Source organism: Aedes aegypti, chromosome 2, assembly GCF_002204515.2.
Source record: "Aedes aegypti strain LVP_AGWG chromosome 2, AaegL5.0 Primary Assembly, whole genome shotgun sequence".
NCBI lineage: Eukaryota > Metazoa > Arthropoda > Insecta > Diptera > Culicidae > Aedes > Aedes aegypti.
The window spans coordinates 405,920,381-405,971,321 of record NC_035108.1 but is presented as its reverse complement, the minus strand read 5'-3'; the positions used below and the strand labels follow the sequence as shown (position 1 = coordinate 405,971,321).

Sequence of the window (50,941 nt, the reverse complement as noted above, 5' to 3'; positions counted from 1 at the left end):
CTAATTTTATTACAGATTCCCGCATTTCCGGAGTGCCATTGGAAAAGAAATCTAGAAAGATTCGCGAATTAGGCGAAACTGACAAAATGTACACAATTTAAGAAACTATAGCGGTGAAGTTGTAGCCTGATTGTCTATTCACTGCACTTGAACTTTTCCCCTTTCGATAATTGAACTATTCAAAAAACGCAAATTTGTAGAAGACGAAACTTCACCTCATGCAAAACTACACACTGTATTGATTACGCCTGTGTTTTTGTTTATCAAAGTGATGGGCGCATATGAAATCAAAATCAAAACACGGCGAGAGTAAACGGCGACACTGCAAACAAAAACTAAACAAGGCGTACATGGCGGGCTTAATTGAAACCAGAATGAAAACACGGCGCAAAAGTAATAGGCGACACTGAAAATAATATCGATTACAGGCTCATAACATTGGGCGATACTGGCATTCATGAGTGCGTTTAAGGCGAAACCTTATAATATTTTTTTATTACGAAATAGCTAGGAAAATTGAAGGAGATGAGTGTGGTATTGATGGGGATTTTGAAACTAGGTTTATGAAATGTGTATTAATGTGACATAGTTAAAGTTGGAGTATATTTTCTCCAATTGGGATTAAAAATTGCACATGAAAACTTCATTGGTTATTTTCTCATTGTTATTGATTTGTCAGATAGGCCCTTATCGCGAATCCCTCTCGAAATGAATGAGCATATTTCTATAAGCTACGCAAATAGTCGTTAGAAAAGGAGCTGGTAAATAATACTCGTCTGATGGTTGGTTGGCGTATGAAATATTAAACAAGGGTGCTTTTACTGATAAGATAAGCAGAATAAAAGAGTGCTAATACAATTTGCGACGAGTGGAAAAACTTGTCAGTCTGTTTTACGGTATTTGCCAGAAACAACGCACAATGCTTCGTTTGGGCCGAAATCTATCGTTAATCCGTCCGCGTGGACTGCGGTCTCTGGGTGCTAGTGCGGTGAGAAAGTTCAGTTCCGACTCCGGACAGAAGAAGGATGATCAGGGCTTTAAGCCGGAACAAGTGGAAGCCAATCTGGAAAATCCGGTGTCACGGACGATGAAGATTCTGGGCAACGACATGAAAAAGATTAAGAAATTCATTCTGCCTAAGGGGAAGACGGCTTCGGAAGACGTGGATAACTATCTGGAGCGATACCGGAGAGAAGATTTCCAGAGCCACTGTGACGTACTTATCATTGGGGGAGGTGGCGTTGGATCTTCGATTGCTTACTGGTTGAAGAAACGAGCGCGGTCCGGTTTGAATGTGGTGGTGGTGGAGAAAGATTCCACTTATCAGCAAGCTTCCACCTGTTTGTCTGTGGGTGGATTGAGACAGCAGTTTTCCATCGTGGAGAACATCCAGATGAGTTTGTACGGAGCCGATTTCATGAGGAATATTAAGGAGCATCTAGGGGATGATGTGGCCGTTAACTTCACCCCTTATGGCTACTTGATGCTGGCCTCTGAACAGGGAGCAGAACAGCTTCAAGAGAATTCAAGGTTACAGAACACGTTGGGTGCCAAGAATGAAATACTAACGGCTGCCCGATTGAAAGAACGATTTCCGTGGATGAATACCGAAGGAATCGCTCTTGGATGCCACGGGTTGGAAAAGGAAGGATGGTTCGATCCGTGGGCGTTGCTAACGGGATTCAAAAAGCGTGCCATCGAGTATGGCGCTCACTACACGGAAGCCGAGCTGGTGGGCTTTGAGTTCCGACCCCATCCGGATATCCTCGCCGAGGGAGTAAATCCAGGAGAGTACGAAGGACTCGAAAAGGCATACCTAAAAATGAAGGACGGTGAAATTCGAGACATAAAGTTCTCCGTCGTAATAATTGCAACCGGCGCTCAATCCGGGGAGGTTGCCAAACTGGCGCGCATTGGAACGGGGAAGGGAATGCTCTCGGTGCCCCTACCAGTGGAACCAAGGAAACGATACGTATACGTGTACCAATGCGAAAATGATAACGGTCCGGGAATCAATACCCCACTGACGATTGACCCCACCGGAACCTATTTCAGGAGAGATGGCTTGGGCGGCAACTATTTGGCAGGTAAAAGCCCACTGCCTTCGGAAGAGCCTCCGGTGGATAATTTGGATGTGGACTACTCGTACTTCGATAGCAACGTATGGCCAAATTTGGCGAAATTGGTTCCCGATTTCGAGGCAATCAAAGTGAAAAGCGCATGGGCAGGATACTACGAGTACAACACGTTCGACGAAAACGGGATCATTGGACCGCATCCGTACTACAACAATTTGTACATTGCGACCGGATTCAGTGGACATGGTAAGTAACTGAAGTTTGGAGCTGGTAGTGGTAGACGTCTTTTCTGACTAAAAAGAGACCAAATAGGAACCAGGAGATAATAGTTTGACTGTTCAAAGAGCTCATTTAGTGATTATTTTACAGACTTCCTAAGGAATTCCTCGAAGCATTTTGTTTCGAATATCTTCAACATGTTTTTTTTTCTGATAAGAACCACAGAAACTACCTCAAAGCAGTGTTGACCAGACTCATTTCCCCGAAATTCGAATTGTGAAGCCATGAACTGTTATAACTGTGCGTTGTATTCCTGAGATGGAGGGGGAGGTGGTTGGGCTTGATTGTTGCACAAGGGATCCGACAGTTTCGATCTCGGTGGACCGCAATTCAAGTTTCGGTGAAATGATTCGCACTCACTCACTCACTCATTTCATTTCACCGAAACTTGAATTGTGGCTCTCTGGGATCAGAATTGATCGATTTTGTGTGCAGTACTCAAGCTTAACCATCTGCTTTTCTATCTTAGGAGGACAGAGCATGGTTGTAGTAGTTTGTGGCTTCGTAGTTTGGAAAATGTTATTTTCGGGGAAATGAGTCTGAACAACACTGCCTCAAAGATTATATCAGGAATTCCTCCCAGAAATTTTACTAGCAAGTCCTAAGTTTAACAGGTCTTCAATCATGAGTAAATCTAATCATTTTAAAGTGTATGACACATTCGTTGGATACCGTCAAACGGGGTGACTTGCAACGGCGGGGTGACTTGCAACACATTGTAATTTACAACTAAATTTCACAATAAAACACAATTTTTAATAGAAAATTCGTTTTAAATCGGTGCTTCAATACGTGTGACTCACAATTCAAGTAGGGGCCACGATTAAAACTGTTATTATAAATATGTTCATACAATAAACATAATTCTTTTAAATGTCTAGAAAACTGATATTTGATGGAGGTTCGAAATTGTGACCTGAAAACATGAGATAGATTTGATGTACAAAAGTAATACTCTACAAGTTATTTCTATAACTAATAACTTTATTTTACGAAATTGTAGCAACAACTTTTTAATAAAAATAATTTTATACACATGTACCTCTGCGGGGTGACTTGCAACACTTTATTTCTAAGCAATTTAGAGTTTTATAAAAGTTAATTTTTTTTGTGTTAGGTCTACTTTATAATCAAAAGAGTAATAATTCATCAATCAACTACAAACACTCGTTAAAAATATTGTTCAGTTAAGATATTGGACCTTGATGATTTAACGCCTCTTTTTCCCATACAAAAATAGCTCAATTATTTTCTTACAAAAATGAATTCTAAATGTCCGTGTACTGGTTCGAATGCTTTAAATACATGAATAACAATACTTAACAAGTGTGACTAATAAAAAATATCAACATTTTGTTGGAAAAAACTAAATTAGCAGTGAGTGTTGCAAGTCACCCCGCACAAGGACATTTAAAAAATTTCACCTTTTTGATGACTTTTGAGATGACAAAATAATTCGATTCAATTTTCTATCATCTCATTCTGTAGGCGAGCCGACCATTCAAAGTTCTACATGGAATTTAGATTTTTAGATTACGTTTAGATCATGGTTTTGTTTGATTGAAGTTGAAAAGTGTTGCAAGTCACCCCGTTTGACGTACTTGAAAGCGTTCAGGCATCTCCAAGGCCATTGTTTTATGATTATTCAATGATGAATAAATAGTCATTCGTTGGCTAGTGATTAAATGCAAAAAATATGAACTAAACACCTTGAAGTCTGCAACAAATAGGTTATCTACTAGATAATGATGAATAATTCTCAGGATTAACGATAAATCTAAAAAAAAACCTTCATACTTCGTTATATCAAAATAATCTAGAGTTACATATTTCTCAGGAGCACATAAATGTACTGACGAGCCTCCAACCAAACTGTATCTCGACTCATCGGAATCCTAATGTGCTGCGCTAGCCGGAGGCTCACGAAAATTTTAAAAGCGCGCTAGCTGATGTGCTCTCAGGGAGACTCGTCTCATGCGCTGCTCGGCGCTACGGCTCGCCATCGGTATCCAAGTTGTGAAATAACTGCTTAGTAACGAAGAGCCTCTACAACTATTTTCGCCTCATTATACAGGTGTCTAGATGGTCTATATGATATGGTCGATGACTCGCGATCCGAGAGTTACAATTTCGATCCTCGTTGATAACTTTTGTAGTCACTTAAATTATTGCGCTGAATTTTAAACAGCACATGTGACAGAGCACATGAGACCGCAGTGAGACACATCTCAAGAAAAATGATGCGCACCAAAAAAGGTCTCACAATGTACAGCGCACCTGTGCGCTTGCAAGCAATGAGGCTCCTGCACCTAATGCTTCAGCACATGTACAGTAACTCTAAAATAATCACAATTTTCATTCACTTCAATTCAATTTATGAATCATCAACAAAGCTTCCCGTTTTGAACACCTTTGATCAGTTATTTCCCCAGAGATGCCTCTAGAAATTCCATATTTGCAGCAAGTATTGGAGAAATGTTTGGAAAACCTTTTTTTTATATTATTGATGTACAAGGAGGTCAAGGGTCAAGTCTCCTGCATAAGTTCTCACACCTTCCATAATACACCGGGAGTTTTGGAGTTTTTAGGAAGTAGGCATCGCAACATCTTTGACCTGGTTTTTTTTTAAGTTTTGCTTCTACTCAAGACTTCCACTACACGTATGAATAATGCAAGGTCTATATAACATGAATCAGTCATACATATAGCGGTAGTGAAGTGTTTTGCCCAAGGAAATTGGAAAGGAAAGATTTTGTGTGGTGTTTTGTAAATAGCTCTGTGGGACAAATTTGTTATTAGTTAAATAATTAGTTAATCTGATTTACCTTTTAATTAGTAATAAGAATGTTTACAGAAACGTGGTACTCATCCTTTTATCGGCCATTAAGCTGCCATGCCTCTCCCGATGAATTATTCCTCGTAATAATGGCGGGTTAGATATGAAAACAGACAAGGAGAGAAGAAATGTTAGTGATTGTTACATGCTCTATTGCAGTATTGGCATACACTCAAGTCATACAAAATTCACTCTTTGGCTTCGAAAACAAGTCCCATGAAGCTTCCGAGAAACTCCATGACAATGATCTCTTCATTTATAAGGTTTAATCACCGCATGACTTTATTATTATGAAAATTTATTGGCTTTTTTCGGTGAATAACAATACCTATACTCAGAGTGAAAGGGAGTAACGAAAGTAATGAAATGACAAGATGGATAGAATCGCAAGCGAGCGACGAGAGAAATGAATAGAAGTTGAAAATTTGTTTTAACAGAGGGTCATATGTGTCGTGGCAGATTTCTTGTGTGAACAAGTTACAACATGGATGTTCTAAAGTGCCAGAATGAAGTGTTGTGCTTGTGGGGAGCACTTGAAGATGGGATAGAAGGTCATTACTTCGCGTTCAAGGTGCTTTACTTTTGCTTATCTAAACAGTCATATACAATAACCGACCCTTCGCTTAACTATTTAAATTAATAGTAGCAAATACAATAATCGTTCTGAGCTTACTAACATGTCGTCGCGTTAATTTCATCATAATGATCTTTTATCTACATCCGTCGAACCATTCTGAATCGCCGTTGTGAGAATATCACCAAGAACTTCTCACATGCAATAAAGCTGAATTGTCCTACATTGAAACTTCAAGGTTTTCGCTCTTTCGGATTCATTTTTTATTGTTCATCATTAGTTTCAGGGATTGTTATCGTGAGAATCCAAAGAGTGAATTTTGTATGACTTCAATGTAGGCCAATACTGCAATAAAGCATGTAACAATCACTAACATTCCTTCTCTCTTTATCCTTGTTTTCATATCTAACCCGCCATATCATGAGGAACAATTTAACGGAGAGGGCGAACATCCCTTATCATGGCAGCGTAATGGCCGAAAAAAAAAGATGAGTATAAAATGTTTATAATCATTCTTATCACTAATTGAAAGGTAAATCAGATTATCTTATTATTTAACTAATAACACATTTGTTCCACAGAGCGATTTACAAAACACCACACAAAATCCCTCCATTCTCAAATCCTTAGGCAAAACACTTCACTACCGCTATATGTATGACTGATTCATTTTCTTTTGATCTTGCTCAATTCATACGTGTAGTGGAAATCTAGAGTAGAAGCAAAACTTAAAGAACCTTCTGGTCAAAGATGTTGCGTTGCCTACTTCCCATACTCCAAAATCCCCGGTCCGGTGTATTATGGAAGGTGTGAGTTTTTAAACTTATGCTGGAGACTTGGCCCCTGACTAGAAGCTGAAATTCAGATCTCCAAACTTGACTATTTTGTATGGAAAAACGGCAAATGTGTACTTTATTCTGTCCAGTACTGTACATAGTCAACTAACTGCCCAAGGAACAATTGGTAGCTTTAAAGATACTTACGTGTTTAATACAAGCTGCATAGCAGCAACCATTGCTGAACAAATTATTAGTTGAATCATTAATTGAATAAAATTAATTTCCGCTCATAAAAAAGCTGTTATTCCACTTGCAGTTTGTGTTTTGAATAAAAGCTGAATAAACCTCCGAAAATGCAAATATAGTAGCTTTTGTTCTACAACACATAAGAAGTTTAACAATTGACTGATTAAAAGCTTCTATAGGTTGTAGTAATCATTTTAGTAGCATATTGAACATTTGATTAACAACAAATCGTACAAAAGTTTTAGTGTCTAATACTTAAAATGTTGACCAGCTTGATTAGTAAAACTTATAAACAATGTGAATAACAGTACATGAGTATGATCTTATTCAAGTAAAACATATTATGTCTTTTTATGTTATTTTCAAATGTTTCAAATGTTTTTCAAATCAAATCCAAGACGTGTATGCGATGGATGGATTAACGTAATGGACGTAATGGCGACGTAATGGATCAACGAGGGTAAAGTTCGAATCACATTGGATTAAAAATATCAAAATTTAAATTTTCCACATGAAGTGATCATCATCTGCGATGTTATTGATATCGGAAAAAGTTACTAATCATAACATGTTTAATGATAATCGAAGTATAAATAATAATTTAACAACAGTTACATGAAAGTGAAAAGAAGCTGAAAAAATGCCCTACAAAGAGCTGAGAAGATGGTATTTAGATCCAAATTTAAGTCAATGTACAACATTTTTCATTGGAATGAACAATAGTAGAATCAACACTTATTAAACTTCTCCAAAGAATCTCTGCCGACTTGTCAAAATTGTTTTACTAATGAGTTGAACAAGTCATTTTTCCTTCTATTAAATTGCCAATATTCCACCAAACAAATATAATTGTGTAAACAGATGTACAGGAGACGAACTAAAGTTTCGGTTGCTTCGCACTTCAGCTGTTCCATGTTTATCATGAACATGATCAAAAGCTGAATAGCTATTTCATAAAATCCTAATACAACATAGATATATCATCCGAGCAGGTTATCCAAAGAAGTCCAAAATAACGATTACTAAACACATTGTTCAGCAACAAAGAAGCCTTACAAAAGAGGTCACACCATAGCCAAATTTTCGAAAAATGGACAAAATATCTAAAAATTGCGTTGTATTCCTAATGTATTGCAATGTTCAACTTACTAATATTATTAATATTTATTTTTATTTGAGTGGCTTTTCGCCCTTGGCGAATTCGCCACTAACTTACTAATATATAAAAACATGTTGGATACAATAATAACTGATGCTTTCTCAATACAATATTCAATTATGTTTAGAAAATATTTTGAATCAGTCTTCTCACATAGGATTATTGATTGAAATATATTTTATATTTGTATAATGTTTAATAGATAGAAAAAATACGACAAATAATTAAAATATTAACTTAGTAGAAATATTATACATTTAATAAATGAATTTCAGTATAGTTAGATGAACAATTCAATTAAAGTTTTAACAAGTTAAAACTTATTATGAAATTCGATTAATCATTTCAGACTGCTTTTACTTTGTGAATAGACTTTATTTTTGACCAGCATTGAAATAAATTTTCTCACTGTGCGCTATAAATAGCCGACTGAGTTCAGCTCGCATCAGTACTGAACAGCAGCAGAAGTAATGCGCTTATTCAGTTGTTGATCAGCATAGCACGTGTTGATTAGTTATTGTTGAATAGAAGCTCAAGCATGATCAATAATCAGCTACAAGAGGTTTATATTGGGCACTGGAAGGCTGATATATGAATTCAAGGATGGCGCAGATGGCAAGGTATACCGCTGACGATGGGAAGGTCTCGAGTTTGAATCCAGTATTGAGGTAATTATTAAAAGTGTGGTTATTAATTCATGGTAAAGGTATACACTGCATTTGATGTATAAAGTGTTGACTATTTTTGATCATTTATTTGTTTTCAATCAATTTTGTGGCAGTTGAATAAAAGCTGAGATGAATGCTTATAAAGCGATTTTGAAGTTGTAGAATTAAGTCAATATACAACGACACGCTTTATAACTTCTCCAAATTTGTGTGAACAACGCCTGAACAAAGGCTTCACTTGCAAATAGTTAAAATGTTGTTAAACATGATGCTGAATTAAACTGCAATAATGTTGTTTGTTAAACTAGCGTTGTTAAATCATCAAACCTTATTAAGCTGAGTGAAACCTGAATAAACATCATTACAATATATGATTACAGTCACTAAATGATGAGAAGCTTAATAATTTCGCCAGATTTGCTTGAACAATGTGTGCGTAGCAGCTGCAAAGTAATATAATAAAGCAACTATTCAGTATGTAGTTGTGAAAAATTGCTTAATAAATGATTATAAAATAGGCAAATGTTTCTTGGGGTCTCATAGTAAAATTATTAACGCATTCTTTAAAACTGATTTCGACTAATTTGGCTCATTTGCAACATTGTTTGTTCAAGCGCTTTTTATAAAACGCTTTTTTGTATAAAGAAATAGTCGGTCAAAGTCGTGTGAAGGAAACGGTTAAGGTAACCTCTAATGAATCTTGTGTATGTGCCAAAGTGGCATGTGATGAACCTCCACAAGCATCTCTGAAATAACTCCTGGATTCTCGTGGAAGTATGGAAGGATTTCCAAGATAAATTGCTGATAAATTTGAAACAAACAAATCGAATCTCTGAAGAATATCTTGCCGATAGGAAAATCCTGGAAATTTAAATCATCGGATAGAATCCCTGAAGAATGATCTTAGGAATAATTGCTGTAATTTCAACTGGTGTGAAACTTTTGAAAAATCCATGAAAATTGTACTTAGAAAATTACTCGAAAAATGTTCGGAAGAACTACAGGAATAATTCTTGGATGACATTCTTGGAGAATTTTTTAGTGGTACTTCATGAGGAATATTTTCTTTTTCATTTATAATTGATTTATTTTAATCTTTGAAGATTTTTTGAATAAAAATAGGAATATTTGGAAGATTTTCTAGTATAACAAAAAGAAAAATCGGTGGAAAAAACAGTAGAAAACTATCTGAAAAACATTCTGAGATAGCCCCTGAAATATTTTTTAAATTAATCCCTGTGGATATTATTAATAAATTCCTCTAAGCATCTCTTGAAAATTGCTGGAGTTACGCCCAGAAGTTCGGTCAAGATTCGTTAAAAAGATTAACCTGCAAGTGTTCTAAGAAAAATAATTACAAATAACTGCAAAGATTCTACCACTACTTTTTCATGAGTTCCTCTAAATGTCAGAAGTATTTCAAGAAAGCCCTAAGTCCTCCAAGATTTTTTCTGTGATTTTTCCATCGCTTTACCGTTAAGTTTGGGACATCTTCAAGAATTCAGCAAACAGCAACTTCACCAGAGATACCTCCACTGGTTCCTTAGGATTCGGTTCGATATTGTAACGTAGATATTGTTGATCCAATACTGTAACTATTGATAAACAAACTAATAACTATTGATTTACAATCAGAACTTTTTTTTGCGAATTTGATAAATTTAGACAATATCCTACAACTTTTATTGAACCAAATTTTGTTCAGAGCTCCAAGACAATAAAAGAAGTTGAAGGCAACAAGGGGTTAAGATTTCAACTAGGTTTTTTACTTCAGGAATAAATCAAGAGATTCCTTCAGCGATACCTCCAGAAATTCATTGAGATATTTACTAACGAATTGGTGGACAAATCTTTCAACAGATCCCCAAAGCATTTCCGAAAGTATTCCAGAAGTAATCTCTGGAGGAATCATTTGAAGATTTCTTGAAGCTTTTCGACGATGAACATGAGAAGAAATTCATAAAGGATATACACGTGATAGTCTCTAGATGTTTGTCTGGAGCCTCTAAAATTTTGAAATCCAAGCAGGGTGAGAAAAAATGACTTTAGAAACCATTTTGATTAAATTTGAGTCTTTAATCAAAATAGTGACGAAGTCTCTAAAAGAAACCTGCTACCAGCCCTGGAATACCATTCAACCATTACCGACGTTATAACATTTTTTTCTTCTATTAAAAGGCATTCAACAAACCCCAGCTGTTGGGCGGGCGATTTCCGAGATGATCATTGATGGCGAGTACCGAACGATTGACCTGACGAGGTTTGGATTCGACCGAATCCTAGTGGATCAACCCATTTTCGAAGCAAACATTGTGTGACACAGAAACAACTGTAGATTAAAACATCTTTATCGTTAAATTACTTTATTGTATTTTATTTCCGTGGCTCTGAACGATTTGGCGGTAACTGATAGTCGGAACAAAAATACCATAAACGACTACTCACAGCTAAGTGAAACTGAGTTAGCAAAATTACTGCGAAGAAACTGAACCGTCTTGAATTAACGTTTGTTAGCTGAAACGCCGAAATCGCACAATGCTACGCTTCGCATTTACTTGTACTGCTACACATAAAATGTACATTGTTGCCCTATGGTGGCCAAATTTTCATTTCAATATGAGAATGATTGTTAACTTTAATGATTGAGCAGAGCTCCGAGACCCAAGTGAGGAGAAGAAAACTTCTGATCTAGTCTAATAAATAGTAGGATGATGTGGTTTGGCCTCAGGCAAATCATAACAAAAACTGAAGTATTTCTCTCACATTGTGAAACGTCTAACTTTTTGGTTCTGTGGCTCCCGAATTTTTACTAGTTAAAGGGACACGGGACGCTCGGTCCTCCATATTCTCCATATTCCAAGGAACACGAACATTATTGGACAATACATCATTTTTCGATTTTCCATACAAAATGATCAACTTCGGTAGGCTGTATCTCAATTAGGTATTTATAGACCGAATGCATGTCAGACGTAACTTCAATTTTAACAAATATTTTTGAATCATTTTTCGTGTTTAAAAGTAATAATTTGACTATAGTGAAATTTTGGACCAAAAATTATAAACGGCTTATCTGAAAATATGGAAGCCCCACACAAAAACTGTATTTGGCAAACTTGTTCATCTCGTCTATTTTGGACAAAAAAGCGACTTTGTAAACTTTTATAGTTAATAGATACTCAACTTAATTTAGTGCAAAAAGACCTATGTCTGAAAAACTGTGAAAATTTCATTCAAATCGGTCAATTAATAACTTACAAATAACACCATAAGGATGACCATTTTGTATGGGAAATGTAAATATTTACAAATGTATTGTCTTATATTGTAACTTTACTGGCTGATATTATTGATGCATAAGTTACTAGATTTTCACACACTAAAAGATGAAAATTTCGAATTTACATAATATAAATTTTCATTTTTTTCATCTTAGACGAACTAAACTCGAAACTTACATCATCTAAATGGCTTTCCCGTGTCGTCCTTAAAACCAAGCACAAACGAAATAACAAATTATGAGTAAACATCGAATTTGGCTACTCGCTCTCCACCTGCTACGTTCCTATTTAAACTGTCCCGGAGTGGGTCCGAAGAGGCCACCAGCTTGCTTGCTTGCCGCTCGCGACGGGGCGAATCCCAGCAGCTTCTGAATGTTCTGGCGAATGGACATCGTACACAGGATGTACAGGAAGATGAAGGAACACTCGGTGTAGTCGTCCCCGGGCAGGTTGCGATGACTCAGGCCCTGGATCCAGGAGATGGGAGTGAACGGTAATCGAGCCACTATGCGGCCGTCGAAGCTAAGGGAAAAAATCGTAAAATGTACATCAAAGTATCACAATGCTCTCTAGACCGTTATCATCAGAAAAATCTTCATCAGATGTGTGCTCACCACTTTTCCGTTAACTAAACTGCATGTTTGCGCAAGATGCTAAAGAAATCGTAGGGCACGTTTTTAAGTTAAGTGGAGTTTTGAGTTTTAAGCACAATTTATAATATGATATAAAAGTTTTTCACAAATTTAGAGGATGAATTTTCATCAATTCATCTGATGAATGTAAACCGGTTTAAATTCCTCTGATTTCTTTTGATAAGTGAACCTAAAATAAAATTTTGCCCAGACATGCAGCTTAGCCATAGGAAACGGCTGAAGAACTAAGATAAGATCGAGATTTTTTTCGATAATAACGATCTAGGGAGCACCGCGAATACCTAAGTGAAACCATTTTCCAAACGCAACTTACATGCTATTGAACATGCTGAGCAGTGCCGTGAAGGCAAAACCCGTCGCAAACATGGACTTCATTTTGACAAGCGACAGATCCCGGTTGTTGTTCTTGAGCTTCTCCTCATCGCGTTCGATTTTCTTCTTGTGCGACTTGTCCAGCGAATCGCCGTGAGTTTCCTTTCGTTTCTCCACTGCAATTGAATGAAAAATTGTTAGCATACATCACGTGTAGAGGCCATTAACCAAAACTTACACTTCTTGCTCTGTTTCTCAACTTCGCCCTTCAGTTTCTGGTACTTCTCTGTCCGGTAGACCATCAGCCAGGTTAATCCTGTGCGGGACAAAAATTTGTACATTGAGACAATTTTCCACAACTCCTTACCTGCAGGACAATTGATAAGTACCTTCACCGAGGAATGCTGTGCACACGGATATGAAAACGATCAGCAAAGTGTCGGACCACATTTTTGCACAATAATTTAATTAACAATGTCCAAATTATAGGACAAAATACAAAATTTTTGAATCCGCAGATAAAAAATATCGAGGCTCTGCGGATGGATTTTCCGATTTTTTGCAATCTGACGGCACGATTTCACGTCACGATGATTTTTGACGTTTTCAATCAAGTGTTGCCAAAACGCGCAGGTTTCTCTGACGTGATGTAGTTCGAGCAGTTCATATCAGGGACAAAATTTGTTAGGCTGTGAACCGTTTCAACAGTTCTCGCGTAACAATTCAAAAGGGCCAATCCTCAGATCGTTGACTTTCAGAAAATTCGATTTGAATATTATTCACCACATTTTCAATTCCTATTTTTCAGTATTCAAATCAATTAATGTGATTTCTTGCTAGTTGAGTGATGATTTACTATTACTACACGCTAATAATCGATTTTATTCTGAAAACTAACAAAAATGTGGAAAAATTGATGAGTTTAAATGCTTGGCCCATTTTCGATTTTCATCAAGGCATGGGCCTTTTTTATTGGCCAAAATATAATTTTATTAGAGTGCTTGGCCCAAGGCTAGGCCTTTTCGGTTTTCAATGATTGAGCAAGAGAGAGTCATTGGCCTCTCACCATGCTAAGGCCAATGACAGTTTGCGAAATTTTCCGATTGTAGGCCCTCTTGATGGAGCGAGAACCAATCATTGGCCTTTTCGAGCGGGGGCCAATAAATGATTTGGAAAAAAGGTGGTTATTGGCCGTTTTGAAAACCGAGTTTATAACGGTAAGTTTTATGATTTTGTTGACATTGTTTGCATAGTTTGTGGGTGTTGGGAGATGCTATCGAATGGTATCAAAACCCGATTTGTTTACAATTTGATCATTGGCCCTTTAGAATTGTTACGCGAGAGTTCGTTTAATTTATATCTCGCATAACTTCTGATCTCGCCCTAAAAGCCATTGGTAACCATGTGTGTAGCTCGTTGTTTCTGAGCATTTGAATGGAGTTTCATGTTATTTAACAACGCTATGGTAAAGAAAGCATCATTATCTAACTGCCCGTGATGTTGATTTGGATGGTTATTCTATCTTTTGCTCAGAAACAACGAGCTACACACGTGGCTACCAATGGCTTTTAGGGCGTTATCTCAGAGTATGCGAGATATCTATAGTTTAATTTAATTTAGTTAAAATTTGACATTTCGATAGTTTTTCCCCTCAAATGGTTAAGGCTGTGAACCGTTTCACCCAGTTCGTTTAACTTTTAGTTAAAATTTGACAGCTCGATAGTATTTCCCCTCCGGTTCACTCAGGCAAATGGACTTAGCTTAGCTTAGCTTAGCTTAGACTGACTACACATATCAATGGTTGCTATTCCGTGATTGACCGAAGTCAGTGAAAATGCACAAAGAATCAACTAGAAGTTCGGCTGGGATTGGCCATAATCTTCTTCAGTGTGCATAATTCAGTGCCTCTATTTATACAGGGTCAATAACGGCGCCGGCCACGTCCTTGCAGTCAGGTGGGATCGGGGGAAGGAATGTTAGTGTGTAACCTTTGCTTTTTGGAGACCGTGTTTGCCTCTGCATCTCCACAGAGGTTACTGGGAGGGATGTTTGTTAATGGGGAGGATCGTTGGGTCATAGGATTCACTTTGATAAGCGATTAGACCATGATAAACAATGATTTGTGAGATATATACATGCTTATACGTAAATATAATATTTTCATTTGATATGAACAATTTCTATGTAGAGGAAAATTATGCCGAAACTTGAGGTGACGAACCATTTAAAGTTTGTTGAACAAATACCTAAATGTAACATTCCTACAGCTTTCAGGACGAAAGCATGTGTTATTATATTTTACTCATTTGAAAAAAAAAACAAAAAACTCGATTGGTTGGGACATCATAGAACACTCTTATTCTTATGCCGACACTTACAGTGGCGAACCATCCAAAGTTTGTTGAATAAAGTGAACCTTTCGCAAGTCTACACTTGTAGTGTCGAACCATTCAAAGTTTTTTTAATTACAAAAATAAAGGTATATAAAAGGTGTTCTGAAAAAAAAATGTTAAACATAAATAAATCATGAATCAGAGTTTGTGTCGACACTCACAGTGACGAACCGTCCATAGTTTGTTGAAAAATCATATTTACATCCCACCATTGTAACGATTGAATGTGCAGTCATACATATTTTATAGATTAGAAATAATAGCATGAAACGAGCTCACCAATTGATCCGTTATCCTTGACTGAGCAGCCACAATCCACTTTCGGCTTCACTCGTTTGCTTGGCTATAAAAAAGCACTCAGGAAAAAAAAAATAAGCGCGCGACCCAAAAAGAATAAAAAAAACTGTTCGGGCTTTCTTGACGCACTGCCCAGGAGCAAGCGTCAAGGTCGAAGGATCAAACAGAACTAACCGATCGCGGCACTTTTTCAGTTACTCCAACCGAACTCACCGATCACGCCACTTTTTCACTTACTAGAACAACGCGTGACATGTTTGATCCAGCCCTCGTCGCTCGCCCCGGCAAAAGCAAGTGTCAAGGTCGAAAGATCAAACAGAACTCCCGGTTCACTCAGGCAAATGGACTATCGATAAACATAGGAACCCCTTATGAAAATTCGCCACAAGAAATCGGGTTGAAATTCATAAATTTACCTTATGAAACCGAAATTTGAAAACAAAAATAGTTTCCGCGGCAGCCTGGAATCGAACCAAGGACCTTGCGATCGATAGGCTCGTGCGTACATCCCGCGCCTATCAACGCCTTGATGTGGAGTGATGCTAAAACGATACATAAAGCGTTCGTATTGCGATAATCGTTTCATCTTTCATAAGGCAAAATGTATGAATTTCGATAGTCCAGTTCGCTGCGTGTTAGAAATAACCCTGCTCTGGAGCATGGTTAAACTTGACAGTTCAAAAGTTATTTCACAGACAAACAGACGTAACACTTAGAACAAATCTCGATCAAAATCATAGTACCGAGGACATGTACGCCCAATTCTAAAATCGGTGCGTTTGGCCGATAGGCCAACAGATGGCGGTAGTGTGTAAACGTCAAACACGAACAAAAACGATGCGAGCGCTGTGGGTGACGGATTGGCCACCTACCATATTTTTGAATCGACCGTTAAAAAGGTGGTCGATGGACAATGATGAGAGTGTGACGTCTGTTTGTCTGTGGTTATTTTTTGCTCTCGTGAATTTGAGAATAACTAACCATCTGTCAACTTTGTTCTGAAATAACTACTCGACTGTCAAAGCTCAAATGGGTCGACTGCGATGTTCAATTTAACCATGTGAGGGTAAAATAACTATTGAAATGTCAAGTTTTAACAAATAGTTAAACGAACTGGTGAAACGGTTCACAGCCTAAATTGAACATCGCGGTCGACCCATTTGAGCTTTGACAGTCGAGTAGTTATTTCAGAACAAAGTTGACAGATGCTTTATTTAAAAACATAATATTGAGGAATCTGTTGGATTCGTTCATTTTTTTTTTTGCGTGTATCCCCACAATGTTCCCACCTTTCCTTTTCACCTCGGTTGGACCATCGCCGCCACCTTCAAGCTGCTCGAATTTCCATGACTCGACACAAATCTGTTTGACAGCGTGAAGTAAAGTTGAAAACACAAAAGCCTCTCGGAGCGGTCAGTGCAAATAAATTGGTGCAAATTTTTGTAAAATCATCCATTTTTCGTGAACCTAGAACGTTTAAAAATGGTAACCCAAGCAGCGGAACCTGCTCCGGCCATCCAGGATGTGGAAATGGAGAGTGCCGAAGATGTGGAAGCAGCGAAAAAGGACGCAGAACTGCTGACGGTGCAGGAGATTCGTGAACACGCAAGGCAGATCGACAAAGCGGTCGCCAGTAAGGAACCGAGGTTTATTCTGCGTGTGCTGAGGTCACTTCCGAACACCCGCCGGAAGCTGAGTTTGGTGGTGGTGAGGTCATTGGCTGTGCAGTTGTTCCCAGCTGGGGCCGAACGGGAGGGAATCATGGCGTATATCGAGGACTATCCGGAGGGAATGCAGGAACCGGAGATGCCCAGACCGAGGGCCGCTATCAAGAGTCCCCTACCCGAGGTTGACGCTTATTTCCATTTGCTTTTGTTGGTGAGACTTTTGGACAAGAATGAACTGGCCAAGGCGGCCAAGTGTTCCCAGGACTTGATGGCCAAAATCGTTGGACAGAACAGAAGGTCTTTGGATTTGATTGCTGCCAAGAGCTACTTCTATCATTCAAGGGTAGCTGAGCTGAATGGGGATTTGGAAAGCATTCGAGGATTCTTGCATTCGAGACTGAGAACTGCTACGCTGAGGAACGATTTCGAAGGCCAAGCGGTGCTGATTAACTGTCTGTTGCGCAACTATTTACACTATTCGCTGTATGACCAGGCGGATAAACTGGTCAACAAATCCGTTTTCCCCGAAACGGCTAGCAATAATGAATGGGCTCGTTTCCTGTACTATTTGGGGCGCATAAAGGCTGCCAAGTTGGATTACAGTGCTGCTCATAAGCATTTGGTGCAAGCTCTGCGCAAAGCTCCCCAGCAAGCAGCCGTTGGTTTTCGTCAAACCGTTCAAAAGTTGGTCATCGTCGTTGAGCTCCTCCTGGGAGATATTCCGGAGAGACAGGTCTTCCGACAGTCCGCCTTGCGCCGTTCTTTAGGACCATACTTCCAGCTGACTCAAGCCGTTCGCATGGGAAATTTGCAACGCTTCGGAGAAGTCCTAGAAAATTTTGGCGACCAGTTCCGCCAGGATCACACTTTTACTTTGATTATCCGTCTCCGTCATAACGTCATCAAAACGGCTATCCGCTCGATTGGACTGTCCTACAGTCGTATCAGCCCTCAGGACATTGCCCGTAAGTTGGGACTAGATTCGCACGAGGATGCCGAATTTATCGTGGCCAAGGCCATCCGTGACGGAGTCATTGAGGCCACTTTGGACCCGGAGAAAGGATACATGCGCAGCAAGGAAAGCACGGACATTTACTCGACCCGTGAACCGCAGCTGGCGTTCCATCAACGCATCACTTTCTGCCTGGATTTGCACAACCAGAGCGTGAAGGCCATGCGATATCCACCGAAGTCCTACGGGAAGGAACTGGAGAGTGCCGAGGAACGTCGCGAACGCGAACAGCAAGACCTGGAATTGGCTAAGGAGATGGCCGAGGAGGACGATGACGGTTACTAAGCCACTAAGGAAGGGAGGCACACTTTTGTAAGTTGAGGAAGAATTATACTTATGCGTACGTTTGAATTTACCTAAATTTATGATTGATAATACAATAAAATACAAACTTATCGAAATTTGTGATAGTTTTGTTTGGAAAAAATATCACAATCATCGAATCTAGCTACCGTAAAAAGGCGTGAATAGAAACTTTTTTCGAAGAATATTGATAATTCCGTTAAGCATTCAACAGTATCAACAGTAAGGTGCGGCTTATATTTCAAAAGTTCTTAAAAGTAACAGTTCTTATGCTCTTTTGAATTCAAATCAAATAAAATGATAATCCTTCAAGGTTTAAAACGCAACAGACTTTAGGATATAAAATATGACCCTGAGTGAACTTTACATAACTTCGTTATTTTTCAAACAATTTCGAAATTTTTGGTTCGATATCTTGTATTTGTATTTTATTATTTACACGCAAACCTGATGGATTAACCTTTTGTCAGGTCAAAAATTTAGATTCTCGCTCCAGTCCACTTTTTGGATTGCATTTTAAATTAGGTCCCATCACTACTGTGTAAAATTTCAGCTCGATCGGTAAAACTATATTTTAGCGCCAGCCGTTCAAAGTTTGTATGGGATTTACTATGGGAAAACTCATTGTCCTCTATAAAAATTCTGAACACAGATCTCGATTTCTACGATGAACAGCATTGCCGAAGACCGCAAAGCAATCCGATGCTTGTGAAAAAATCGAGATCCGTGTTCATATTTTTTTAAAGGTCAATGGACGACCTCTGGCGATTTTTCTTTGCAAAAGTAAGTTTTCCCATAGGTAGTAAATCCCATACAAACTTTGAACGGCTGGCGCTAAAATATGGTTTCACCGATCGAGCTGAAATTTTGCAGTTGTTATGGGATCTAAATGCAATCCAAAAAGTGGACTGGAGCGAGAATCTAAATTTTGTCCCACACTATTGCCCATTGCACGGTGACGTCATCACAAAATCGCTCTCTTTCTCTCTTTTGGGAAATCTGAAAACAACAGTGCCAGTACCTGTCAAAGTTGACAGGAACTGACACCGTTGTTTTCAAGTTTTGTTGAAGAACGAAAGAGAGAGAATTTCGCCGTGAAATGAACTATGGACCAATGCACGTGTTCACTATCTAACGTTTGAGCGGTGCCGTGTTATTTACGTGACCATGGCAACAAATGAATTCGGCATCGCTAAAACGTCAAAGTCGTGAACACGTGCATTAGTCCATTGAGCATGAGCATAGATGACCGTACAATGGATCATTAAAATAACCAAAACGGCCGCTATGGAAAGCATAGATAGCGCCACCGTAGCCTTGTGTGTTCGACAGAACAGCAATGCTGTTACAATGTTAAGTCCCATATACAGTGACGCGTTTGTTTTGATGCGGTGAGCACTGACAACAACTACCTTCAATGATCCATTCGTAGTTGCTACTCCGTAATGTGATGCGATTCATTGAACCTCAATGGGGTTCTGCTCTGTTTTGATTTTGCTTGGAAGTTTGACATTTACTGGCCTTATTGTTTACTAAATTCATGGAGGAGTAAAAGAGAAAGAATAATGTTTGTGCAGAGCCCCATTGAAAAAGTCATCTATATTGAGTTTTAATGTTACGGTCGTTGGGCAAAGAAAGGAATACTTGTTTTTATTTTATGAATCGTGGTTTACGGCTAACCAGTCGAGTGGAAGTTTAACAACTACCGAAAAGCTAAATATTACATATAGTTTGCAATTGGATTAAATGGACAAATTGATGTGAAGTTTTGCGAAAAAGTTACACGTCTGCTCAGTGAGAATCGAACTCACGACTCCCTGATCTCTAGTTAGTGCGCGTTACTTTTACGCCATGAGAGGACTCATGAACGCAGAAGCACAGACAAACAGACGTAACACTGCCGAAATTTCCATCGACCACTCATTTAACGATCATTTTAAATTCGCTGTGTTACAAATCTCACAACCAGAGGCACGTACATCGTTTTTGTTCGCGTTTGACGTTTCACACTACCGCCATCTGCCGGTCTTGTTGCACGAAACACCATTTTGGAACATGCTCACGAGATGGATTTTGAAGAAATTTGTTCTAAGTGTTACGTCTGTTTGTCTGTGGCAGAAGTTAACCTGAATTCGATTTCGGCTCAATAATCACGTGGTCCTTTTTCGCAAAGTGCACCTCTTTCGGAAGAATTAGATGCCCATCCAAACACAACGCTTTCTATATATATCCAATGCCAAGCCCGAGAGCGCATTATTTTTAGGTATTGAAATAGCACATTACACTAGCCAGCAACTGCGCTGGCTGAGGTTTCTATTGTGTGGGCTTCCAATGGGTCGCGACGTTCTCAAACGACCGGTTACGGAACATGATGTTTAGCTTTTCGGTATTTGTTAAACTTCCACTCGGCTGGTTAGCCGTGAACCACGATTCATAATTAAAAACAAGTATTTATCGAGCAACGGACTCATGTTCCGTAACCGATCGTTTGAGAACGTGGTCCTCTGATGATATTCGGTACATCTACTTTTTAATAAATGCATTAACGTAACATTAAAACAGTTGTCCTAAAAAAATCTGTTCACCAATTGAGAATCCATCGTCGACAGGGCAGTGGCCAATCAGTTTCAGCATAAACTAATTCAGTTCAATATTGTAAAGTAGTTATTGGAATGAAGTTGAGGCCTCAAGCTTTAGATAAATTTAGGTAATTGCTGACAACTTTTGTTCCAGCACAATTTATTTAAAGCATTCTTGCTATTCAAAAGATTAAACAAAGTCTTGGTTAGGTGGGGCCCATTAAGGCTGAAACTGGATAATCTCATGTGTCAAAGCATTAAAAAAACTTACATCACCCCCGCTAATTTGAGCGGTACCTCATGCAAACCATCGGGGTTCTTCTGGTTACCCCTTTGGCTAAAGCGACCATATATGTCCCGCGAAACGCGGGACACCCTGTCAGATCTCGTTCCCAATTAAACATGATTCGTATTGGATGTGTATTCTACAAACATTTTAGGTCTAAATCATGATCTAATTTCTCAGTTTAGTCAAACAATTAGTTTTGACGAAGTAATATCATGTTGAAAATTGCGTTGTCCCGCGAAACGCGGGACGTCTGGTCACCTTACCTTTGGCTGTTTTGTTTTGATTCTGTGTTTTGTTCCACAGCGTTCCATTTCACTATACAGCCGAATTTCGTTCGTTGCACTATCTTTAAGTGGGCTACGTTTTAATTGGGCTCCCGTTAGTTGGGCTATGGCCCACCTAAAACGAAGCCAAACGTCATTTTCTGACATAAGACGCAATTTATCAATGTTGGTAGCTCTGTTTTTCTTTTGTTCAATGTTATTTGACAGCTCGAAACTCAGCCCGATTAGTGAAAGTCTTTCACTAAGTGGGCTGCAGGTTTAGTGCAACGAACGAAAGTTGACTGTACTCCGTTCCATGAGCTGAATGACGTTTAAACCATTTTTAATCTGAACGATGTGCAAATTAGCGGGGTACAAATTAAAAAGTGTTCAGATTAAGGCCGCACGGGACGTCATCATAATCACCCTATCCATTTCAAGAAGCAAATCCCAAGAACCAATCCTATATCGATGCGAAAAATGTATCACTATGATTCTATAGATAGAGAAAATAACACGATCTCTGGTGTCACCTTAAATGTGAGGGCTCTGCACTGTTTTGATTAAAAAAAAAAAAAGACACGGACACCGTCTTCAGCCATTTAGCTGCACAGACTGTAACTTAACACTAGACAAAGGACAAGCATGCTCCAGTGCACTCAGGCAAATGGAGTATGGAAATACATAAGAATCCCTTATGAAAATTCGCCACAAGGAATCGGGTTGACATTCATAAATTTGCCTTATGAAACCAAAATTTGAAAACAAAATATGTTTACGCGGCAACCTGGAATCGAACCAGGAACCTTGCGATCGGTAGGCCCGTGCGTATACCACGCGTCTATCCACGCCTTGATGTGGATTGATGCTAGAACGGTACATAAAGCGCTCGCATTGCAATAATCGTTCCACCTTTCATAAGGCAAAATGTATGAATTTCGATAGTCCAGTTCGCTGCGTGTGGCACAGCCACGAAACATTCTTGACGAAAAGTTTCAATGGCTGAAGCGGGAATCGAACCCACACCCCATGACACGATGCGTTTAAATGCCTGACGACGCTAACCGCACGGCCACGAGACCCACCATTTTGTATGGGATTTTGACGTTTACTGGCCTTGTTGTTTACAAATTTTATGTAAGAGTAAAGGAGAGAGAAAGATTTTTGTGCAGAGCCCCATAGCCCACTTTGGGAACCATCTTGGCATTACGTCCTCACTGGGACATAGCCTGCTTCTCAGCTTAGTGTTCTAATGACCACTTCCACAGTTATCACTGAGAGCTTTCTTTGTCAAAATTGCTATTTTCGTATTCGTATATCGAGTGACCGATGATACTTCATGCCCAGGGAAGTCAAAGAAATTTCCATTACGAAAAGATCCTGGACCGACCGGAAATCGAACCCAGACATCTTCAGCATGGCTTTGCTTCGTAGCCGCGGACTCTAACCACTCGGCTACACTGATAAAAATCCACACGTTTGATCCGTGTGTTTGAAATTATGGATCGATTCATGAACGTCTATGTCGATTTGCTGTGATTTTCTTACAAACTTCGTGTGTGTTACACATTCAATTCTTTAGTTTTGCTCCATGGACTGATTCATCAACCGACAACATGAATTCCAAAGTTTTACGCACATATGTTCTTGAAGCTTTCCTTTTCAAATTCGTGTGCGTCAACCTATGGGTGCATAGATCATCACCCAACACGGATTCAGTGTGTTTAACTTATGGCTATTTTGTGTCATGATCATCATGTTAAAAGTTGGTCGATTTGAAATCGATGAGCTTGCTGTCGATTTCCTTGTTCCAAATTTCTAAATTGTTGGTGATCAATCCATAGCGAACTGAATTGCAGTCGGACCTCGTGTCGAACGACAGTCATCATCATGTTCCAAAGTAAAGAAGCAAATTCTGAAGCTGAAAGTGTTAGAGGAAAATTTGCGGATTCGTTTTTTTTCTCTTAGTGAAGATGTCCGAGTGAAGATGAGGAGTTCATTCTAATTTTCTATAAATAAAATGCATTACTTCCAGTATTGGATATGATGTATGGTGTTAGAGAAAAATCGGATTCCACTAACAAATTTTCCTAGCTTTCAGCTTCGAATGAAATGAAATATGCATCTCCCGTGCTTCCCAAATTATGGATTTGCGGCTCCCCGACGTTCCAAAACAGCTGATCGGGAAGCTTTTTGACAGTTCTATGAAAATGACAGCCTCGTGTATGCACCGGTCCTCCACCGATGTAAACGATGTTTCCAGTCATAAATACTACAAATCTGGTTAAAAAAATCAGACTATATTTTCTTGTGTAGTGATGTTGACTATGTTTTGGTAGAGTTAACAGATTAATGTAGTCGGCCGAAAATCGTTGGTGCAGTTCTTAATTTTACGATGGATTCAGCAGTTTCTACAATAAAATTCATTTCAGTGTGAGGAAACATGTGCTCCAAAATGTATGAAAACGTTTAACCGTGCTCGAGACGTTCGTGTTTTGATGGTTAATCAGTAACAATTTGGAGAGTTTACTGATGGTCATTTTCCATCATCGAAAGCCAAAACGTCAGCAAATGTTTTCATTTTCGTCCCAGTAGAAGTTTTTTCGCTGCCCATCGGAATTATTCGGAAATCCATAATGTCCAGTTCGGACCAAATAGAGGACGATGAAGTGCAGGAAATACTCAAAACGGGCACCGATCTGCGCCAGTACTCGGCCCAGATCGAGAAGGAGTTCAAGGAGGTGGAAAACCGATCCATCGAGGACTACATCAAGGAGAGTCAAAACATTGCCAATCTGCACAACCAGATTGGGGACACGTCCACCATACTGGAGCGGATGGAATCGATGCTGATGGACATCCAGGATGCCTTGAACAACATCAGCACCGAGATTACGACGTTGCAGAAAAAATCAGTGTCGATGTCGGTGCAGCTGACCAATCGACAGTCGGTCAGGGCTCAGCTGTCGCAGTTCATCGAGGATATGGCTGTGCCGGAGGAAATGATAACGTAAGTACCCTTGAGGACAATGAGTTTTGATCATAAGCGTAAATATCCACTAGACCTAAAAAAAGGCGACTTCTAATACACGACACTGAAGATGCCTTTACAGTTGAAATACGCGTATCTGTCAAAGGATACAAACTCTAGTGGAATTAAGTACTAGGTAAATTCGGGTTTTCATTTATTTAAAAGAATCTGAATCAAAACATTTTTTTTTATTTTAATCTAATCTAATCTAATCTAAGCATAAGTTAATGCACACTCCATTGTTGTTCTCCTAGGATGGGACATAGGCAATTCTTCCTCATGTCCTGGCTCTAGAGCCTTGGTTCAAGCGCCTTTGCTCGCTCTCTGAAACGAGATAAATTCTAATTTTGGAATACCAAGATTATGAATACATGGTTTAACTCACCAAAAATGAGACCATGTGTGCAATTTGTACAATCATGATAATATAAAGTATTAAAAACGATCTCACCAGATTTCACGTTTGATGTCTTTGTACTCCAGGATCGTGAATCCGCTGTTACCGCCAATGATTGCAAGTTACGCTTGAGGCATTCGTCGGGAGTTTTTCGGTAGTCAACAAAGAGTGCATTTTTCATTTTTGAGAGCCTTGGGTTATTGGCGCATTGTTCCATCTGCTATATATGTAACCGGGCGCCAAGACTTTCTGTTGGTCTATCCACATAACCAAGACCACTTCCTCCGTCCAAACTCGGGTTTACACGTTGACGGAAGTCCATCGGTTTTGGAAACAGCAACAACACTGTACTTGAAACAATAGTCCATCCATAGTGTTCCAGTACTGCCCACCGAACCAAGGTTGTGTTAAACTTTGTTTTCCGCAACAACGAATATTCCAGATTATCGAAGGTTTCATAGCCACCCAGAGATTTTAAGTCGCTGTCGATGGATTCCAATGGTCTATACGTATTTTCCATTGCTCCTCTTTTATCGTTTCACCGCAAAAGTGCTCCGTTATGACATTTGAGAATGGGTCCTTATTGCATTTGTGACTGTGTCTAAGTGTTCCAATTTCCGCACACGGTGAACATTTTCGGTGGAGGAACATACTAAGAATGCATTTTTTCAAATGTTGCCATTCTGTTTTTTTTCTGGTCAAATTATAGAAAGCCTGTATATTAAAATCCACAAGTTTTTTAAAATTTTGCACATAGTTTTTACAGAAATTTCAAAAATAATTATTCAATATTCTGTTTCAAAAATGTTTAGGGAGTGAAGGGTGCAAGCTCAAGTTTGGGTTGGCCAGGTCTTAATTATTTACGCCAATAGTTTTAGAAAGACGGTTTAATTCAAAGGCTTTTTTCAGCACGATCATGGACACGGCTGTAACGGAAAAAGAATTCGTGACTCATCTGAATGAACTGAACCATAAGCTCAGCCTGATGAAGGAACTTAATTTCAAGGAGTCCAAATCCTCACAAGACGTCAGCGATGTGTTGCAGAAATTGAAGATTAAAGCAATGAGCAAGTTGAGGGTTTACCTAATGGAACAAATCTACAAATTCCGCAAACCGATGACCAACTACCAAATCCCGCAGAATGCAATGCTGAAGTTTAAATTTTTCTTCGAGTTTATTCTCTCGAACGAACGCATAGTAGCACAGGAAATATGTAACGAGTATATCGATACGATGGGCAAAATCTACTACAGCTACTTCAAGAGCTACTCGACACGGCTGGCGGCGCTCAAATTCGAGGAAGCCGTCTCCAAAGACGATCTGATGGGCCTGGAGGACACGGTCACGAGGAGCATCTTTTCCAAAACGAGTTCCCTGAAGAACAAGAGCACGGTGTTCTCGATCGGAGATCGTGGCGATGTACTTAACCAGCAGCTGGAGGCACCCATCATCGTTCCCCATGCCCAGCAGAAAATTCGCTATCCGTACGAGTCGCTGTTCCGGTCGGAACAGTACGCCTTGGTGGACAATGCTTGCCGCGAGTATCTGTTTGTGACGGAATTTTTCATAGTGCGGGGCGCCCAAGCGCAGGAACTGTTCAACCAGATAATGGGCAAAACGATGGCCTTGTTGATTGTAAGTTGTTTGGCGATTCGAAGTATACAGAGTCGTTTCCTAGCTTTGCTTGTTCCTTTTCAGAAAAATCTAGAAACATACGTTCAGGACTGTTATGATACCATTGCCCTCTTTTTGTGCATCCAACTTTGTCTGCGCTATCAGCTGATGTGCCACAAACGATGCGTTCCTGCATTGGACAGGTAAGATTGAAATCCTCAATGCAAAACCATACTTGCAAATTGATACTTAAGTTACATCAAATTTTCTCTTACACTAAATCAGCGTGTCGGCTTCTCAGGATTCCTCCTGAAGCTCTTTCAATGATTCCTCGAGATTTTACGTTTAAAACACTTCCCTAATGCTTTAAAATTTCCTCTAAATGAGCTTTCTCCAGACATTTTTTTTGAAATTCTCTGTAACAAACATAATACTGTTTAAAAGTTTGAAATCGAACTCATCATCATAAAAACATTATCGTATTTAGGCTGAAAAAACTGTGTTTCTATTATCCAATAGTTTTGACTTTGTGATTTCAAGTAGTTTGAACTTATTTCTGCAAAAGTCCACTCTAGAATTTCGAATAAAATTATGTTCAATTTTGTTGCAAAGGTACTGGGACAACCTGCAGGCAGTCATCTGGCCCCGCTTCGAACACGTGTTCCGAATGAACATCCAGAGCATCCAGGAGTGCGATCCCACCAAGTTCCCTAAAGAAACCGGCCCGCACTATGTAAGTAGTACTTGAAACACGCTTGAAAATTCCCTCAATTGATTGCTGTTTCCCCTTAATAGATTACGCGACGGTATGCGGAATTTTCCGCTGCCATTGTTGGAATATCAGAGAACTTCCCGAACGAGTTGGTCAGCCATCTGCTGTTGGAACTGCAGGAGGAGGTGAAATGCTTCATGCTTCGCATGGCAGCGATTTTCACGACCCGTAAGGAGCAGTTGATCTACCTGATCAACAATTACGATTTGGTCCTGGGCGTCCTGATGGAACGAACGAGAGATAATTCCAAGGAAGCCGAAGCATTCCGCGAGCTGCTTAGCACTCGAAGTTCTGAATATGTCGAAGAAATACTGGCACCACATCTTGGGGGTATCATCCAGTACGTCAAGGACTGTGAACAGATGTTGGAGAAGGAACAGACCGAAGAATTCAAGCGTCAGGAGCGACGCTCACTGCAGCTGGTGGCGAACTTTTCTGCTAATTGGAAGAAGTCTCTGGAGGAGCTGAATCGTGAGGTGTTCTTATCATTCCCATCGCTTGTGACTGGATCGCAGCTTTTGCAGCTGGCCTTGGCTCAGCTGGTGCAGTATTATCACAAGTTTTATAAGCTATTGACTCCGAGTGCTCGGGCTCAGCTTGTTAACATTCACGTGATCATGATCGAAATCAAAAAGTATAAGAGTAATTATTAATTAAATGGAGGTGACTTATCATTGGGAATAATACTAGGATACTGATTAGTAAATGCTGTGACAGTAAAACAAAGCGTGTGGCCGTTTATTATACCTACACTACATAAGCGAATACAAAAATTACACCTTTCCACTTAAGACCAGCAGAGATTAATGCTCCGAAAGGCCGCCGGATTCAGTCTTCATCGGACAGCAGCATCTCGACCAAATCCTTGTTGGATACCTGCTCGCCGTCCAGACGTTGCGGGGACTTCCAGCGCAGCAGCGTTGGCAAAAACACCAGATGGGTACGGGGATCCTTGCGGAAGGGATTGTTCAGATCCTTCCAGCTGAAAGCAAAAGATACACATTTATTAGTATCATTTTAAACATTATATTCATTTCTTATATTCAAAGACACCTATCCTACAAGAATCGAAAAGGGATCAATCGGATCCCATTTGTTACAGTTGAAAAGCAGTGTTTGGATTTTGATCCGAATAAGCCGATCGAACCATATTCTGAGAGTGTAACAGTTCATGAACCCTAACAGCTCTTGGCACATTGCAATCAGGGAGCCCTATGAATGTTTATATTCACTCTCTCGTTTGGTACATGGCGAGAGGCGTTCAAGAGCAGTAACTCTCACAGACTACAACGGTATCGAGCCATAAGAGTGATTTATGTTTTGCGTATCAATCTCCGAAAACATGCCAACAATCGATAGAACTGTTATAAACGCCGAAAAATATAGTTAACAGGTCGAGGCGACAATTTTTTGCCTGTCTAGTGTTAGTAGTGACCAACACTACAACATCTAGCCGTTCAAGACCAGGACGTTAGGCAACGATTTGTCGTTTCGATTGTGTTGTTCACACATATGGCCCTCTGTTAAAACAAATTCTCAACTTCTATTCATTTCTCTCGTCGCTCGCTTGCGATTCTATCCATCTTGTCAGTTCATTACTTTCGTTACTCCCTTTCACTCTGAGTATAGGTATTGTATTTACCGAAAAAAAAACAATAAAATTTCATAATAATAAAGTCATGCGGTGATAAAACTTTATAAATGTGTAATAAATGTAAGCTGCCTAATTATCCAACTCGGCAAGCCTCGTTAGATAAATGAACGATGCGTAAAGTATTATTTTGATGATTGCTTTTTTGCTATGAAAGAATTTTATTTGGCCAAATAAAACAAATAAAGAATTTTGTATGAAGACTCCAGGCGTGTCGAAAAAGTTGAATGTATAGAAATTGAATCGTGTAATTTAGGCAAACTAAACTATATCCTACATTTAAGTTTACGACCTATTCTGCACGCTCGGTGCATTAGATAGCTAAAAAGGTTTATAAATTATAGATTAAATTTCATAGAAACATTAACCCTCTAAAACCCAAATTTTTGTTTTCGATCTAAATATTATTTTTCGTTATCTAAAATCATTCTAAACACGGTTTGGGCAATGATTTATTTTTCTTCGCAAATTTATGAATTTTGGTTTTTGATTTTTATTATTTTTATTTTTGAACATCCCTATCCTTTTCAATTTTTTCTTGAAGCCTCTTCTGGTAACTGATTTTTGACAATAATAAACATTTGAGTTTTTACTATACTTTTGAAAATATGAATTTTTTAATTTTTTTCTGGAACATTTTTCATTTTCCAACTAACGGAAAAACAGATTTGAAATCATTTCAATGCTATCAGGCTCTTCTTCTGTGATAGGTTGATCGTAGAAAAATACAAAAGGTACGATTTTTTATAATACACGTTAAATGAATCCCAGGCATTTGTAGGTTATATAAGAATACAATTTTTCAAACAATTTTCAATAATACAAAAAAGTTTCAAAAATCATAAAAAAAACTTTTCTTATATGCGTGTTATGAGTCAAGGTTTAGGCCAAAAATAAAATCATTTTAATTTCCGAGCTACGAAAAAATACACAAAATTCCAAGGCGGTTGGGTTGGGTATTAGAGGGTTAACGAAACCAGTATTTTATGCAACTTTGGCGCACATCCGTGAGCGAGACGTGTGCACAGACCTGGCAACTACCCATTATGACCAGTAAGGGTACCGCATTTATTAATGAGGAAACTTAAGGCGAAGTAGGCCGTCATTGAAATTTGTAAGCGTCGTTGATGATTGTTGCTAACTCATCTCACTGTTTTGAATAAAAGAAAATCAGTTGGTTTTGCACTGACGCAGCTGAAAAAGTATCAGCATACTTTATGAATGTTAGCGCGTACAGTGATACTTTTTCAAATCAGTATAAACTTTCAAGATTGTGTTTTATCACTTTCAAATTGCAAGCTTCAAAGTCATCATGGCTGCCACAATGAATGACGGGCTAATTAGCCTTAACAAGTTGGTTAACTTCGAGCCCTGAAGAAGATCCAAACCATAGGATCGAAACGTCGACGATGAATTAAAATTATCAACGCTTTTGATTGTGAAAGCGGTACCATCAACTTCAAATCTACTAGTTTACTAAAGACACACGATTTGATCCTTTAGAAACGTATTGTATTGTAATTTTATTTTCGCAGAGTTCTAACAGAATTCCTTAGGCAAAATTCTCACAGAATATAGAGTCGATCTAACAGGATCCAAGACAGGATTACCACCAACTTCACACCAAAGATGTCTCAGATAAGGAACAGTTGTGGGATTCCATTAGAATCATAGATGAATTCCTAACAGCAGATTGCTTTTTAAATCTTGGACAACATTTGCATAAATTCCAATGCGGAATTTTGAAATGAATCCCGGACAAGCTTTTCACATAATTCAGAGCAGAATTCCTACAGAATCTGGGAAATGATTCCACAAAAACTTTGTCATTCAAATAATATTAGGTAAAATTATTAGAGATTATTACGCCACATCCATGGTGTTATTCTGACAGACTATTAGAAAAGTTTCTGATGGAATTCTAAGTAAGATTCTTCTTTGGCATACCGGTATAAGAAAAACATTTTAACACTTCACTTCACTTTTGCAAAAAAAAAAAGAAAATACTAAAAAACAACCAGCAAGACGAGCAAATAGCTCGACTTCTAATAATCCTTCCATAAATATAAAAAAGTGTAGCGGTATCCCTACATACCTAGTATAGTACATGGCAAAGTTTACAAAGAATCTTCAATGAGATTCTGAAGGAATCCTGGATACAATCTATAATTATTTTTTAAGGCTTCATCGGTTGACTAAAATTTGAGAATTCCTTCTACAAAGTTTTAATGATAATCACCTCTATTCTTGTTTACGTTCGAATGCGCTTTCGATCGAAAACCTTTTCGCATTCTCGTTTACGCCAGCAAAATCAAATGGGCAATGGATTCGAACGAATAGGATTCGATCGAAAGTTGGATCCGCCGTAAACAAGAATGAGGGTGAATAGTTAGAATGAGATAAAAGATAGAGAAAATAACACGGTCTCCCGTGTCGCCTTGAAGAAATTTGCTGGACATTTTTAGAGCTTTTGTATATTTTTCCAAAGTGATCAAATGGTAATTTATTTTAAAATGCACTTTAATATAATGTGTAACGAAATTTCTGCCGGTTTGTTTCTAGGCATATAAAGGTTTTTTTCAGGAATTTCTCCAGAAAATTGTTGATGATATTCAATAATGCTCATGATGTCTTGTTTAGAGCGCCATAGAATTTCAAAACCATTCCTTTTGGATTTATTGGTATGCTTAACCCACATATAAACGAAGATATATGCTCGCCCGGCCTGGTTTAAAGCCTTATCACGCTAGAAAAATCAATAACCCAGAGAACTTGCTGTGTTTGCTAGCTCGATGACACATTATTCTGAACTAATATTTAACTTACAATGGACGATCGATGACGACGGTGATGAAGTGACTGTTTTCCGGAGCCAACTTCAATGCTTCCTCCACAACCGGCGCCGCTGGAAGAAATAAGAGCAATTAATGTAATTTCGTTAATGTTTCGATAAACGGAACGAACACATGATGGGGGTGATAATTAATGTAACAATCGCTTATGGGTGTTAAGGGACTGCTTATCTTATCGCATGGATTGTAAATGTGTAATTTATCTTCTCCCCCATACTGCCATATAGCATCCCACCAATAACCAATTCAACCGGGTGCTATCCAAACCAAGCCTTTTGAATACTCTTTGATGATAGATTCCCACTAATTATATAATTGAGTTTAAACAGGACATGTTACCTTTCCCAAGTATTCCCTCTAAAATTTTGATCATCCTCCCAATCCCAAAGACAGTCAAAGATAGACCAAAAGCACCACCCACCTTTCACGCAGTACGGGCACCAGCTGTCTCCCTTCTCATCCTTGTCGCCCTTGAAGAAAACGTGCACCGGTTCGCCCTTTCCCTCGAGGCTTTCGGCCAGCTTGACGAATTCGTCCCAGCCACTTGCGTTGTGTCGGACCACCATTCTGACGATTCGGCTCAGGTGCATGCACGGTTCAATGAACCTTTGATTTTAGAGGGAAATGAGCTTATACGTTTACTCAACTGCGATTTACTTTCGGTGTTGGACAAACAAAGTCCGGATGCACTCAGAATTATTATCAATCCTCTTCCGATAAATACCGCCTGATGACTAACCCGGTGATAAAGGCGAAAGACAACACAAACCTGCTCTTACACTGGAATGAAATCATCAATGATTGTTACGCTATCATTGATGATTGAGACATGTCAAACAAACTGTCACGAACAGTCTACAAACACACATAATAAAATTTAGTCCAGTTTGATATACAGTGCCGTTCGATTTTAGCAACATGCCAAAAATCACGTTGCCAAAATCTCAATCCTTATAATATTACCCGGATAAAAACGTATCATTCAGTGAATGGAATAAACCATTAATGTACAATATAACGTATTGGATACAATACAGCGTATTGTAATTGAATGTCGAAGCAATATTATTCTTGTTTGGATATACAATTCAAAAACAATATAATATATTGTAACAGAACATTGTATTGTATGTAATTGGTTTTATACCTTACAATTTTGGTCAAATTCCTATTTTCGTGTAAAACAACTGTTGCTTTTTTCTATGTAGCTTTGCTGAAAGAAATAAACAAAACAAGTTCAGAAAGCAAGAAATGTTGGGTGAAAAATATTCAAAAAGTAAAAATAAGTAGTTTTTTAGAAGTCACTTGACATTAGCTGTAACGACGAATGCAACCATGATACAGTTCGTTGAATTGTTTTTGTATTGAAAAACAATACACGAATTGCTAATCAAGACAATTCATGAACATTATATCGTATTGTATTTTCAAAATGTTTGTATGAGAAAATATCTATATTTGTATTGTTACGATACTTAACCACCCATACATTATATTGCAAAAATCTCATATACCATACAGTGAACTGTTCAAAACAATATATTGTACTGTAATTGTATTGTCATTTTACATACACTGTATTGTATTTCCAATATACTGAATGGTACTGTTACAATACGTTATATTGTTTTTGTATTGTATTTTTTATTCGGGTAGTGTGCTCACTCGAGGCGCTCGTATCGCTTTTTTTCGATTATGACGTTTTCGCACTATTGCCACCCAGTTTCCGTATCAAAAATCAGTATTTTTAGCAGTGGGTGTTAATGATCGCGGTACTATGCTTTATATTGATAATTGTTCTACATAACTGTTTTGTCTGTTTGTCATGTTTGATGTGTTTCAAACATCATGAGGACACCCACCCACCACCGTTATTAAATTTGTGAATTAGCCCTAAAATTGACCCAGTCGAAATGATATATATAACTATAGTTAGAGTAACAAATCAGAGCAGAATGAATGAGAAATAGATAGCAAACATTCATCAATGTATTAACTTTGATAATCCGGCATTTTTATAAGGAAAACAAAAGCACTTTTTCAGAATGTGTTGAAGTATTTCCGATAAGTTTTAATGTTCCGTTCAGTAGTTATGAATTTTCAAAGCTTGAAAATAGTTCAAAAACACATAATTGATTTTAAGCACATCTAAATTTTCTCCAAATTGACTGAAATTTTGAACAGAAGTTCATTTTGACATGAAAAATAAAAATATTGGTTGACTGAGAAACTTCCAGACATTTGAATACGTCTAGTGCTGAAGCACAACTCCCTACTATTTGAAGTTTACTTTAGTTTTATTTTTACTACATTCTTCCAACAAAACCTTGAATAACAGTTCATTTTACTAATTTTGATTTTGTTTTACATTTTGTGTGAAATTCATTCAGAGTGGCTATCAATCATTTTGTGGAGACTTGTGAGTAGACTTCAAAACTGAAATGCGCAGGCAGCAAAGCAAAGAAAACAAACAAACCTCGTGTTCGTCCATGCTTTAAAGTCAAGCCGGAGAAGGTTCCGAATTAAATAAGATAAACCGTGCAAAAAGTGATTAATTCAGCCAAATAAACCAGTTCATTAGTAGGATACTCGATTCGACATTGGTTTCAAGTGAATTCAAGCAGGAAAATATTAAGGTACGTATTAGCGCAAGAAATAGTTCCACCGTTTCACATTGATGGCGGCTGGCCGGCGATTAAAAAAAATATTTCAAGGTTAAAGCTAAGTATGCTGTTTCGCTCAAGAAAAGTAAAGAAATTCCTTGACTGAAAGGGTCAAGAAATTTCCTACTGAGAGCCCCCTTTGAAGTGACATTTCTTCTCAACTGCGTACTGCGATCAGAAAAAAGTGATTTTCTTGACCATTTCTTGGGAGAAATTTTCCACGCATCGAGATAGGCGATTCCTTTTCTTGTCAGTAGCAAACCGACCTTAAACCATAAAACGATGCTTCATCTGTGATCTTTTGTAACGGATTTACCTCCCAACGGGCTTAGCCAGCTTCCGCAAGTACGGACACTAATCTATTCGCAAATCAAGCTAGCAGCTTGAATCTAGGATCAGATTTTCCAGCTGCAGCAAATTCGAAGCTGAATTTAGGAAGTTTTTTCTGGCTAGATTTTGGGGTTTCCGCGCTAGTATTGAACCACCATCTAACACCAACATCTAACATTTCCGCCGCTTTTTCGTGGGTTGGACCCCGCAAAGTGCGCCACCAATTATAGGAAGTATAAAAATGTTTGACGCACTCAAAAAAAGAAATCATTCATATAATTGAAAGCATTTTCCGAGTGTCTTCAAACTAAGATTAGTAAATTAAAAGTAAATCAAAAGATTTTTTAATATTATCAATATGATTTCTCAGAGATTTTTTTTAATTATCAATAAAACTCCATTCAACATTTTCCAAAGTAGTTAAGCAGATATAGGGTTCATTCAAATATTACGTAACGCAAAATTTGGCAATTTTAGACGCCCTCCCACCCCCACGTAACAGCTTTTGTATGGAAAATTTTAAATTTTTGTATGAACCGTAACACTATGTGAGACCCCCTCCCTCCCCCTGTTGTGTTACGTAATATTTGAACGATCCCATAACTATCAAACTAGATAGATTATGAACAGTCTTCTTTGAATGGGGTACTAAAGCCCTGTCCCGATTTTAGTGCCAAACGCTTAAGTTTAGGCCAAAAACACATGTTTACTCAATTTTCCAATGTTTTCCGTTGGTTTAAGTCCGAAAAACATTTTTTTATGTTTATTTTAGATTTTGTCACACCCCTTGGCTTAAACTCAAATTTTGGGTGAATTTTGTTTTCCGTGTCCCTTCCGAAATGTCAGATAGGAACAACCCCAGTGTTAAAACTAAAACCCCTGTGGTGTTTTTGTCGGCAAAGCGAACGTCAAACATGATCTCAAGTGTCAAGGTTCATTTATGGACCCAATTTTAAAATTAATGTTTAAACATGATATAGCCGTTATTTGAGCGGGAAAAATTGCTAAAGTAGTTGAAGTAACATGCTCTTTCGTGTTGTTGAATAAAAACAAGATTTTATCAAACATTTTAGGACCCAATTTTAATAACTGTTAACTGTCCTTCACATAAATGTAGTTTGTTAGTGTACTACCTGGGAAAATCTGGAATTATCGGAATTTTATTGAATCTGGAATTCTCAGGTAATTTCGATAAAAGTCAGGAAAACTTTTTGAGCCTGTAATGTATGATAGAATATGTTTATAACTCGCATAACTTGTGATCTCGCCCTAAAAGCCATTGGTAACCAAGTGTGTAGCTTGTTGTTACCTATCAAACGAATGGATATACACATTATTCAACAATGCTACGATGAAGAAAAGATCCTCCTCTGTCTTGCAGTAGTGGTAGTTTTCATCCTGGTCCATTCATTTGCTTAGAAACAAGGAGCTACACACACTCGGTTACCGATGGCTTTTATGGTGAGATCACAAGTTATGCGAGATCTTTAAAATTGATAAATAATGGATTCACATATCTTCATGTTATTAGAAATTTGAAAAACTGGAAAGTGATTCAAACCACCACCAACAATTTAAAATGTCGAAACAATCAACAATGCTTGGAACAGGTCTTTTTTTCACAGACTTGGTCTTAATTTTTATGCCAGTCTCTTTTTACTACTGGAAACCAAAATAGTTTCCAAAGTCTCTTTTATCCTTATCTTGCTTGCAGTTAGTTCTGATGTAAATTCTGCAGGCTTAAGAAAAATCTTTTGAGACTTACGAGACTATTCTAAAAGAATTTCATCTTTGATTTCTCGAGGAAAAGCTCCAGAAATTATCTTTGTGGGTGTTCCAGAGATTTCATCTGTAATAGTTTCAGGGACTCATCTCTACAGAAATCTCTCCAGAAATTCGTTCCAAAGATTTTTACATAATATCTTTCAAGAAACCCCGGAATGGTTAATTCCAAAATTTTTGAATAACATTGTACAAGGAATTTTTTTAAAGAAACCCGACAAGAATTTTTACGTCATTTCATGCACGGTAACTCCAAAGAATTTCCCCAAAAATTCCTCAAGGGGTTATTTTAGAAAATCTATTGAGCACTTTTAAAAGAATTCTGAAATCCTGAAATTCGACCCTGAGTTTCTCTAGAATTTCATCCAAGGATTACAAACGCAGTTCTTCCGAACATTTCTCAAAGAATTTCGCACAAAAGTCTCGTTGAATGCACAAAAGATTATTTAACGTTCCATACTAGTTAACTTTGCTCCTTTTTTCCAGAAAATCCTCCGATTATTCCTACAAATTTTGTTAAGGATTTCCGTCCGATGTTTTTTAACAAGTTCATTCAGAAAATCCTGCAGGATATGATCCAGAGTTTTGATTGTTTTTTTTTTATTTTCAATAATCCTAACAATTTAACTAGAAATTCTTCTAAAATTTCTTCAAGGGTCTATGAATTCTTCTTTTTTTACAAGGAGGAAATCTGCAAACAGATCCCCTAAGAAGGTAACTCAGGAAATGCGGGGATGACGCACCAACGACGACCCGATAAAACCAGCCTATGCACTGTACTTGAGAAATTCTTCTAGAATTGTTCAAGTGGTGAACAGTGCATCGGCATTACCCTTGGCCTCAGACCCTTATCTCCCCGGAACCACCTTACAGTATTTCGGGGATGGAACAGTGCATATAGCACAACACGTGTAGCAGAAGTAGCCTAGGCAAACTCCTAGTTGACTTAAACAATGTCACATGGGACCAGCCTCGGCAGGGCTAATCCTCTGCAGCCAAGGGCCCATTCACAAATTTCATAACGCTTTAGGGGGTGGGTGGGTGTCCGTACGTTGTTATGGCTTGTGGTAGTTTAGCATCATACTTAGCAGGCCATGCCTTTAGTACAGATTATTATTACTCAAGCTGTCAAGAAGTGCAGATAGCAAAACTCCACATTGGCGACGAGGATGGGATTGTAACTCTTGGATCGTGAGTCTTAAGTAATTAGAATTTTTCGAAAATTCTAAATGAAGTAAGTTTTATTAACAAAAACCATTGCCAAAGCGATAGATTCGATCTATCGGGTCTGGTGTTAAATGCTCAAAAGGGAGCTACCGTAGCGACAGTTTTGAACTGTCGGTTGTATCTACATAGATAATAAATGCTTGCCTCAAAAGGGAGCAACCGAAGCAACGGATACGATCTGTTGGGTCCGGTGGTAAGACAAATTGCTCGCCTCAGAGAGGAGCAGCCGTAGCGACAATTTCGAATTGTCGGGTCCGGCGGTAGAGAAAGATGCTCGCCTCAAAAGGGAGCAACCCTAGCGACGGATACGATCCGTAGGGTCCGGTGGAAAAATTGCTCGCCTTAGAAGGGAGCAGCCGTAGCGACAGTTTCGAACTGTTGGGTGCGGCGGTTTGTAGAGAAAAATGCTCGCCTTAGAAGGGAGCGATCGGTTCAGAAATCGATGACCTTAGGAACTAACAATGGTTACGACGGTTTTTCACCAGAGTTGTACAAAATACAACAGCGCGACGACTGAAATGTTAAAATTTTCAGAAAAGTATTTCAGTACAAGCTTACCAAATCTGGTAGCGTGGATAGTTGATTACCAACGGAATCGATCCTTCGAGTGAAGTGGGTGAAAAGGCTACAAAATGGTAAAGTTCTATCACCGTATTCTAGCATGTTTAACAATACTACAAAGTGAATTATCGTGGTTGCACCGCTGTGTTGATGCAATAAGTTCAGTAAATAGATCCATCATGACATGTTTTAGTAAAAATGCTTGCTTGCTAATAGCGAAAAATTTACATTCTGAATTAAAGAAAAGGAGATGTGGTAGTTTAGCATCATACTTAGCAGGCCATGCCTTTAGTACAGATTATTATTACTCAAGCTGTCAAGAAGTGCAGATAGCAAAACTCCACATGGCTCATACAAAAATATTAGACCATCAATACAAAAGCGTCACGAGGGGGTGGGTGGGTGTCCAAAAAGGCCAATTTAAGCGTTATGAAATATATGAACAAGCCCCAACTCTTGGTCGACGCGCCATAGGTGCTGCAATTCTAACAATTCTGTGAGTGACAGCCGTAGTTACTGCATTCCAGCACTCGGCATCCGCACACATTCTCTTATTATATAGTCGGGGGACGTGTCCCCTCCGCATGTAGTGAGCATGCGACCTCTCACAACAATGAAACGGGGGCAATCGAACACGACATGCTCCACTGTTTCCTCCACACCAGCACAATTGGGGCACGCAGGAGATTCTGAGTGCTCGAACCTATGCAGGTACTGTATATAGCAACCATTTCCTGACAGAAACTGCGTCAGGTGGAAGTTCACTTCCCCATGGTTTCTTCCATACCAATCTGACACATTTGGAATTAGCCGATGGGTCCATCTACCTTTAGTGGAGTTATCCCATTCCTGCTGCCAGCTTCTGAGCGTTTCCTCTTTACACGTGTCACGGACTCCTCTGGTACCTCTTTGGTTGAAGCATTGAACATCTTACTTGATGATGAGCCCGATGGGCGTCATCTCGGATATGATGCACACGGCCTCTTTAGATACCGTCCGGTATGCACTTGCTACTCTTAAGCATATAATCCTGTACGTGCTTTCCAACCGCTTTAATTTTTCTGCTCGTACTAGGCGCTTTTGACTTCTAGTAACATTCATTCATGAAGGGTGACTTATAAAGTTATCCAAGTGTCATCAGAACTTTAAAATCTGCTGACGATTTTTTTTATTAACATTCAAATTCTCAAATTTTAAAGAAATATTTATTCAAAATCTTGGAAGAAATTCTGAAGGAGAATTTTTAAGAAATCTCCGGAGAAACTTCGGGTCGATTTTTCGACGAAGTTTAAAACAAAAGTTTTGGAGGATATCCTAGGAAAATCGATTGAAGAATCACCGGATAAAATCCTGGAGGACTTACGGCTTTCTTAAAAAATATCTGAAAGAATCTTTATATGAATTCCTGATGATCTCTGAAATTATTTTGTAGTTATATTTGGCAAAAAAACAGGTTGTGATCTTGAGGTATCCAAAACAAAATTCTTTGATAAATTCCTTAGGAAAGTTCTCGAAGGGAATCCCATGGGAAATAATCATTTTCAAGAAACTCAATCGCTACTAGCCCTGCAATTGAGAAAATTTGAACGTTTTCGAACGAAATGCAAAAAAAATATTGAGCATATATCAAACTAAAAAATTGCAATACAAAATAAACCGGGGTTTCGATTATACGTGGATGGATTTTTTGTGTTTACTTAGATGGGAACAATCCTATCTAGCTTTTTACGAGCGCTAATGGCTGCCGCAAACATGCTCGCTTTCTGGTACGGATTAAACGATTTGACGTTTAGCTTGGGTGCGTTCAATAAAAAACGACCCAAGCCAAACGTCAAATCGACAAGTCCCTACCAGAAAACGAGCCTGTTTGCGGCAGCCATTAGCGCTTTTAAAAACCTGGATTCAAATATGTATCAAATTAGTTTTGTAACATTAACAGGATTCAATGAAGTTGAGAGTTCTTATTGATCCTTCTACTTTGACTCTTGCTCCTGGGCAGTGCGTCAAGAAAGCCCGAGAAGTCGTCAGTTGTTTTCCCTCTCGGGTCGCGCGCCTATTTTATCTGAGTGCTTTTATATTGCCGAGCAAACGAGTGAAGCTGAAAGTGGATAGTTGCTGCTCAGTCAAGGATGACGGATCAATTGGTGAGCTCGTTTCATGCTACTATTTCTAATCTATAAAATATGTATGACTGCACATTTAATCGTAAATATGATTTTACAAAAAACTATGAATGTGTGAGTGTCGACATAAACTCTGGTCCACGAATGCTTTATGTTTAATTTTTTTTTCAAAACACTTCTTTCTTTTTACCTTTGTTTTTGTAATTAAAAAAAAAACTTTGAATGGTTCGACCAAAGACAAATTAAAGACCTCCATGTCCCTTGCAGTTGCCCAAAATTTTATGGCTCACAAGGTAATCTAGAATGCCGTGAAAAGTGTACTGCGATCTGTCAAGCTTGGGTACCTTTTGTACTACCGAGGGACGAAATGCAGTACTAGAAGTGGTACCCAATCTGAGCCCGAGTGTGACGGACCTGGTTCGACACTACAAGTAGGTTCATTTTATTCAACAAACTTTGGATGGTTCGTCACTGTAAGTGTCGGCACAAGAATAAGAGTGTTAGGAATGTTACAACAAACTTTGAATGGTTCGTCACCTCAAGTGTGGAAATTGTTCATATCAAATGAAAATATTATATTTACATATAAGCATGTTTATATCTCACAAATAATTATTTATCATGGTCTAATCGCTTATCAAAGTGAATCCTGTGACCCAACGATCCTCCCCATTAACAAAGATCCCTCCCAGTAACCTTTGTGGAGATGCAGAGGCAAACACGGTCTCCAAATAGCAAAGGTTACACACTAACATTCCTTCCCTCAATCCCACCTGACTGCAAGGATGTGGCCGGCGCCGTTATTGACCCTGTATAAATAGAGTCACTGAATTATGCACACTGAAGAAGGTTATGGCCAATCCCAGCCGAACTTCTAGTTGATTCTTTGTGCATTTTCACTGACTTCGGTCAATTACGGAATAGCAACCATTGATATGTGTAGTCAGTCTAAGCTAAGCTAAGCTATTAACAGGATTCAATGAAGTTGATTAGACATAGGGGAACTTACGTATTCTCGGCAGCCTAAGCCGATGGCGCGCTTCTTTTGTAATTTTCTCGGACATATCAAACAAATTACGTGTTTGTCTGTTTACGTTTATGCGCTGCTCAATCCTCTATCGATTCACACCGACAGACTTGTTAAAAGCTCTTTGGAAGCGTGTTTACAACGCTTCGAACATGTCATGACAGTGTGAATATTGTCGGCACTTTCATTTTCTTCAGCAGTTTTTCCATAAGAAATGCACTCCATAAGAGATGCACTAAGATTCTCCCGCTGAGACCGAGCTTGTCTCTTATCTTAGTGTTTAATGAGCACTTCCAGATAAATTATTCACTAAACTCAATTGAAAATTGTAGAATGTTTGTTAGCAAAATTCAACGTCTGGGCATGTATGTAGATAGCCATCATCCTCAGCTTGAGTCTTGCTCAGTATACAGTAATAATGGATAGCAAGGTGAATTTTCAATTATTATCCATTGTAGTTTGTAATTTGTTTATTTATTCTTACGGTAACTTGTTAGCTTACACTTTTTATCAAGTCAAGGAAATTTTAAGGAAACTACATATTGAAGTCAATAATACTGTTGCATGAAGGGCCAACAAATAAAATTTGTGGAACATTCATAAAAAGTATCACTATGAGGCGGCTGGATGTAAAAAATAGCTGGTGTTAAGAAATGTGTGAATATGAACCCCAAGGAAATCCCTCGTCGAACCCTGAAACCTTCAACATGGCTTTGCTTTATAGTCGCGGACATTACGCTCTAAGTGAAGGTTGATCCCAAAATCAATAATCCTTTATAACACAGCTCCATGTGTACACCAATTACATTACATATTTTGAACTGATGAGTAATCCATGAAACTTGTCTTCTTACAGAAATGGCAGTCAAGGGAAAGAAGCAGCAACAGAAACCTTCACCGAAATTGGTGAAACACCAAGAAGAAGAGGAAGAAAAGGACGAGGAGGAGGATTCTGATGCTGGCGAGGATGAAGAGCTGGAAGAGCAATCAGACGAAGAAGTTGCTGAGCAGGAGAAAGACGACGCTGCCGAACAGGAGGAAGATGATGATGATGATGATGATGATGAAGAAGAAGAAGCTAAGGATGCAAAGAAAAAGGTAGAGAAGAAGGACACTGCATCCGGAGATGACGACATGAAGACTACAATTTTCGTTGGCCATATCAACTACCAACTGTCCAAGAAGGAGTTGGATGATTTCTTCTGCAAGGCAGGTGAAATCCAGTCCAGTAGAATAATCTCCAAGCGGGGCTACGCGTTTATCACGTTTGCAGATGCCGCGTCCGTCGAAGAAGCGTTGAAGCTCGATAAAGAAATGCTTGCTGGTAAGGCCGTTCATGTAGAGCGGGTAAAATCTAAGAAGACTGACAACTTCGAGAAAAAACAGCAGAAACGAAAACGTAACAAGGAAGACAATGAAAAGGGCGCAAAGAAGGCAAAACTGGGGGACAAAACGGTCCAAATGAAGAAAAGTTTTAACAAAGGAGGAAAAGGTAGACCGAAGACAGCCCAGCATACAAATCCCAATAAGAAGAAGAATAAGCCAAAATCAGGACAGTTTGTTAAGGCTCAAGAATAGTTTTTAATGTGAATAATTTAATAATCTAACGATATACTTCAGCAAAAAAGTATAATACAATGAACTATAATTACAATAAATATTTCTGTTTTGAGATAATTATATAGACATCGGTTTTCTCTTCCTAATCATTATGTTCCCATATAAATATGTTTAGTTAACCATGTATCCTGGAGGTGTGTACTAGTGGCCCTTTATACCTGTAGAAAAAGTCTCGGGAATCCCATGTTTGGTGCCACGTGCAGCTGTTGCTGGTAGTTCCGTGGCCTGTCGATGAAGACTTTTCCCCGTAGAAGGGACAAACTTCGCTCGGTGATGAAGGGACAGTCACGTACCATGAGTGACTCCAATTTTTTGCAGTAAAGAGAAAGCGCCCTGAAAAGATGATATGATTAATTTGAACGAATCGTAAGGTAAGCATTGCAATTTTCTCACCCTATGCCCCGGTCTGTAACCATCTGGCATCCAATCACGTTTAAATGCCGGATTTCTTTGCTATTTTTGGCAATCGAGTACAGCAAATTGTCGGTCACACTGGGCAGGTAAGCCAACGAAAGTGTGTGAAGTCGACGACAGTTTAAAAGAAACACTGAAATGCACCGCTCGTTCAGTGAATTACAGTGGGAGATATCCAGCTCCTGAATTTTGGAATGATGCAGTGTTAAGGCTTCCATTGCGCCAATGGTTAGCCAATTACAGTGGGCCAATTTCAGCACAGTCAGCTCCTTGCACTCGATAATGATCGGCTGCAGTGAAGCGGATGTTATATTTGCGCATTCGCTCAGATTTATCCGTGTAATTTTGGTGTTGCATTGTAGAAAGCTCGATAAAAGCCCATCGTGCAGCCAGCTGCATTTGGCCAAGTTAACCGTACGGATGTTCCGGGAGTTACGGGACACAACCTGGAAGGGGTCTGGGTCATTTGGCATAAAGCCATTTGGCATAAGGTCATTTGGCATAACGCCATTTGGCATAAAGGACATTTGGCATAACAGCCATTTGGCATAACGGTCATTTGGCATAATTTTGAACATTGTGAAAATAAAGGGTCATTTGGCATAATATCAAGCCATATGTAAAGTAAGAATCAATTGGCATAATATCAAACCATATGTGAAGTAAAGGTCATTTGGCATGTCGGACATTTGGCATAACATCAAACCATCTGAAAAGTAAGGGTTATTTAGTATTTATGATTTATTGGTATTTTATATTTTATTCAGATACTCCTTCTTCTATGTGAAAAAACTGTTGTAATAAATATTACGCAAAAGAAAAAGTCATGTTAGAAAGAAGGGCAAATTCCTATATAATAAAATAACGCGTCGAATCGCTATAGCAAAAACCCTCGAAAGAATACCTTATGTTTAAAAGAAGGGTAAATCTCTAGATAAATATCATGACTAAACAGGATAACAGAAGATGAACTAGGGTGTCAATCAGTGACGCAATATTTCTTAATTTGAAATTAAAAACGAACCCGATCAAGCACTGCACACTGGTTCAGGAAGCTAGTTTAGGCGGACATGAGGTTTTCGTCTCGATTTATTGATTTTACAGCCATAGTTGCTTCTGATAATATGTTCAGCATTTTCGGTTCCGGGTCATTTGGCCGAATGCCGTTCGGCCGAAATTGAACTACTGTTAGCATGGATTTATAATGAATTTCAATGAACTTATTCAGCTTATTCATGAAGAAAGTTACACCATCATTGATATACACATAATTAGCTTTTGAGTAGTAGCTCAAGAAACAGTTCGTGCTGAAAAAAGTACATCCTAAATGTAAGCACTTATTCACTTCTCTGCTAGCGGTGATAGCCACCTACAGATGTTTGTAGTTAGATTTTGACAGTAACCAAAAAGGTTTAACACTTTTTCGTCCTTCTGCTAGATCGGGTTGCTTTGATCCCTCGGATCGTACTAAGTAATATATGTCATAGCTCTTGGTTTCTTTGACTTAAATATTCCCCGAGTAGTTTATTGCTATACGCAAGCAACGATGCAGAGTTCAGTTCACAAGTTGCAATCTTAAACTTGGAGGAGAATGACATCTCACCCAAGTTAAGGAAAAAAAAATTGAATAAGACGTAAGGCATTCTGGGGTAATATGCACTCTTGAGGCAAAACAACCCCACGGTGCCTTTTATGAGTATTTGTAAAACAATTGGAAAAGATTCGTCAAGGGCGGATAGGAGTGACCCACAACCAGTGCCGTAGCGTGCGGTTGGCCAGGTTGGCACCCGCCAAGGGCGCCAGCCTTAAGGGGGCGCCAACACGCGTGACACAAATGATAAAGTTTGAAAATACATATTGAATTCAAACACAATCTCTATGAATCACAATATGGATCCTGAAAGAAATTTTCATGAAATACTGAGCATGAATCTAACATAGTATTTGACTGGATTCAACCAAAAAATTGTCGAGATTCTCAAATAATCATGGTCTTCTATATAAACTATGTGTGGTTATGATAGAACGCTTTGCGGTTCACCGACACTTTTGAACTTTTTAAACCATCTTGATGACATATTCAATCCAGGGTGTGGTTTTCTAAGAATTTAACTCCGGCCAAATCCGCACAGCATTCTGCGAATTATTCTTCCCAAATCAGTGGTACATTTTTAATAACACTTAAAAATATTGTACGCTAGCTGATAGCCATTTGATTTTACAAAAAAATGGAATCAGTAGGATTGATATACTCATTTTTGGTTTTCAGAAAGCTATAGATGACGTATCCCATTCCTTGAAAATTCATTTAAAATTACTTTTTTAAATGATACTTTATGAAAATGTCTTGGCCAAGACAACGTGAATTGAAAAAAAATTTTTTTAGCACTAATTTTTTTTTTATGAAAAATGATTTTTTTTATTTACGTTTTTAACACTTCAGTAGTCGTGCTGTTGTATTTTGTACAACACTGTTAAGAAAAGCTCGCAAGCCTTATACGGCAGCAGTGTGGTGAAAAGTGTAACACATAAGCGTATGGCTTTGGTTTTTTTTCAAGGTTGTACTATTAGTGTCATATGATATAAATATCGGATAAAGAAGCTTTTATTTTTTTTAATCAATATTTTTAAAATGTTTAGAAGAATTTTTCTTCAAATAAACATTTTACTAAAATTGGCACCAAAAAATTGTTAGAACACCGATTTTTCATATTTGTTTTTTATTATATAAATTGTAATATTCTTGGGAATTTTTCAAATAACATTTAGGATAAATAGCAAAATATAGCATAGACTAAAAACACTCCAATTATTGCACATCCATAAGGAATACACGGGTTGTTCAATAATTGGCACGTTTTTAGTCTGTGCAATAGTTGGCAATCTGCCCTAATAGATAAAAGAATTTGCGTTTTGTCCTGCAGGAATTAACTCAATAATCAAATATGTTCTAAATTTCTAGCATCCTACGATTCTTTTCTAATGAATTCTAATGATATAGTTCACGTTAACTCTCACCATGTTAAATGGATGTGTACAGTTTTGATTGAGAGGCGCTTAAATGGAAGTTCGCCAAGGGCGCCATGAACCCACGCTACGGCTCTGCCCACAACATGCGATTTTACAAATTCAACTTTCAGGAAAATGTCTAAATTTTTCTAAAATATTCATAGAATCCCCAAAAAGTAGTTTTACTCCTGGGGTGCATATTACCCCTGATGCCCTTATTATAAGCTTTAACATCAATAACTATGAGAAATACTTCACTCTTGAAAGAACAGCCTATGATCAAAAGAAGGAAAAATCTCTTATGAAAATTTAGGCAAGTTTAATGCATATAATAGTTTTATCAGGACAACTACAAAGAACTTCCGATTATTTAAAGAAGGTAAAATTCCCAATTAAAATATAAGCTGAACTATTTTCAATAGTAATGAAACCAGTATAACTCGAATGAATAGTCTATGTGCAAAAGAAGGAAAAAATCTGATGAGATCAATAAAACACTTGAAACCTTATTATACCTTTGGTAATCCAGAGGCGAATTAACCGTCACCTCAGAGTCTTGACGCGATGTAAAGAGTTCACAACTTCGTCCTGAATTAACGGGTTGATTTTATCATTCTCTTAGAGCTCTTACAGAGCATATAAAATCAAATATAAAACGTGTATTTATATAGAAAGAAAAAGTGCATCGTTTTTTAGTTGTTTTTGATTAACTTGGAAGCTTCTGAAAGAAATTCACCATCTTTTTCTTTATCGGTATTTCGTCTATTAGTAAGCGATATCACCGGATTGGAAGTCAACATAAGTCGTATAAAATACATCTACAAAGTTTACAGTCCGATTGAATTCGGTGGTATGATTTAACCGGATTCTTCTGATGGATTCATATCGCACTTATTGTCTTCTTCGGCGGCTTGCCAGAGAAGAGAATAAATAAATTATTATAGAACAGATTCAGCTGTTACTAAAATAAAACAGTAATAAAATGCTAAAATCTTCAATTTAAGTATGTACAGAAAATATATTGAAATTATGCCAAATGTCCGTTATGCCAAATGACCCTCATCTTTCACTTAGTTAAAAATTATGCCAAATGTCCGTTATGCCAAATGACCGTTATGCCAAATGTCCTTTATGCCAAATGGCGTTATGCCAAATGACCTTATGCCAAATGGCCCGCTCCCACCTGGAAGCCCCGTTCGATGTATCGATTGTTATTTCCGGACAAATTCAACACTCGCATTCGCCGGAAGCCGTTATCCACGAAGTGTTTGCTCAACCGGGAACAGCACCGGAGGTTGAACAAATCCCGCAGCGACAGCAGGGGAAGCACTTTGGCAAACAGAACATCGTCCCAGGCGATGTCGAACAATGTCAATCCGTTAGGTTCGTCTTGCTGCTGATCGGTGGTAGAATCTGCCATTGGCAGACCGCACTCAGATTTTAAAACTTTACTGCAGGGCTACTGCAATTTTTTTCGTTAAATCTTTGCACAAAACTGAAAATATTGAAACTCAAGTGAAAAATTGTTGCGACACACTGTTTTTATTTTGGTTTTGTTCAAAGGCATGAAAAGCTACAGTAAACGTTCGCTAACTACAACATAAATCAAGCGTGTGCTAGAATAAGGGCGTAAGTGGTATGATCGATTTCTCTTCATCGATCCTTTCTTCTGTAAATAAAGGTGGCAAGGGGTCGTCCATACATGACGTAGCATTGCAGGGAGAGGGGGGCTTCACGAATTTGTGACGATGGGGAGGGAGGGGTCCCAACTAGTGGACGTAGCATTTTAAATCATGTCGGTAAAAAGAGTAGCGCTAAAATAACATTGACAAACAATTTTTATTACCAAACTTTGTTTTTTGTTTGAGTTTCTAAACGATTTTTAATTTGATGATTCATCTTCAAAAATTAAATTTGATTAGAATACAAATTTACTTAGAAATTTTAAATTTTCTCAATAAATGCTATTCGTGATCAAACGTCAACATCCCACCGCAAAATCACTATAGTGTTTGGAGGTGATTTTAACCTCCAAAGTGCCAAATAACCTCCCAATCATCACCTCCAAGTTAGTTCTAATACCCTTCGTTATATGAAATATGGTGGCGCGTCGATCGTCGCAAGTTTATCGTTAAACAGTCAATCAAACAGATTTTACACACCTTCAAAAAAATACGTGAATATTAGTTTAAATTCGTGTCTAATTCAATTAATGAATTTATAAACAATTCAAAAGTTTGATAAGTGATTCATTTATAAAGCATAGCTTTTTTATCAAGACGTAGAATGTACCGTTTTTGTTTTATTCTTATATTGTGTTGGAGCATTTTTTCTGTCCATGTCTCCAAATATAAGCGCAGCGGTCACTTCTCATACAGAACCTTCAACTTCGAAATACAGTACATAGACTAGACAGCAAGCACACTCATCGTGTTCAGTGACTCCTGATATCTATCACTAATACATAGATACAGTGCTGTCATTTTGCGAAAACCACGTGCTTTCAATGGACCATTGAAGGTAGTTTTTGCAAGTGGTCACCGCATCAAAACAAAGGCGCCACTGTATATGGGATTTAACATTGTGACAGCATTGCTGTTCTGCCAAACACACAAGGCTACGGTGGCGCTATCTATGCTTTCCATAGCGGACGTTTTGAGAGAGACTCTGGGCAGTTGAACACGATATGTGGCCCAATTCAGCTTCACCATCGGCGGTAGCCGCTCCACTAGGCCTTGGAGAAGAGTGATGTTATACAAGTGTTCTTCTAACTTGCAGGCTTTCACGGTGGCCACCATATTTCGAACGGCTAGTGCAAAATCAACTCAAAATCAAATCGTGTTTAACTTGTCCGCCTTGGGTGCGGGGATTCTGTTGATCTTTTCGATGAGGGTGTGCACAATAATCTCGGGTCGACCGAATAGCATTTTCAAAGTGGATAGTGCGAAATCCAGATTGGCTGGGTGTAGAAGCTGACACTTCACAGCTTCCAGGGCTTTACCTCGAAGGCAGCGCTGCAATCGAACCATATTTTCTTCAGGTGTATATCCACATAGCCTTGTAGTATTCTCGTATGTTGCAATAAAAAGTGACCACTCCTCTGGTTCACCGCTATACACAGGCAACTCTTTGGCAACCGCATGACGCGCAGCAATTTGGCTCGAGTTGAGCAGCACAGTTTCATTTGGACTATTTGTACCCTCAAGGATGTGAAGCTATGGTGCTGTAGGTTGAGCTGGTCGTAGCGGTGACGAATGACATGGTGGTTGTCGAAAACTTTAATCTTGTACAGCATGGGAGATTGACGGTTGAGTGTTGCTTGTGCCAGATGCTTCCATCATCAGTTGGTACTTTCGCTGAAGGTATTTCCGTTCTATTTCCCGCTCTTCTTCAAGCATTTTCAACTGTAGTTCAACAGGTAACTGTAGGTGCTGTGAAGGCAACGTTGATAGGGTTGGTGGCACGGAATGAGATGACGGGGCAGATGGATGTAACGGGGCTGATGTGAAAGCGGGAAGGCTTTGAGAAGGCTCACTAGTCGTTGGAGCCACTGGCGGCGAAACGCTTGGCACGGATGGCGGTTCGTTTGTTGAGGCCTTGACGCAGTTCGGACAGATCCATGGGTGATTTGCAATGGCCTCTGTCACTCCGACGCAGTCGAAGTGAAACCAGTCGCTACACTTATCACAACATACCATCTGACTGTCATCTTCGGATTGGCACATCGAACAACTGCGTTCGGGAGGTGGAGCTAGTGGTGGCATCGTTCAGTATCTCCTTGAGTCGTCTGGAAAACGAAGTTTTTAAATTGATGCGTCCAGCAACGATATAGACCGAATTCCGTAGTTTTTGAATATGCTTTATTAGAGATGACAGTATTAAAAACTTCCTGAAATACATAATTTTTCTTCTTAGTATTTTCCTTTTAGGTTATGCTATTACTCACGTTTGTGGGTTTTATAACTTTCGAGTCCCGGGCGACCGTTCAAGGATTTAGATACTTTCGGCGAATCTACTATTATTAATTAGGTTAATTGAGAATTTAATAATTAATTGTATAAATAGTTCACCTCCATTTTCTGAATAATCTTTGCTGTTTATAATCACTCCCGCCTCATAGTTACTCGCTATAACCTATAATAATTCATTTGTAGGATTGACGAATTTCTTGATTATAATATAATTCTATTCTTACCGAC

General features: G+C 38.6%; 7 protein-coding genes across 7 annotated transcripts; 4 read left to right on the top strand and 3 right to left on the bottom strand.

The window, feature by feature from the left end:
• Positions 1 to 709: 709 nt before the first annotated feature.
• LOC5575852 (FAD-dependent oxidoreductase domain-containing protein 1) lies at positions 710 to 10,980 on the top strand. The gene is made up of 2 exons (XM_001662213.2): positions 710 to 2,324; positions 10,798 to 10,980. Exons 1-2 carry the CDS (start codon positions 920 to 922, stop codon positions 10,935 to 10,937), a joined length of 1,545 nt encoding a protein of 514 aa, XP_001662263.2. The 5' UTR covers positions 710 to 919; the 3' UTR covers positions 10,938 to 10,980.
• On the bottom strand, positions 10,966 to 13,475 carry LOC5579229 (calcium load-activated calcium channel). The gene is made up of 4 exons (XM_001664259.2): positions 13,255 to 13,475; positions 13,104 to 13,181; positions 12,867 to 13,041; positions 10,966 to 12,422 (listed from the first exon to the last, which is right to left on the bottom strand). Exons 1-4 carry the CDS (start codon positions 13,313 to 13,315, stop codon positions 12,185 to 12,187), a joined length of 552 nt encoding a protein of 183 aa, XP_001664309.1. The 5' UTR covers positions 13,316 to 13,475; the 3' UTR covers positions 10,966 to 12,184.
• Positions 13,476 to 16,860: 3,385 nt separating this feature from the next.
• LOC5575843 (probable 26S proteasome non-ATPase regulatory subunit 3) lies at positions 16,861 to 18,635 on the top strand. The gene has a single exon (XM_001662211.2). It carries the CDS (start codon positions 17,038 to 17,040, stop codon positions 18,517 to 18,519), a length of 1,482 nt encoding a protein of 493 aa, XP_001662261.1. The 5' UTR covers positions 16,861 to 17,037; the 3' UTR covers positions 18,520 to 18,635.
• A 5,491-nt stretch (positions 18,636 to 24,126) lies between these two features.
• Positions 24,127 to 28,274, top strand: LOC5575844 (vacuolar protein sorting-associated protein 52 homolog). Its single transcript, XM_001662210.2, has 5 exons — positions 24,127 to 24,678; positions 26,006 to 26,732; positions 26,796 to 26,914; positions 27,324 to 27,444; positions 27,507 to 28,274. The coding sequence occupies exons 1-5, from the start codon at positions 24,305 to 24,307 to the stop codon at positions 28,134 to 28,136; spliced, it is 1,971 nt and encodes a 656-aa protein (XP_001662260.1). The 5' UTR covers positions 24,127 to 24,304; the 3' UTR covers positions 28,137 to 28,274.
• LOC5579227 (thioredoxin domain-containing protein 17) lies at positions 28,182 to 32,768 on the bottom strand. The gene is made up of 3 exons (XM_001664257.2): positions 32,408 to 32,768; positions 31,961 to 32,039; positions 28,182 to 28,465 (listed from the first exon to the last, which is right to left on the bottom strand). Exons 1-3 carry the CDS (start codon positions 32,574 to 32,576, stop codon positions 28,312 to 28,314), a joined length of 402 nt encoding a protein of 133 aa, XP_001664307.1. The 5' UTR covers positions 32,577 to 32,768; the 3' UTR covers positions 28,182 to 28,311.
• A 1,663-nt stretch (positions 32,769 to 34,431) lies between these two features.
• On the top strand, positions 34,432 to 43,383 carry LOC5575846 (nucleolin). Its single transcript, XM_001662208.2, has 2 exons — positions 34,432 to 34,622; positions 42,556 to 43,383. The coding sequence occupies exon 2, from the start codon at positions 42,558 to 42,560 to the stop codon at positions 43,275 to 43,277; it is 720 nt and encodes a 239-aa protein (XP_001662258.1). The 5' UTR covers positions 34,432 to 34,622; positions 42,556 to 42,557; the 3' UTR covers positions 43,278 to 43,383.
• On the bottom strand, positions 43,275 to 48,324 carry LOC5575847 (F-box/LRR-repeat protein 15). Its single transcript, XM_021847256.1, has 3 exons — positions 47,926 to 48,324; positions 43,713 to 44,179; positions 43,275 to 43,652 (listed from the first exon to the last, which is right to left on the bottom strand). Exons 1-3 carry the CDS (start codon positions 48,160 to 48,162, stop codon positions 43,472 to 43,474), a joined length of 885 nt encoding a protein of 294 aa, XP_021702948.1. The 5' UTR covers positions 48,163 to 48,324; the 3' UTR covers positions 43,275 to 43,471.
• Positions 48,325 to 50,941: the final 2,617 nt, after the last annotated feature.

Coding starts and splice junctions, on each gene's coding strand:
- LOC5575852 (XM_001662213.2), top strand. CDS start 920: ATGCTTCGTTTGGGCCGAAATCTATCGTTAATCCGTCCGCGTGGACTG. Junction 2,325..10,797: donor GACCGGATTCAGTGGACATG/GTAAGTAACTGA, acceptor TTCTATTAAAAG/GCATTCAACAAACCCCAGCT.
- LOC5575843 (XM_001662211.2), top strand. CDS start 17,038: ATGGTAACCCAAGCAGCGGAACCTGCTCCGGCCATCCAGGATGTGGAA.
- LOC5575846 (XM_001662208.2), top strand. CDS start 42,558: ATGGCAGTCAAGGGAAAGAAGCAGCAACAGAAACCTTCACCGAAATTG.
- LOC5575844 (XM_001662210.2), top strand. CDS start 24,305: ATGTCCAGTTCGGACCAAATAGAGGACGATGAAGTGCAGGAAATACTC. Junction 26,733..26,795: donor AAACGATGGCCTTGTTGATT/GTAAGTTGTTTG, acceptor GTTCCTTTTCAG/AAAAATCTAGAAACATACGT. Junction 27,445..27,506: donor AAGAAACCGGCCCGCACTAT/GTAAGTAGTACT, acceptor TCCCCTTAATAG/ATTACGCGACGGTATGCGGA.
- LOC5575847 (XM_021847256.1), bottom strand. CDS start 48,162: ATGGCAGATTCTACCACCGATCAGCAGCAAGACGAACCTAACGGATTG. Junction 44,180..47,925: donor ACATCGAACGGGGCTTCCAG/GTGGGAGCGGGC, acceptor GACCCCTTCCAG/GTTGTGTCCCGTAACTCCCG. Junction 43,653..43,712: donor GTTACAGACCGGGGCATAGG/GTGAGAAAATTG, acceptor TCATCTTTTCAG/GGCGCTTTCTCTTTACTGCA.
- LOC5579229 (XM_001664259.2), bottom strand. CDS start 13,315: ATGTGGTCCGACACTTTGCTGATCGTTTTCATATCCGTGTGCACAGCA. Junction 13,182..13,254: donor CACAGCATTCCTCGGTGAAG/GTACTTATCAAT, acceptor TGTCCCGCACAG/GATTAACCTGGCTGATGGTC. Junction 12,423..12,866: donor CTCAGCATGTTCAATAGCAT/GTAAGTTGCGTT, acceptor TTTTTCCCTTAG/CTTCGACGGCCGCATAGTGG.
- LOC5579227 (XM_001664257.2), bottom strand. CDS start 32,576: ATGCACCTGAGCCGAATCGTCAGAATGGTGGTCCGACACAACGCAAGT. Junction 32,040..32,407: donor GTGCCCGTACTGCGTGAAAG/GTGGGTGGTGCT, acceptor TATTTCTTCCAG/CGGCGCCGGTTGTGGAGGAA. Junction 28,466..31,960: donor GTCGTCATCGATCGTCCATT/GTAAGTTAAATA, acceptor TTTTGCTTTCAG/CTGGAAGGATCTGAACAATC.